Source organism: Pipistrellus kuhlii, unplaced genomic scaffold (assembly GCF_014108245.1).
Source record: "Pipistrellus kuhlii isolate mPipKuh1 unplaced genomic scaffold, mPipKuh1.p scaffold_m20_p_17, whole genome shotgun sequence".
NCBI classification, from domain to species: Eukaryota; Metazoa; Chordata; class Mammalia; order Chiroptera; family Vespertilionidae; genus Pipistrellus; species Pipistrellus kuhlii.
Window position 1 is genome coordinate 26,882,799 of NW_023425482.1, and position 68,732 is coordinate 26,951,530.

The 68,732-nt window shown below is 55.4% G+C and overlaps 2 protein-coding genes and 1 long non-coding RNA gene across 6 annotated transcripts in view; 1 reads left to right on the forward strand and 2 right to left on the reverse strand.

Moving 5' to 3' along the window:
• Positions 1 to 1,684: 1,684 nt before the first annotated feature.
• Positions 1,685 to 27,674, reverse strand: SLC12A3 (solute carrier family 12 member 3). 2 transcript variants are annotated; one of them, XM_036440569.2, is made up of 26 exons: positions 27,359 to 27,674; positions 26,767 to 26,910; positions 25,403 to 25,478; positions 24,638 to 24,733; positions 24,198 to 24,337; positions 23,749 to 23,859; positions 22,992 to 23,103; positions 22,699 to 22,829; positions 21,338 to 21,422; positions 19,884 to 20,038; positions 19,528 to 19,635; positions 18,968 to 19,091; positions 18,160 to 18,261; positions 17,073 to 17,228; positions 16,412 to 16,511; positions 15,161 to 15,272; positions 14,822 to 14,962; positions 13,610 to 13,716; positions 12,413 to 12,495; positions 11,571 to 11,648; positions 10,958 to 11,059; positions 9,995 to 10,106; positions 9,261 to 9,347; positions 8,309 to 8,444; positions 8,111 to 8,178; positions 1,685 to 2,202 (listed from the first exon to the last, which is right to left on the reverse strand). In XM_036440569.2, exons 1-26 carry the CDS (start codon positions 27,638 to 27,640, stop codon positions 2,061 to 2,063), a joined length of 3,090 nt encoding a protein of 1,029 aa, XP_036296462.2. In that variant the 5' UTR covers positions 27,641 to 27,674; the 3' UTR covers positions 1,685 to 2,060. The 2 variants fall into 2 exon arrangements, with proteins under 2 accessions (XP_036296462.2, XP_036296461.2); XM_036440568.2 differs by having other exon boundaries at positions 26,767 to 26,913.
• Positions 27,675 to 41,497: 13,823 nt separating this feature from the next.
• The window catches only part of NUP93 (nucleoporin 93), a 77,141-nt gene continuing 49,906 nt past the window's right edge, over positions 41,498 to 68,732 (reverse strand). Inside the window, exons 6-24 of one of the 3 annotated variants that reach the window (XM_045582843.1) lie at positions 66,487 to 66,660; positions 63,596 to 63,724; positions 58,189 to 58,263; positions 55,953 to 56,042; positions 54,126 to 54,265; positions 52,314 to 52,446; positions 50,954 to 51,111; positions 49,940 to 50,105; positions 49,594 to 49,687; positions 48,674 to 48,865; positions 48,164 to 48,290; positions 48,008 to 48,080; positions 47,689 to 47,733; positions 46,281 to 46,397; positions 45,439 to 45,557; positions 44,534 to 44,651; positions 44,036 to 44,119; positions 42,578 to 42,706; positions 41,498 to 41,937 (exon numbers count right to left, since the gene is read on the reverse strand). In XM_045582843.1, the coding sequence (XP_045438799.1) occupies positions 41,827 to 41,937; positions 42,578 to 42,706; positions 44,036 to 44,119; positions 44,534 to 44,651; positions 45,439 to 45,557; positions 46,281 to 46,397; positions 47,689 to 47,733; positions 48,008 to 48,080; positions 48,164 to 48,290; positions 48,674 to 48,865; positions 49,594 to 49,687; positions 49,940 to 50,105; positions 50,954 to 51,111; positions 52,314 to 52,446; positions 54,126 to 54,265; positions 55,953 to 56,042; positions 58,189 to 58,263; positions 63,596 to 63,724; positions 66,487 to 66,660 (2,274 nt within the window). In that variant the 3' untranslated portion in view covers positions 41,498 to 41,826. Of the gene's footprint in view, positions 41,938 to 42,577; positions 42,707 to 44,035; positions 44,120 to 44,533; positions 44,652 to 45,438; positions 45,558 to 46,280; positions 46,398 to 47,688; positions 47,734 to 48,007; positions 48,081 to 48,163; positions 48,291 to 48,673; positions 48,866 to 49,593; positions 49,688 to 49,939; positions 50,106 to 50,953; positions 51,112 to 52,313; positions 52,447 to 54,125; positions 54,266 to 55,952; positions 56,043 to 58,188; positions 58,288 to 63,595; positions 63,725 to 66,486; positions 66,661 to 68,732 lie in introns of all 3 variants that reach the window. The other 2 variants (XM_045582844.1, XM_036440367.2) reach the window with 2 other exon arrangements.
• LOC118720468 lies at positions 52,446 to 55,141 on the forward strand. The gene is made up of 2 exons (XR_004988446.1): positions 52,446 to 52,764; positions 52,889 to 55,141. It is a non-coding gene; the product is annotated as an uncharacterized LOC118720468 (long non-coding RNA).

Here is a 68,732-nt window from a genome sequence, read left to right on the forward strand (position 1 = left end):
CCCTAAGCCCCCGGCCCCTAACCTCCCCTTAAAATAAGGTGACCAGACGCCCCGCTTTTGGCGGGACAGTCCCGATTTTGAACAATTGGCCTCGCGTCCCACGGTGTTACTTTTGTAAAACACGGTGGGACGCGGGACAAATTGTTCAAAACCTTACTTTTAAGGTAAGGTGACCAGATGTCCCGGCCCTCGCTCTCTTCTGCTCTCTCTCTCTCTCTCTCTCTCTCTCTCTCTCTCTCTCTCTCTTTCTCTCTCTCTCTCTCTCTCTCTCTCTCTCTCTCTCTCTCTCTCTCTCTCAGCAGCCGGCAATGGTACTCTTCTCTTCAATAAAGCCTGTGTCCTGGCATCCCGGTCTCCAGCCTTCTCTATTTCGTCTTTCAGACACTTTGTTCCTCTGCCACGCCCCCCCTCACACACCCCCACCCCCGTCTCCTGGAAAAGGCCCAGCCAGGCGCGTCCACCGACAGCTCGCTCCACGCTGCACCCGTTCGCCCAGAATGGAGGCGCCTTGTGGGAGCCTCACCCACCAGCACTGGAGTCTCTTCACCTTCCTTCTGCTCCTGCATCCGAGCTGGGTTGGTGCAAGCATTCCCGGGGTGTTCCATCCGGGGAACCCAACACCTTCCCATGAACAAGGCCCATCTTTCCCTGGTTCTCAACTCCAACCCCCATTCTACCACCACCCACAATGCACGGCGCCACCTCTTCCCAGTGGCTCCTCCTCCCACCCCCTCCCCCGACCTTGGACCTTATGGGCACCTTTCTGATCCTTTGTCCAATCATGCACCCCCCCCCCCGCCCCCAGCTCTGCTTCTCCACTCCTAACCCCCCCCCCCAAAAAAAAAATACCTGCATCCCTAACCAACCCTCCATCCTCCATCCCAGACCAAATCTAAAAGCTGACATCCTGGCACCAGACTCCCTAAATCCCTCCCCTCCCTGGATACGTGCCCTCCCCCTCTAATACGCCTCCTCCAGCGTTATTGGTTAGTTCTCCTTTCTCCCCTGGGGGGTGAGGACGAGAAGGGCCCTCCTAACCTCTCTCATGTCAGCTTTTGTCGGAAAACCTCAGGGCACAGAGGAAGGTCTGCGCTGTTTCCCAAACCGGGGTCCACCCCCACCAGTGGGTGCCACACTCATGCGTGGACGGCAACCCCCAGTCAGAGGAGAAGAAGATGAGAGCAGCACGTATCCGTGTGTCGCCTGAGTGCGGATAAGTGTGCAAACTACCCAAGCGAGGCTGGGCGTAAAATACATTCCTCCCTGTGGGCTGCAGCCCTGAGCCGTTTGAAAGCCCCCGCTCTCCCAGAGAGGCAGGCAAAACACCGAGGACACATGGTTATGGAAAGCTCAGGGGGTGAGAGGCGGTTAAAGAAATTCGCATTAGGCCGAAACCGGTGTGGCTCAGTGGATAGCGCGCCAGCCTGTGGACTGAGGGGTCCCAGGGTTCCGGTCAAGGGCATGTACCTTGGCTGTGGGCACATCCCCGGGGGGGGGGGTGTTCAGGAGGCAGCTGATTGATGTTTCTCTCTCATCGATGTTTCTAACTCTATCCCTCTCCCTTCATCTCTGTAAAAAAAATCAATAAAAAAAAATATTTTTTTAAAAAGAAATTCGCATTAGTATGGAGGTTCCAGGATCCCTGCATCCCTCAGGCTCCTGTGTGTGTATGGTGGATGGGATGGGGGGGGAGGGTCCCCCTTCTCCTGACCCTGGAGGAGGCACGCATGGAAGCGTCTGCACAAACAGCCAACACGCTGACTCAGACTTGTCTCTGAATCAAAGATGGAATCTTAATTCGCTGTCATCAAAATCAAAAGGACTTAACAGGATGATGGATCCACCAGAGGAACCCCCCCCCCCCCAGCTTCCGAGGCTCCTCCTCCGGCCCCTAAAGCGAAGCCGGAGGCCAGGTCCGAGGGGAGTGGGGTCCGGCAAAGCTGGGAAACCCGCAGCGTCTTCGGTCAGATCCTCGGGTGGGCGGAGCACGGGGGGCCTCGTCCGTGGCGAGGTGGGCGGCCGGGCCCCCTCAGCCGGGGCAGGCGTGGCCACGCCGGGAGTCACTGGCAGTAGAAGGTGAGCACGTTCTCCTGGTTCCCCCGGATCAGGATGACGGGCGGGCGGAGGTCCTGGGACAGCGTCTCCAGCCAGGCCATGTACAGCGAGCTCGGGCACTTCCCCTTCCTCCCGATGGGCAAGGTGCTGAGGGCAGGGCAGAGGCAGGCTTTGTGAGCGGCAACTCTGTGCAGTGACCCCTTCCAAGCCCTTCTCCCAGCCACCCCCAGAGGGACCTGTCACCCGCCCTAGAAGCAGGACTCTAAGCATACTTCCGGCCGGGGGCATTTCTGAGTGAAGCCAGGGCCTGTAAGGCACCATGGTCCGGTCCCCACCAGCCTCCCAGATCTTACCTCCTCCCACCCTCAGCCTCGCTCCCAGCCCTAGAGCACGGAGGCTTTCTTATCACCCCTGGGAGCCTGCCCCAGGGCCTTTGCACCTGCTGCTCTCGCCACCAGGCAGGCAGCGCCCCAGCTCTTTCTCTGGTTGGCTCCTTTGAATCATTGAGATCCTGGCTCAAGTGCACCTGCTTCCCCAATCCCCTGCAGAGTAGCTCTCCCATCTCTATCACATCACCCTGTGTCATTGTCTCCACAGCACTTCACACTCTCAAAACCCTCTATTCATTCATTCATTCATTCATTCATTCATGGTCTCTCCACACCAGAATGGATGTTCACTCATGAGCAGGCGGGTCTGTCCTATTCACTGCCCTTTCTCCTGCGCCTAGACCACGGTCTGGTCAGTTGGGATGTCCAGTGGGTGATCTCACCCCTCTCAGGCCACTCCCGTCAGGCCAGCCTTGCCTCTCCAGCCACGCACCCACACGTGGCCACAACACGGCACCTTCACACGCATGTCCTTGTCCTGCCCCATAGGTGAGGCCCGGGAGGGTCCCTGGTCCAAATCGCAATGCTGTGCAGGCAACTCGCTGCCGGGAGGCTAGAGAGCACTAGTCTCCTGGCTGTTCCGGGCGGGGACTTCTTTCCCGTCCTGAGATTCCAAGAGGGCGTCCCGATGCGCAGCTGCCCTGCCCTCCGCGCTGGGAGAAGCCGGCCGGGTGACAGGAAGTGGGGCCCAGCACCTCACATGGGGCTGCACACCTGCAGGTTTTGTTTCAGCTGAACCTCAAAACAACCCGGGGGGGGGGCGGGGAAGCAGGGCCCAAAGCCGGGGACACCAGGCGGAAGGTCCGGGGCCGAGTGACGCCGGCCTCAGAGAAGCCTTGTGGCTTTCACAGACGGCTCGCTCTCTGCCCTCGAGCGAGGACACACATAGCTCCCTCCGGGGCGTCTGTGAGCCCCGAGGAAGACCGGCACACGGAGGGCACCTCGGCAGCGTCCATCCCACCAGCAGCTGTCCTTGTCGCTTGTTGTTCCGGACCAGGCTGGTGAGAGGCACAGCTGGGACTTGATCCAGGGTCCTGGGACGGCCCACCCCAGCTGTCCCTGCTCCCTTCACCCCCCACTTCCGCTGGGAAGGGAAATCGAGGCCCCTACACAGCTGCCCCTAATTTAAAATTCCACCCTCAAAGGCTTCACCTGGGCCCGGCTGGCGTGGCTCAGGGGTTGAGCATCGACCTATAAACCAGGAGGTCCCCGTTCGACTCCCGGTCAGGGCACAGCCCGGGTTGCAGGCCTGTTGTGGGGGGCGGGCAGGAGGAGGCCTGCCAATGATTGTCTCTCATCGTTAATGATTATCTCTCATCAATGATGTTTCCCTCTCTCTCTCTCTCTCTCTCTCTCTCTCTCTCTCACACACACACACACACACACACATACACACACACACACACACACACACACACACACTCTCTCTCCCTTCGTCTCTGAAATCAATAAAAAAATAAAAATAAAGCTTCACTTTGGACACTACCCTCTTTTAAAACGCAAGGTCGCAGGACTGGGGAAGGCAGGGGCACAAGGACATTTAGTCACGTTTGTGGGGGCGAGTCTGTGACCGGTGACTCTCCGGGGAGGGGGAAGTGGGCATATTGAAACCGAACTTCCTGATTCACGTTATGCCAAAGGCCGAAAAAGCCCTCTGGGGGTGATCGTATCACTTTCAGGCACGAACTTCAGAGACAACACGGGCCGGTGGCTGCGTCTCAGGGCCGGGACCCCCCTCACTCCTGGGGGGCCGGCACCGGTCCCGGACAGGCTAATCCGGCTCACAGGGGGTGGGTGCGGTAAGCTACTAATCTTTAGGGAAAAAGCCATTCCGGGTCAGGGACTTTTTGTTCAGAACTGCGTCTCTTAGCCAAAAAGAAAGGCCGCCTCGGAGCTAACGTACATGCAAAACCGGTGAGCCTGCGTCAGAGCCCTGTCCCAGCTCAAAGCCCAACCCCCAGCACAGCTGTGAGGCCCCGGGCGAGCTGCTCAACTTCTCTGAGGCTCAATGTCCTCATTTCTAAAGTGTGTGCGTTCGTGTGTGTGTGTGTGTGTGTGTGTGTGTGTCTCTGTGCCTGTGTGTGTGTGCCTGTGTGCCTGTGTGTGTGTCTCTCTGTGTGTTTCTGTGCGTCTGTGTGTGTGTGCACGTGTGTGCTTATGATTGAGCCTGTCAGACACTTAAGGTACTGAGCCTGTGTGTGTGGGGGTTAAAATAGAGCCGCTCCACAGAGTTTTGAAAATTAATCAGGCCCACTACCGTGAGTGTCTGACAGGCTCAATCATTGCCTGCTGCTTGTGATTTTGATGATCACTATTTGGCTTTGAGGAGGGAGTCTTTATAGGAAAAAAGAAGGGCCTAGACCCCCAAATTTGGCCGGAGATGAGGTTGTGGATCCGGGAGAGCTTGCTGGCTGGTTACAGCTGGTTCGGCGCAGGGTAAGTGGAACTGAGACGCAGCCACAATCAGATAAACGGCTGACCTGGAGGCAGCCAACAACCAGATTCGGCCTCGGCCCCGCTCTGGAGCACGGCGCCCTGGGTCTGAGGACGCTGGGAAACGGGATTATCGTGTTCCTGGGGCTTGGGGGGACTTCTGTTTCCTCAGAATTTCTGGGGAATGCGGGCTTCTGGAAGGAATGGAGGAACTGGCCATTCTCCAGGCCCCGGAAAGTGGGGCGGCAGTCCGGGCTGGAGATTAGTGATGCAAAAAATGCAGCTGCGTGCTGGTCCGGAGGAGCTGGCCCGGCCGCCGACGGCCGGCCCCTGGCGCAGCAGCTGGAGCTGCCGCCGTGGGGAGGGACGCTGTGTGCAGGCGGCTGCTCTAAGGCCACTGGACTCCGTGTTGTTTGTACCGGCCAATCCCACCAAGGCTGGCGGGCAGGGCATGGCTTTCCCCGTGAGGCCTGGCAGGTGAGGGAGGCGTAGGAGGGCAGCGGTGCCAGCAGGTGGCAAATTAGCCTAAAACCATCACAGGCCAGCGTGGAAGAGAACCTTGGAGGTCATTCTGTGTCAGTCCTTTCTAAAATCGGGGAAACTGAAGCTCAGAGAAGGAGGGCTGTGTGCGCTGGGCCACACAGGGGGCCGGTGGCAGAGACAAGCACAAGCCTGATCTCTGAACAGGGGTGGCAGTCCGGGGGGGGGGGGGCATGCCCACGCACCCCAGGGGGCACCCGCCAGCCACCACACCCAAGGAGACTTCAGGGAGCCGTCCCAGCATGAAGCCAGTCCCACCGCCTCGCACTAAGGCTCCAACCAGGCCCCTGGTCGGCAAACGGCGGCTCTCGAGCCACATGCGGCTCTTCGGCCCCTGGAGTGCGGCTCTTCCACAAAATACCACGGCCTGGGCGAGTCTACGTTGAAGAAGTGGCGTTAGAAGAAGTTTACTTTTAAAAAATGTGGCTCTCGAAGTGCCCAACTAGCTCAGTCGGTAGAGCATGAGACTCTTAAAAATACGTGGCTCTCCAAAGAAATGTCCATCGTTGTGCTGTTGATACGTGGCTCTGCTGATGCAGGAGTTTGCCGACCACGGACCCAGGCCAACCCTGCCCTGGGGACGTTCTCTGGGGACCCGCCGGCCAGAGGCTTGGCCGTAAGCCCAGCACGCGTCCTCGTTAAAGGAAGCATCTTCTTTGTACAAAAGCATCCATCTCCCTAAGAGCCCCCGGGAGGTGCCAGGCGAGCCAGCGCCCGGGCCTGCAGACTGCCCCTTTGCACAGCCTGTGCTTCAGAGGGGCTCACGCTGGGCTTCACGCCCCTGACACCATCCTGAGAGTCCGGGTCGGTTCTGAGCAGAGGGCCCCCGAGTTGTCATTTTGCATCAGGCCTCACCCACGGAGCCCGGAGCCCGTGAGCCTGGCTTCAGGTGGGAAAACAGGTTCCTCAGGCTGCGGGCTGGCCTGCCGGAGCCCCAGGGGGCAGCCAGTATAGCCTCTGAGCACGGCTGGGGGTGGGGGTTGGGGGTCATCGCTGGCCACCTCGTCCTCCGAGAGAGTAAGGCCACCGTGAGACCCTCTCTGTGCCACTGTCACCTCCCACTTACTCAGCCCAGGCCGGTGCCCCCCGGAGGCGGCGCGTTACTGGCCACGGGCAGCGGCCATGGCAGCTGAGGGCTGGCCGGCTCGGAGCCCGGGCCGTGGGCTGGGGCGGCCTCGGCTCCCGCGGCCCAGACTTGGCACTGACACCAGTTGGGGGTGGCCAGCTGGCCAGGAGGGCTGGGTGATTCCCAAACAGGCAGGGATCGATTTCCCTCGAATGACCTGGGTCCCTTTGCCAAGAGGAGTTTGGCAGGAAGAGGCGGGGAGGCAGGGAAGAGCAGGGTGGGGGGCGGCAGGGAGGCCGGGGGCAGGGCAGCCTGTGGCCAGGCCAGCTGGCACGGCCCGTCCTGAGCCACCGGCCGCCCCAAAGTACAGGACGGCAGGCCAGAGGGGGAGGGGGAGGTGCGAGGGGCGGGTGAGTCAGTTAACAACTGCCGGGCAAAACCAGCAGGAGCCGGCACACCCTGCGTGTGTGTGTGCATGTGTGTGTGTGTGCATGCACGCGCGCGTGCCTTGCGTGTATGTTTGTGTGTACATATGCACGTGTGTCTGTGCGCGTGGTGTGCCTGTGCGCGCGTGTGCGTGTGCGCGTACATATGCATGTGTGTTTGTGCGCGTGTGCACGCGCTCGCGTGTGTATCTGTGTGTGTCTCTGTGTGTGTGTGTGTGTGTGTGTGTGTGTCTGTGTGTCTCTGTGTGTGTGTCTGTATATGTGTGTGTCTGTGTCTGTATATGTGTGTGTGTGTGTGTGTGTGTGTGTGTGTGTGTGAGTGAGTGTGTGAATGTCCGCTGCCTGCCAGGTGGCAGGTCCACCTTTACCTAAAAGGGGGAGCGGCCAGGCGCCACCAATGCCAGGAGCCTCTGCTTATTCACACGTGGACGCCCCACCTCTGCCCACGGCCAGCCCTCAGGCGCGGACACGTGTTTCTGAGGACCCCGTGGCCACCTCGCTGCCGTCAGAGCCGCCCAGAGCTCGTCCCTCTGTTTGGGGCATAAGACGCTCAACTCCAGGAGCGGGCATGCTGGCTTTTCCCCAGACGCAGCCACGGGGTTTAGACTCCCTGCCCCAGGACCTGATCCTCTCTCCCTCCCTCCCATCCTTTCTCCTTCCTTCCTTCCTCCTTCCTTTCTTTCCAGTACCTGGTTCTTTCTCCTTTTCTCCTTTCCCCCCTTCCTTATTTTTTAAAGTATATTTTTATTGATTTCAGAGAGGGAGGGAGAGGGAGGGAGAGGCCGGAATATCAACGATGAGAGAGAATCAGCGATGGGCCGCCTCCTGCACGCCCCACACTGGGGCGGGAGCCCCACAACCCGGGCCTGTGCCCTGACCGGGAATCGAACTGGGACCTCCTGGTTCCTAGGTCAACGCTCAACACTGAGTCATGCCAGCCGGGCTTCTGCTTTTTTTTTTTTTTTTTTTTTTCCCCTAGCAATGGCTCAACAAATGCTTTAAAAAAAAAAAAAAAAAAAAAAAAAAAAGACTCCGCCCTGTGAAGTGAAAACTTCTGTTTCAGGGCACCACGGGGCAGACACGGCCCTCCCTCCGGCCTCACGGGGGAAGGAAGCTCCGGTCCCAGCAGGGCCCCCCTCCCAGCCGCCACGCTGGGCGCCAGGCCCCCCTCGGCCACTCACATGACCACGAGGGCGGCGTCCCGGGAGTAGTCCAGCAGGATCTCGTTCAGCCGCACCTGCCGCAGGGACTGGGCGCGGGGAGGGCGTTAGGAGGCTCAGGAGGCCCGGGCCCAGGGTCCCTCCCGACCGGGGAGAACGCCTGCCCCCGCCCCCCTGCTCCCTCCGCGAGGCCCTCCTCCCTCCGCACCCCTTCCCTACCTTGACCCGGTTCTTGTTCATCTCCTCGTCCGAGATCTTCCAGGGGCAGTCGCGCCGCAGCTCGGCCACCGTGGCCTCGTCCTTGAAGCCGTCGTTGAGGCGGAAGGGCGCCACCATGTCCTCGAAGCGCTTGGTGCTGGGGCAGGGCGGGCGGGCAGGGGGGCCGGGTGAGAGGCCTGCTCTCCACGCACCAGGAGGAGCTCACAGGGCCCCTGGCCCCCGGGCCCTGGTGGGGCACCTGCTAGAGGCAACCGATCCGTGTGTTTCTCTCACGTCGATAGTTCTCTCTCTTTCCCTCTCTCTCTTCCACTCTCTCTAAAAACCAATGGGAAAATACCCTCGGGTGAGAAGTAACAAAACACACACACACACACACACACACACACACACACACAAAAAAGCCAAAACCGGTGTGGCTCAGTGGATAGAGCGTCGGCCTGCGGACTGAAAGGTCCCAGGTTCGATTCCGGTCGGGGGCATGTACCTTGGTTGCGGGCACATCCCCAGTGGGGGGTGTGCAAGAGGCAGCTGATCGATGTTTTTCTTTCATCGATGTTTCTAGCTCTCTGTTCCTCTCTCTTCCTCTCTCTAAAAAAATCAATACAAAAATTTAAAAAAAATCAATAAAAATAGAAAAACAAAACAAAAACCCCACTGGCTCAGAAAAGCGCCAGCGGCAGCTTTCGGGGCCTCGCCCCGGTGGCCTCCGCCAGGTGAGCCTCTGGCAGAGACCAGAGCTCCAGTAAGAGAAGGAAGGAGGCAAACCGGAAAATAAACACCTGCAAACCCCTCTTCTGTCCCATGAGCCCAGGCTAGGTGGGGAGGACAGCGCCCCTGCCGTGCTCCCGGGAGAGAAAGGGGCGATTGTGGAGGGGCCGCAGGGCACCAGCCGGCCCTTCTGCCTGGACCCCCCCACCCCCCACCCCCCACTCCCGGCCCCCAGAGGACTCACTGCTCAGCCCGCGGCTTCTGGTTGATGTCCGGGAGGATGTGAACTTCCTGGAATCCCAGTCGGAACTTGCTCAGAAGAGAAATGATCCTGGAAGATGGAGATTTTTAAAAATACATATAAATTTCTTTTTACTGCTTTCAGAAAGAGGGAGAGGGAGAGAAAAAGAAACATCCATGATGAGAGAATCCTCGGTCGGCTGCCTCCTGCGCGCCCACACAGGGATGGAGCCTGCGATCCCAGCGTGTGCCCTGACCGGGAATGGAACGGTGACCTCCTGGTTCCTAGGCCTCCGCTCAACCGCTGAGCCATGCCCGGGGAAGACGCAGATTTTTTTTTTATTTTTATATAATATAGAAATATTTTTTAATGTATCTATTCATTCCACACAGCAGTGAGCAAAACAACACAAATCCTGCCCTCATGGAGTTCACATTCTAACCTGAGCAGGGGGCGGGGGTGGGGGCAGGCGATGGATGAATTCTGATAAGGCAGGCCAGCTCATGACGAGTGGCAGGGAAAAGCAATTGAGCAGTACCTGTGACCGCTCTGGGCTGGCACACCTCCCATTTTAATTTGATCAAAGATGTGACCAATAAAACCCAGTGTCACCAAGTTCTCTCTGGATGCCAGCTCCCGCCAAGCCCCCCAGCCAGGCCCCCCTCTCTGACTCAGGAAGGAGGTAAGCATAGGTCCCCGAGCAAAGAGCCCGTCCGCAGAGTCAGCTCCCCACTCACGCCTTCCTCTCCTGGTCCATCCTGTTGATCTGGCCGCCCACGAACACTCGGATCCGGCATTTGCTCCATCTCTTCTTGCGGCTCAGGAGGTAGGGGATGAGGAGGGTGAGGCCTGGCAAGGAGGGTCCCGGGAAGCAAGAGGGAAAATGCTCTCAGGGCGGAGCTCCCTCTGGGTTCTCACCAATTCCCTTCTCCAGGCCTCAGTTTGCCCATCTGCATAATGGGCGTGCTGGAGTAAACCGGGTGGCACACAGGGCAGGCCAAGACAGAGGGCTGCGGAGGGAAGATGGCCAGGGAGAACACGTGTGTGTGTGTGTGTGTGTGTGTGTGTGTGTGTGAGTGGTGTGTGAGTGTGTGTGTGTGTGAGTGTGGTGTGTGTGTATATGTGTGTGTGTGTGAGAGAAAGTGTGTGTGTGAGTATGCGTGTGAAGTGTGAGAGTGTGTGTGTGTATGTATGTGAGTGTGTATGTGTGGTGTGGGTGTGGGTGTGTATGTGTGTGGTGTGTGTGAGTGTGTGTGTGTGTGAGTGTGTGTGTGAGTGTGAGTGTGTATGTATGTGAGTGTGCATGTGTGGTGTGTGTGTGGGTGTGTATGTGTGTGGTGTGTGTGAGTGTGTGTGTGTGTGAGTGTGGTGTGTGTGTATATGTATGTGTGTGAGAGAAAGTGTGTATGTGAGTGTGCGTGTGAAGTGTGAGAGTGTGTGTGTGTATGTATGTGAGTGTGTATGTGTGGTGTGGGTGTGGTGTGTATGAGTGTGTGAGTGTGTGTGTGTGTATATGTGTGTGTGTGTGTGTGAGAGAGTGTGTGTGTGAGTATGCGTGTGAAGTGTGAGAGTGTGTGTGTGTATGTATGTGAGTGTGTATGTGTGGTGTGGGTGTGGGTGTGTATGTGTGTGGTGTGTGTGTGTGGGTGTGAGTGTGTGTGGGTGTGAGTGTGTGTGTGAGTGTGAGTGTGTGTGCGCACCTCCGTCGTCGAACAGCCAGTAGATGTCGATGGTCTTCTTGCCCTGCTCTGACTGGAAGATGGTGCTGGCCTGCTCCTCCCGCACCAGGGCCTCGGGGTCCACTGAGGGGAGCGGAGGGCGGTCACCGGGGCGGCTCACTCACACCATGTCTGCCTGCCGCCGCCGGCTGCCCTGGGCAGTGCACTGGCTGTCCCGGGGCTGTGCACGGCTGAGGGCATGCCTGGGAGGGGTGACTCAGAGCACCCATGGCCCCTCCCAGATGCCCACAGGATGCCCAGCTCCTGCACTGGGGCTCCCCTGCCTCCCAGAGTGTGGCGTGGGAGTGGGGGGGAGACTGAGGGAGAACCCTGCCCCCCCCCTGACATCTGAGCATGGCCAGAGAGACTTGAGGGGCGGGACACAGGCCCCAGGGCCTGCTGGGTGGGTTCCCACAGTTCCCAGATGCCCAGACAGGTCGGCAGTCATCAATACCGCCCACCCCACCCCACCCCTCAGTTACCCGACCCCAGAGATCTCAGGGCCCCCGCCCTTGACCAAGCTCCCCTGCGGACCCCCCCGCCCCAGCTGCCACCCGAGTGGGGGGGACCCTGAGCCTGAGCGGGCGGGACTGACGTGTGCCGGAGACGGATGGCCGGGCCCTGCCGGCGCTGGCGTCCTTGCCGTCCTCGGCCGGGTCAAACACGGGGTTAACTGTAAGAGAGGGACGGCAGCTTGTTCCCCACTGTCCTCGCCTGGACGCCCTGTTTTTCCTCCCCCTTTGGCAAGGAAGCAAGTCCTGACCCCCCACCTTCCACGGATTCGACCTGACTTTTCTCGCTCCAGCCCCACCCGCTGGCTCTGTCCCTCAGACAGGCCCCCGCCCTGCAGTCCTGGTGGTGGGGACCCCAGACCCGGGAGCGCCTCCCCCCAGGGCCCCTGCTCAGCAGAAGACAGCCCCCCCCATCAGAGAGGCTGCTTGGCCCCCATTTGTGTTCATGCATGTCCTTTCTTTCCCATGAACTCAGAGTCTGCACATTCATACGTGACTCTAAACGCTAAGCACGTGCCTACTCTGTGCCCAGCGATCGCCTTGGAGACCAACACGTCCAGTGTCCACGCCCTCGTGTGTGTTTTCCTATTCCGGTGTCCACCTGGGCATTCCCCTCTGTCGGGGTCCCCTCCACCAGGTCCTTCCTAGCCCCCCGGGTCACTGAGCGCTGACCGGGCCCAGGCAGCTCCGAGGCCTGGCCGCCCCCAGAGGGAAGCGTGACCTTGAACAGACCCCGCCCCTCTCTGGCCTCCGTGTCTCCGTTTGCAAACCCAATCAGCTCGAAGGGACCGTGAAAAGCGACGTTCTAGGAGTCTGTGGCCTTCTTTCCTAACTCACGTTCCTCGTTCTTCCCACCACCACTTAAAAAAAATCGGGTTCTAGAATTTTCCGGGACGTTGTTCCGGTGTTTGGCGGGTGCACTCACTGTGGGCCTGCATCACCTCTGAGATGTTGAGCCCCTCGCGCATCCTCATGACGCACACGCCGTAGTTGAAATCAAAGGCATCGCTGGGAAGAGAGGGGGTGGGGTTAGGCTCCTGCGGTCCCGGTCCCCCGGCCCCCAAAAAACCAGAGGCCTGGAGCTGGCCGGCCTCCCACCATCCCCTTCTCCTCTCTGGGCCTCAGTCTCCCCATCTGTGCAATGTGCAGGCAGCCTGGAGGGTCCCTGGGACCCTCTGCTCTGTGGTGCGTGCACTGTGCTCAGGGGGACCCTGTGCTCAGGGGGAAACCGAGTCAGAGCAGGCTTCGAGCCACGCCCTGTCCTCCTGATACGTTTGAATAATCCCCAGGGTTCTGGCAACAGAGGTGTGTGTTGGTGGGGTGGGTATTACCTCATTTCACAGCCACAAAGCCGAGTTTGGGGGAGTACCCCGCCACGCTCACACACGAAAGAAGGGCTTGTCCATATGGATCATGGACACTTAGTGCAGGTGGACACGGCCCCAGAACCCCCCATTAGGGCTTATCTCACAGGCTGAGCCCCGCCCGCCCGGGCTCCTCTGACTGCTGGTCTCTGGGACAGGGACCTCCCAGGGGTTGGACTCTGGGGGAGCAGAGAGCAGGCTTCCCCCCTCCCGCTGTCACCCTGAGAGGCAGCTGAGGGCCCGGCTCAGAGGCTGCAGCTGGCTCTCGGCAGACCTGGGCGCAGGCTGCCCAGGACTGCACACCGCCTCTCGGCACCCCATCGGTGCCGGAAAGCCCCTCAGACGGCACTTCCTGGGCCCTGCACAGCGTTAACCCGCCCCCACCCCATCCATTCCCAGGCTGCCGCCTCCAGAGGCCTGGCTTCGCCGCCAATCCCAGGTGCCATCTCGCGTTCCTCAAGCTGCTCCCAGGCGGGCACAAGGCTTCCCCTGAACACCCACAGCTCCAGCTTCTCCCTAGAACTGGGAGAGCTGGCCACGCCGGCCGTGCTTCCTCCTGGGCACAATGGACCGGAGCCAGGAGATGGTCTCCAGCTAGCCACCGTTCCCACTGCCCCCGGAGCCCACACCCAGGCCGCTTTGCTCTCTGTGTTACCGGCTGAACCCCCTTCTCAGCTTTGAACCCCCACTTCCGGAGGCTCAGAAACCCCACGGCCCAAAGGGACAGGCCTCGGCCACCTCCCCCCGGCCGCACTCACTGCAGGATGCCGATGTAGTCCTCCACCGCGGCCGGGTGAGCCGACTGCCAGTTGGTCTTGAACCCGACCACCAGGATGTTGGGCCTCATCCTGCCCAGACCCACGGCCTGCGACGGGGAGGGAGGGACGAGGCGGGGGGTCAGGCCGCACGCCCCCGGGGCCTGGGCCGTGACTAGGGTGGGGCTCTGGGCCCGGCTGCTCTCTCCACCACGTGGCCAAGGACCAGGAAATATACCCCTTGTCCAGGGTCCCATCTGCCTGGACACACTCTGAGAAGGCAGAGTGACCGCCAGCGCCATCCCGGCGGCCTGTCCACGCCCGGCTGGTGCCTGGACCGCCCCCGTTGTTCTGGGTTATCCCCGCGCCCGCTTCTCCCCCGAATTATTCCTCGTCATAAGGGACCAGACCTAGGATGCCAAGCTTGGCATACTCCTGGGTCATCTAATCCATGCGTCTTTGATAGTTCCCTGGTTTGTTTTTTGCTTTTTGTTTTTTACTTTTTACAGAGAGAAGGGGAGAGAGAGATAGAGAGCTAGAAATATTGATGAGAGAGAAACATCAATCAGCTGCCTCCTGCACACTCCCCACTGGGTATGTGCCTGCAACCAAGGTACAGGCCCTTGACCGGAATCGAACCTGGAACCTTGAGTCCCCAGGCTGATGCTCTATCCACTGAGCCAAACTGGTTAGGGTGGTTCCCTGCTTTTTATTTAATGTTTAAAATATTATATAACATTTCAAGGTGAAATTCAGATAATAAAATTAATCATTTTAAAGTGTATAATTTGGTGGCATAACCCCAAAAGGAGATCCTATATATTTGTTTCTGTTTTGTTTTGTTTTGTTTTGTTTGTTTTTTAATTTTGAGAAATCTTTAAAACTATGAAAGGGAGCTCTGACCAGTTTGACTCAGTGGATAGAGCGTCGGCCTGTGGACTCAATGTTCCTTGGTTGCGGGCACATCCCCATTAAGGGGTGTGCAGGAGGCAGCTGATCGATGATTCTCTCTCATCGATGTTTCTAATTCTCTATCCCTCTCCCTTTCTCTCTGTAAAAAATCAATAAAATGTTAAAAAAAAACAAACAAAAAAAAACAACACACACATAATCAAGAGGGTCCCAGGACAAGGAAGTTGGGGTTCCTGTTGCAGCCACGGGGTCTCCAGCCCGCCCCCGGGATGCCCTGCGCCCGCGCACCCCGCGCCCGCGCACCTGCATGAGGACCTGCACACCGCTGCGCAGGTCCTCGGCGATGACGTCCGAGTAGAAGGCCTTGATCCTCCTCTTGTTCAACCACTTGGTGTGCCCGTTGGCGATGGCCCGGAGCTCCGGCATCCTCTGTTTGCGGGGTCCCTGGTGGGGGGGGGGGGATGGAGGGTGACCTCAGGAACTGCCTTTGCCCCCTGGCCAGCCCCTGTCCTGCCCCGGAGGCTGCCCGCTGGGCGGGATGTGGGGGAGGGAAGGAGGGGGAGGGGGTGTCCCGGGGTGGACACCTCGCCCCAGGCCCCTGGAGGAGCACAGCCCCCCAGCCCGCCTCCAGGGGGCACTCACGATGAGCACGTGGCCGCACACCATCAGGCTGAGGTTCCGCGTGAAGGTGCCCACGAAGTCCACCAGGGCCGGGCGGAAGTTGGGGGGCCCTGTGAGCACCAGGCACTGGGGGCTGAGGAGCGGGAGGGGAAAGGGCTGAGCCACCGGGACAGAGGCCACGGGGGGCCCGGATTGCCACCACCTGCTGGCCTCCCCGCCTGGAACCGCCGTGTGGCCTCCGGGGGGCCCGCACACTGGCCTCACCTCCCGGGCTATGACAGATAACGTGGCGGCCACCACCCTGGTCTCCTCTGTCCTTCCTGCTCCGCCACCAAACCCTCCACTTGGCAAACCGCCCTGTGACTACCCCCCTTCCCACCCCCACCCCCACACCCCCGTGCTCCTGCCAGCCCAGCGTGGCGGTGGGAGAACAAAGACGGAGTGGGGCCCTGACCGGTTTGGCTCAGTGGATAGAGCGTCGGTCTGCGGACTGAAGGGTCCCAGGTTCGATTCCGGTCAAGGGCATGTACCTTGGTTGCATGTACCCAGTGGGGGCTGTGCAGGAGGCAGCTGATGGATGTCTCTAACTCTCTATCTCTCTCCCTTCCTCTCTGTAAAAAATCAATAAAATATATATATTTTTTAAAAATAAGCACATTCCCTCAAGTGAGGATTAAAAATAAAATAAAATAAAAAGATGGAGTGGGGAAGTCTGTCACGTACCAGCTCCCTGGGTCATCCCCTGAGTGGGTGGCTCAGCCTCTGAGTCCAGAGGCAGCCCAGGGTCATGGTCAAGGGCCGCTACCAGACTCAGATAAAATTGGCCGTTCCGCTGTGTGACCTGGGGCCAGTTACCTAACCTCTCGGTGCCTCATATTCTCGTCCGTGAATGGGGTTAGTCATTCCACATGCCCCAGACGCTGTGTGGGGCGGCATAGGGCACTTGTGCAGCGAATCAACATAAATAGAACCGATCATTGGCATGACGATAGCATGATGATAGCATGATGATCTGGCGGGAAGGAGGTGGGGACAGGGTTCTGGGGGCAGGATGCTCGACCCTGAGGAGGGACCCAGCTATGAAGAGGCTGGTCCGTCAGCCTCTCCAATCCTGTGTGGACATTCCCCGCCCGTCGCCCTGACAGAGCCCTCAGAGCAGCTTCTGAGGTTCAGAAGGCCACCCTCTCGCTGGGTCCCCTTGGTTGGCGATGTCAATCTCGCCCTGACCCCCAGGGGGGGCACGTGGCGGGTCCCGGGTGCCCGCCTGCTCACCGGTAGTTCTTGATGTGCTCCTCCACCTCGTTGAGGCCGACGGAGTAGCTCAGGGCCATGTTGTAGGAGCCGGCCTGCACGGAGGAGCCCCAGTTCACCTCTGGGGGGAAGGGTGTGAGATCAGAACCACGGGTGGGGGGGGGGAGGCATTCTTTAGGACCCAGCACCCAGGGGAGCAGGGCTGCCTGGCACCCATTCTTAACCTTTGCACACACATCGTACGGCTGCCTGTTATCCATCAGGGTACTAAACTCTGTCCAATGGTGCCCTCCCTTGACAAACAGACCTTGGCACGGCCTGAAGGCCACGCTCAGAGGTAGAATTCTAGGTTTCTCCGGAGCCCTGCCCCTCCCCCAGGTGGCTGTCACCCCAGCATCCCTGCCTGCTCGCAGACACCCCTGCACACGGCCACGGGCCTAGCGTGCACACCAGGGGGCCCCTCAGGAGGATGGGCCCGGCCCGCGGGGTCCTGGGTGCCCAGGGGAGGGATAGAGCAAGGTGTGGGCTCCCAGAGGGCACAGTCCCATAGGCCCCCCCGCCCCCCGCCACGGGAGCCGGGAGCCCGGGGCAGGGCCGTTAGCGGGGCTGAGGGCCGGACAGCCTGTGGGTGGCCTCGGGGCAGGAGTGGGGGCACCCTGGGCCCTGGCAGCCCCACGGGCACCTGGCTTCTTGTAGATGACGTAGAGCAGCAGGAAGAGGACCACACCGATGGCGATGAGGGCCGCCCACCAGGTGAGCAGGAACATGATGACCACGGAGATGACCGCCCCGAACAGCGCCGCCCACTTGCTGTAGTACCGGAAGGAGGGCCGCCACCCTGGGGGGCACGCGGGTCAGGGGGCATGCTGGATGCTGCAGGGCAGGCCTGGGTGGCAATGCCAGCAGGGCCCAGAGCCGGGGTCCCAGGCTGTGCCCACCCTCCCACCCGGCCTCCTGGGGCTAAGCCTGGGGGCACGGGAGGACCCCTCACCCTTCTTTTTTTAAAATATATTTTATTGATTTTCTACAGAGAGGAAGGGAGAGAGCTAGAAACATTGATGAGAGAGAAACACCGATCAGCTGCCACCTGCACACTTCCCATTAGTAAGGTGACCAGACATCCCACTTTTGGCTAATTTTCCAAAAATCGGGACTTTCCAACCCAGGTACATGCCCTTGACCGGAATCAAACCCGGGACCCCTCAGTCAGCAGGCCGATGCTCTATCCACTGAGCCACACCGGTTTCGGCTCCCCACGCCCTTCTTGGCTGGTGTTCTGCCCCCTCAACAGGCGACACAGAGGAGGAGGCAGCCAGCTCCGGCCCCCGACGGCCACGAGACATCGGCATCAGCAACAGCACAGCTCCTGCGGGTGGGCCGAGCCGAGGGGAATAGACTCTGCCAGGCTCCACACTGCAGCCCACCCAGGGGTACGAGCGACAGTTGAGGGTCCCAGGTTCAATTCCAGTCAAGGGCACATGCCCAGGTTTTGGGCTCGATCCCCATAGGGGGTGTGCAGGAGGCAGCCGATCACTGATGCTCTCTCATCACGGATGTTTCTCTCTCTCTCACCCTCCCTTCCTCTCTGAAATCAATAAAAATATATTTAAATAAATAAATAAATACATAAATAAATGGTGCCTTTGGTTGGTTTGGGTTTGAGAGGGGGCCTGGCTCTGCCCACCGGTGTCCATGCCTCCCGTCACCCCCTCCCCGCTTCATCCCCGGAGCCCTGAGTGCGGCCCCGCCGGAGGGAGGGGGCTGCTCACCGGGTGAGTTGGTGATGGAGGCGTGGAAGCAGCTGAAGTTGATGAGGGCGTAGGAGCACAGGAAGAAGTTGGAGATGATGGGGGCGATGGTGTTGAGCTCGGCTTCAGGGACCCAGGGAGGGGGAGAGAGAGAGGTCAGCCTGTGGGCAACTCTGCCCAAGGAGCCAGCTGGCACCACCCTCCCCGTGTGGGGCACCCCAGACAGCCTCCGAGGCTCAGCGAGCCTCCGCCTTCTCGTCTGTGCAATGGGCCCAGCCTTCGGCGAAGCTCAGAGGGCCCATGTCCTGTAAACTGACATGTGCCGGCTTTTAAGGAGACAGAGAGCGACATGAGCGTGGACCCCACCCTGAGATGGGGCGACCGGGGGACAGGGGCCGTCACCGTGGCTGTGGGACCACAGATTACGGTAAGAAATACATTCGATCTGAAACCCTGAGACCGTATCACCGTCCCCCTAACAGCGGAAGCTGCTCAAGACCTGCCCCCCGCCTCCCCGGGCACCCCTGGGAATGCTTGTCCTGCTTCCAGGGACCCCCAAACAAGACAAGCACCCCATCCGCATAGGAACCCCCTGAGTAGCCGCAGGAGCCTCGCCCCAGAGCCTTTGAGGTCCCGTCTCAGACCCCTCAGATCAAAGGGCATCAGATCCCAATCAGGGTGGGCTCCGGGGGGACCCCTCAGGGCACAGCCAATGCACCCATGTTTCTCACACGGACCCCTGCCCGGCCGGCAGGGTGCGGTGCACATGGATGAGCAGCGGGGACAGGAGCCGAGCCCCGTGGCCAGCGGGCCCCGGGCGGCCGCTCACCGATGATGATGAAGGCCACGGCGATGGCGTAGGCCAGCAGGTAGCCGCGGACCGGCTCCTTGTTCTTGCCATAGCCCTTGCCGAAGAAGCCGATCAGGGGGTACAGCTGGTCCTCGCACAGGCACTGCGGGCACAGGGCACGCCTCAGCCTGCGGCCGGCCGGCCGGGACCCTCCTTCCCTCCTCTCCTGCCTCCCCCCTGCAGCCCCGGGACCCGGGCTGCCTGCTCCCTCCGGACCTGGCTTCTGTTAAAGGGGTGGCCCCACCCTGCCCTCCCCGCTCCCCAGGAAGACAGCGAACAGGAAAGATGAGAGGGTGGGTGGCATGGCATGCAGTGAGATGGCAGGGATGGCAGACAGAGTGCCAGGCTGCACAAGGGGGAGTTTGGGGGCGGGAAACGCAACCCCCACAGGAGGGCGCTGCTTCCTGCAGAGCTGGCTCGCCGGCCCCTTCACTCCAGTCCAGAGGCCTGTCACCTGTCAGCGCCCGGCCTCTGGGGCATCCCCCAGGGACCCTGCTCCTGGGCTGCAGGGCACCGACCAGCCTCCTCCCCCCGCTCACCTGGAAGACCTTGGCGGCCGAGACCAGGCAGGCCAGGGCGGAGGACAGGGTGGCCCCGAAGATGCCGGCCGTGATCAGGGGTGCGAAGCCGGAGACCATGCTCATCGTCTGCGGAGACGTGGGGTTCAGGGCAGGCCTGGTGGGGGGACGGGCCTGGAGCCCCCATCTGGGGCACCCCAGCCTCCTCTTCTCACGAGGGCTGGGCCCCGACGCCTCCATCGGAGTCCACAGCCCTCCCCCGGGGTCCCAGTGGCCACCCGGGCGGGGACTGAGCCCAAACTTCTTTCCCCCCATGCTTGGGCCCAGCCCCTCCAAACCATGTCTGCCCAGGGGGTGGCCCCCCGGCTGGCGGGCACCTGGTAGTAGTTGATGAGGCCGTAGTGGCAGTTCTGCTGCTGGGCGCACTCGGTGAAGTTCCAGCCGTAGCCACAGGCCAGCCCCTCGCAGCCGCCCAGGCCCGGGGTCACCGTGTCGTTGAGGTTCCCGGAGGCGTCACGGACCACGCAGGAGCCTGAGGAGGGAGGAGGGCCTGGGGAGGGCTGCTCCCTTCCCTCTGCTCTCCTCCGTCCCACCCCTAAAACGCTGGCCACTCTGCAGAGAAGGGGATGCTGCCGGTGTGATAGGACAATGTAATAATAATACAATAATAATAGCCCGAATCGGTGTGGCTCAGTGGACAGAGCGTCAGCCTGTGGACTGAAAGGTCCCGGGTTCGATTCCGGTCAAGGGCATGTACCTTGGTTGGGGCACATCCCCAGTAAGGGGTGTGCAGGAGGCAGCTGATGGATGTTTCTCTCTCATCGATGTTTCTAGCTCTCTATCCCTCTCCCTTCCTCTCTGTAAAAATCAATAAAATATATTTAAAAATAATAATAACAATGATGATGATGATAGTGAAGACACCGATAGTCGCTAACACACAGGAGCACCCCCTGTGTGCGAGGCCCAGGCCTGGGAAGTAGGTGTGTTACTGGTACTTTTATTTTTTATTTTCATTTATTTATTTATTTATTTTGGCACTTTCATTGTCTCGCTCCAGAGCCCAGCGCGCTCAGGTGACCTCTCTGAGGTCCCAGTGTCCTCCTCAAAGCGGAGGCCCGGGCTGCAGACCTGCCCGCTGGGACCCGGCCCGCTCCCTCCGCCATCGGCGAGTAGCTTCCCTCAGGAGAAGCAGGAACCCCCGTGGGGTCTCGGGAGAGGCAGGGGACCGCAGCTCGGGCCTGGCGCAGAGCCCGGCTCCACCGCCTTCTGTCTCTGCCGCGGCTAGTGCCTTCTCGCTGGCTGTCCTACGCTTTGTCTCCGGATGGAAATCTTCCCCTTCACCTCGCCCACAACATGACGGCTCTTCCTGTCGTCGGAACATGGGTTCCACACCCTGGTCTGGCCCTCCCCGCCATGGAGATGTTCTGGTCACCACCAGGTGCCCTCAAAATAAGGTCCACTCCAGGCCAGGGTAGCTCAGTGATTGAGTGCTGACCTATGAACCAGGAGAGGTCACGGTTCGATTCCCGGTCAGGGCACAGGCCTGGGTTTGGGCTTGATCCCCAGAGCGGGGCGTGCAGGAGGCAGCCGATCCATGATTCCCTCTCATCATTGATGTTTCTCTCTCTCTCTCTCTCTCTCTCTCTCTCTCTCTCCCCCTCCCTTCCTCTCTGAAATCAATAAAAAAATATTTTTAAAATAAAATAAAAATAAGGTCTATGCCTCTACTTCTTGGGGTTGCAAAGTCCTCCCAGCCCAGCTCTCCCTGATAGAGATCTGAACCCCATGCTGGGACCCCCGTCTCCCCAGCACTCTGGGCGCTCCTTACCGATGGTGGCCGAGATGGCCAGGTAGGAGATGGTGGTCCAGAAAATGGCCATGAGTGTCCCCTTGGGAATGGCGATGGCAGGGTCCTGGGAGGGAGGCAGAGCGGCATCAGCGATCCCAGCCCCGGGCCTTGTCTGAGGCTCGGGATGGGGCCCAGAGGAGAAGGGACTTCGGCATTGTGGGCTTACAGGACAGGCCACTGCCAAGGTCACAGGGCTGAGACCTCTCCCAGGGCCCGGGAGCCCAAAGCGGGGATGGAAACACTGGCCAGCTCCAGGCTGGTCCGTTTTATGTTCGGCTGTAGCCACAGGCACCGGCAGGAAGCAGGAAACAAGAAATACCCGCTCACAGCTCTCATTCACTACATTTCCCCACTCATCGCTCAACACACATGCACTGAGCGCCTTGTATGAGTCTGACCGTTAGCCGGACAGACACAGCTGTGGGCCTCAGTCCTCAGACAATAGGCCCTGACAGCTTTACTCTAAGACAGTGGTGGGCAAACTGTGGCTCTCGAGCCACATGCGGCTTGTGAGCCCCAGTTTGCCGCTCTGTTGACTAATGAGTTTGCCGACCACCGGGATAGGGGCTTAATCACAAGGAACAACAACAGCCTGCCATTATTGGAATCGAGAGCCTAGGTCATTAGTCAGCAGAGCGGCAAAGCTTGGCTTGGGAGCCACAGTTTGCCGACCGCTGCTCCAGGACCGTGTGCTGACAGCAGCACTGGGACAGAGGTAAGGATGGAGGTGTTATCTGAATAGAGGAGCAGACTAGCTCTAGCTGGTTTGGCTCAGCGGAGAGAACGTCGGCCTGTGGATTGAAGGGTCCTGGGTTTGATTCTGGTCAAGGGCACGCACCTCAGTTACCGGCTCAATCTCTGGCCCTGGTCAGTGGGGGGCGTGCAAGAGGCAACCAACTGATGCATCTCTCTCATCATTGATGTTTGTATCTCTCCCTTTCCGCTTCTCTCAGAAATCAATAAAAAAAAATATTGTTTTGAAACAATGAAAGAGGAACAGACTCTGCGAGGTAAAGAAACAAGGGTAGGGAGTCCCGGAGGGCAGGGGCAAAGGAAGGGGGAGGGACAGGGCAACACGGAGAAGCACTGGGCCCGTCTTCCCCTGAGGCTGACTCCCAGGAGCGAGGGAGGACGTAGCCCATTTTGGGGGTGGCCCTCAAGGCCTCGAGGGTCATTGATGCCAACCGACACCCCGAGAACTGAGCGGAGGGAGTGGCATTGTCTTGGACTGAGTTGTCTTGGGCTGGACTGGCGTGTAGAAGGTCTGCCCCGTGGTGCCAAGCTCAGTGCCCGGGGGAGAGGGCAGGGCCAGGCAGGAGGAGGGGGGGCGTGCTGCTCACCTTGAGGTCCCCGGAGATGTTGGCCCCCGCCAGGATGCCGGTGGCCGAGGGGAAGAAGATGGAGAACATCCCGAAGAAGCTGCCGTCCGGGCCCCGCCAGTCGGGCACCAAGTTCTGGACAAAGATGTCCCCTAGGAGAGCGGGGCCTGAGTCAGGGCTTCCCCCCCTCGCTGGGCCCGGCCGGGAAGGGAGGGCACGCCCGTGGCAGCTCCTGGCCATGGAGCCGGGATCCCGTCCTCCCGGGGCCCACAGAATAGCCTGTCCCTGTGCCCGTGGGCGGGGCCCCCACGTACCCCGGTAGCTGAAGAAGCCCCGGGAGGCCTTCTCCTCGGACGGGGGGATCAGCGTCCCCACCAGGTAGTTGGCGAAGGAGACCATGATGACCATGAAGAAGAGCACCTGGGCCTGGAGGCACAGGACCCAGAGGTCAGAGGGCCTGGCAACCCCCTCTTGAGGGCACCCCGGCGGGAAGAGCCTGCTCAAGGTCTCTCTCTCTCTCCCTCCCTTTCTCTGTCTCTCTCCCTCTCTCTCTCTCTCCCTCTCTCTCTCTCTCATTCTCTCACTCATTCACTCGTTCACTCATTCACTCATTCATCATCACGCTGCAGGCTCTCTTCTAGGACTTGATGCTCGCACAAGGCTCTGGTCTTGCTGAGAGAGTGGGAACAGGAATCCAGAGTGAGAACAGGGCTGCGGCGGGGACTGGGCCCGGGGCCACTTGAGGCCAGTGTCGCTGGAGGTCACAGCGAGGGGGCGAGAGGAGAGAAGGTGGGGCCAGGTCCGGCCAGGCCTGCCATCGATTCCTAGTCACGGGCAACGCCCGGGTTGCAGGAGGCAGCCCATCAATGATCTATCGCACCATTGATGTTTCTCTCTCCCTCTCCCTCTCCCACTCTTTCTTCCTCTTCCTCTCCCTTCCTCTCTCTGAAATCAATAAAAACTTATATTAGAAGAAGAAGAAGAAAAAGGAGGAGGAGGAGAGGCAGAACTAGGCGCAGGACTGGCTCCCTGCTCCCACCCCAGGGCCCCCTTTCCCACCCCCGGCCTCACCTTGGACTCCCACTCCATGCCAGCCAGGGAGATGGCCAGCAGCACGGTGACGGTGACCACGCCGATGATCCGGATGTCGTTGACGGGGTCCACGATGGGTGAGCCGTACTCCTGGGGGAGGGGACAGGCCGCTGCTTGCTGGGCACCGGCCCAGACTCCTGCACCGAGGCGTCTCATTCTGGGTGACCTCTCCCAGGAAGTCACCGACCCACCCCTGCCCACAGACCCCCAGACGGCGGCCGAGGGCCTGGGCAAGCGGCCCCCTCAAGGCGGCTCGCAGCCCCGAGGGGGACTCGGGGAGATGGCCTCACCACGCTCGCCCACAGCCCTCAGACCGTGGCCTTGGCCCCCGATGGGCAAACTGGGCCAAGGAAGGCCCAGCCGGTGCGGGGTGAGGGAGCCTGAGAGCGGCGGGGGCTCCCTCTGCCCGGGGCGGGGCCGGGCCTCACCTGGATCAGGTCCCGCACGGTCTCCGCGAAGCCCACCGTGTGCATGGCCACCCCCACCGCGTTGGCGAAGGCGAAGATGAGGCCGATGGAGCCGCCGAGCTCCGGGCCCAGGCTCCGGGAGATGAGGAAGTAGGTGCCGCCTGCGGGGGACAGGGCCGGGAGCCACGACCCCCCGGAGTCAGCTGGCCGGGGCGGCAGAGCGGAGGCTGGGCGCGGGGACCGGGGCTCCAGGGACACAGTGCGGGAGTTGACCCCGGCCGCCCCGGGGGGTGCAGAGCTTGCCTCCCTCTCCCCAGCCCTGAGCCCCAAGGAGCCGCCTCGGGCGCCCCAGGTTGGTTGGGGGGTGGGGAGTGGTTCGGACACCGCTCCCGGGTGAAGACTGGGGGACCTACAGGAGGGGGACGCGGGGAAAGGCAGTGGGGGGTGAGGGGAGGCCCCACCTGACTTGACCTTGCCGTTGGTGGAGATGGCCGAGATGGAGAGGCCGGTGATGGAGGTCACCATGACTGACAGCAGGATGATGATCCAGGTCAGGACTGCGGGGGTGGGGGGCGGGGACTCGGTCACCTCAACACTCAGGCGGGGCATTCCCCAGGTAAAGGAGCCACGTGAGAAACCCCGAGTCAGCCCACTGATGGGCCATGTGCCTGAAATGACTTCCTTTCTCTGCGCCCCTGCTTACTCATCTGGAAAATGGCTCTCTGCCTACCTCCCTGCTCCATCAGGAGGCCACTGAGCCAGCACGTAAAGGATCATTGGGCGTGGGAGGGAAGGCACCCTCCTTTAATAATAAAGAATAAGGCAACAGTTACCATTCGACAAGCACCCCTGGGTGCCCAGTCCCGTGCTGCTCACCTTAGAGACCCCACAATAGGTCTGTGAGGCAGAGACGGTCACCACCCCCCCTTTTACTGGTGAGGAAACCGAGGCTCAGAGAGGCCAAGACACTTGTCCAAGGTCACACAGCACGGCTCAGAGCTGGCCTCTGAACGCTGCTCTGGGCAGACTCTGAGCTGCTGACCCGGAGGCTCTGCAGTAGAAATTGGCTCCGGGAGGTTGAGAGACTTGCTCAGGGGAAGAGCCCGGGGCCTGCTGACTCCGTGTCCGGTGCTCCTCTGCCACCCCCCCCCCCCCCGCCCTCTGTCCCCGCATGTCTCTGCGGCCCATGTTCCTGGCACCGTCCCCTCCCCGCCAAGGGCACTCACCGATGCCCGCCTGCGCCGTGATCCACGGGAGCCGCAGGTAGAGGATCACACCCCAGATGTTGAGCATGCAGCGGATCTGGGAGGAGAGGGGGGTCAGAGGCCATGGGGGGGGAGAGACCCCAAGGTCAAACACACAAGTCCCTGTGCCCAGTCATGGCACCGCATCAGGCAGCTGGGCCTGGGGGACATGGGGTCCTTTCTCTGCTTTACCCGCCTCAATGCCCTCCTGGGTTTCTGGGGCAGGGAGCATGGGCTGCCCGCCGCTTCCCTGCCCTCTCATTGGGGCCTGAGGGTGGGCCGCAGCGTCACCACCCTCTCCTGCCCCAAGCCCAGGATCCTGTGTCTGGCAGCGCCAGCCATGGCCCCGAGGGCCAGCTGTTCTGCAGATTCTGGCATTCAGGGGGAGATGAGCCAGTGCCGGCTGTGCCAATGCCCCACATACAGGCAGAAGCCGGGCCTCGCGTTGCTGTGACTTCAGCTTCCAAATTTAAAACGGAGCCAGAGGCCTCGGCTGAGGCAGAGGCTCCCTGTGGAAAGTACTGCCCCGGCCAGGTCTTGGGTTGGGACAAGGCACGTGGGAGAGCTCTCAGGCCCTCCATCGGCTCGGAGCTGCTGAACGGGCTGGGGTGTGGGGCTCTGCACTCCACTGACTCCACCGTCCGGGAGGGAGATCCAGACTCTCCATTCGCGCTTCTGGGGGTGCTCACGGGTCCGATGGAGAAACGGGGCACAGCCAGCACTGGCAGCTGTGGCAGAGTTCAGGTCAGAACCCAGGCCCACCGCCTCCCAGAGCAAGACTAGAGCTTTCTCTTACACCTCATGCCATCCCCTCCATACGGCTCCCTAGTGTCTTCCAACGCCAACTTCACGGGTCCCTTTGCTGTCTGGAGACTTCCTGGTGCCCTACAACACAGCAAGCCTGTCCCCTTCCCATCGTGGCCCAGGAGGAAAACTCATGTGTAGATTTGTGTGTTCGGTGCTGCCCTCTGGTGGCCTTTAGGGGGAAATGCCCTTTCTTTTACTCTCTCCCAGGCAGGCATTGCTCCAAACACTTCACATCCATTATAACAGGTTTAATGCTAATTATTTCACCGATAAAGAAACGGAACACGGGGTTAAGTCACGTGTCCGAGGTCACAGGACAAGCAAATAGGCTGTAGGAGATCTGCCTCAGGGCCAGGTCTCCGTCTGGAGGTCAGTAAACGGAGGTCAGGAAGCTCAAAACCAGAGAAAATGTGAGGTCACTGTGCGGATGGGGAAAGGGAGGCGCGGGGTGGACTGAGGCCTGAGGGTCAGAGCCGGGGCTGGGCGGGGCGCCGCCCCCCCACCCTCGGTCCCGGACGTCCTGGCCACAGCCCACTCACCATCACCCCCTTGACCCAGCCGAAGCGCACGGGCTCCTCCTGGCTCTTCTCTCCGCCGGCGCCCGCCTCCTCCTCCACCAGCCCGTCCGTCATCTCGTGGCCGGGCCGGCTGTCGAAGGCCAGGGCGTGCAGGTGGCTGCCTTCCTGCTGGCAGCGGAGACCGCGGTGAGGCAGGCAGGCAGGGGCCAGGACAATGCAGCTCCCACCCTCTGCCCTCCGCCCTCCCCCCTCTCCCCGCCACAGCCCAGCCTCCCAGGCAGCAAACCCAGCGAGGCTCTTCCCCGCTGCAGACCCCCCCTCCCTCCTCTCGCCGCCTCTTCCAGGTGTGTGCGACCTCTGCTCGCATGCTTCCACGGACGGGGAGCTCACCCCCTCTCTCGGCAGCCCTCGTCTGCGTGATTGGGCTGCCAAGGACCGGGCAATGCACATTATAGGTCCCCGGACCTTCCCCGTCCTGTGCTCAGCGTCCTGCTCAGGCTGTCACCTCATCCTCGTGGCACGGGTGGCAGAGCCGAGCGAGGCTCAGCGAGGCGAGGCGCCCGGGCCAGGCCGCACAGCAGGGAGGCGGCCAGTCCTCCGAGGCGCTGCCTACCTTGAGGAAGGAGTGCAGGTCGGCCAGCGTGGGCCGGGCCTTGCGGGGCTGGCCGGGCAGGGCGCTGTTGGCATAGTGCTCGTAGGCCGGCACCACGTCGATGGTGTTGTAGCCGAAGGTGCGCATGTACAGGGTGCTGCCGTGGGTCAGGTGGCTGGGGTGGGTGCTGTCGTAGGCGGCCGGCGGCGGGGCCTCGTCGCCCCCCAGCAGCGTGCTGATGGTGAAGCGCCCGCTGCTCAGCGTGGGGTCCCCCGGCGTCTCCGACCCCGGCAGCTCGGCCATGGCGGCTCTGGGTGGCAGGGGCAGGGGGGCCAGGGTCGGTGGGGACATGCCGGGTGGCTTTATAGGCTGGGCCCGCGGCAGCGGGAGGCGGGGAGGGTGGCCTGAGCCGCCCACGGCTGGCGAGCAGGGCCCCGGATTGGGTGGGAGGCAGAGCACGTGCCCCTTCTGTCCTGCCCACCACGTGGTCCCGGAGGTGGCGCCCCGAGGGCTGGGTGTGCAGGTGGCTGGCGCCCCGCCCCCTCGAGGGAGGCCCACCCGCTCCCCGAACTCCCGGCTGCAGGCCTGAGGCTCTGGGTCCGCACAGCAGCTCCTTCTGCCCCTAAGAGCCTGGTCCTTCCCTCCTCCCCGAGGTCCCGACCCCAGAGCCCTCCCTGGGGGCGCCCTGCACCCCCTCCTGGGCCTGGGCGGCCTGCAGGCTCACCGAAAACCACGGGTCTCCCGTCACCCCTGCCGGGTGTGTTTGCCTCTCTCGGCCGTGCACCCAGCAAACCTTTAAAGCCCACCCGCCCGGCCACGGGGGCGACAGGAGCCGGGAACGTGGGTGGCGGGCGCTGCGATCACCAGTGGAAACTGGCCGGGCGGGCTGTGCGGGGCGGGGGCGGCCACAGGAGAGCACCAGGCCCGGGGTCAGGAGGTGACAGGGGCCTCCAGGCCACCGCCTGCTCCAGGCGTCTGAGCTGGGCTCGGGCCATCCTTGGGGGGACGTGGAGGGACACCCTTTCCCTCCCTCCCGATGTTGCCTCTCAGACCCTGGTTCTCAGAGGTCACAGGGGTCACCGGAGGACCAGCCCCAAGATGCCCAGCCTCCCTGAGATGCCACGGCTCCGGCAGCAAGTGGGCACCATGGACGGAGGACTCGCCCCTGGCTCCCGGGCCAGAGGGCCAGCACAGGAGTGCCAGCTGCGAGCAGGGGCAGGCGCAGGTGGCAGCGCGCGAGCTGTTAGAGCAGCAGCCGTGTGAGGGCGTCACCCTCCGGGGCGAGATGTCTCAGTGGGAGCCCTGGAGCCGCACAGAACCGGGGGCACGTTTTTCTACCCAAAGGCCTTTTTCTGGGCTTTCACCCGACCTGCTGGAAGGCCAGCCCTCAGGGGCGCAGACCTGGGCCTGTCCCGTTCCCGGATGAGCCCAGGCAACTAAAGAGCGCTGAGTAGGTCCTCAAAAAACGCCAGAGGGTCCAGGCCACCGAGGGCACAGAGCAGCCGGCGGCCACAGGAGGCCTTGGCGGGCGGAATCACCCCAAGTGGGGGTCAGTGCAAAGGGCAGCTCCTTGGGGGGAGGGGGGGTCTTCAGCTGGGCGTGGGGATCACAGGATATGGTTACTGTGCATCTGTTATGTGTTAATTTTTTAAAACAGACTTCTCTTCCTGACCCTTCCAGACTTCTCTGCCTGCCTACTCCCTTCCCGGGAGTCCCAGCCCCTCCTCAGCGAGGCCTCCCCCGGACTGCGCCCCCACCCGCGTGACAGCGGCCGCTGGGGCCAGGACCCCAATCACGGTCAATGTTCTACCTTCCACCCCCACCCCACCTGGCGGGGCAGTTACTCATTCCCTCCCTCGGGGCAGATCTTATCACCCCCTCGCTCTTAAACTGCCACCCAGCACCACTCCCCCACACCTGGGCCCGCAGAAGCTGTGGAAAATTCCCGATTGAGATCTCGGGAGAGGGGGCGTCAGAGGGGCCGGGCAGGTCTCCAGCAGCCCTGGGGCCGTGGGCAGAGCGAGGGGCAGATTGGCTGGGGCACCCGGTGACCTCTTCCCCCTCCGATGCTCAGGCCCCAGCGGCTCCAAGGTCCCTTCAGGCCTTTCCTGCCCCCCCACACCCCACGGGGGCCGGAGGGGTCTAAGCCGGACCCCGCCAAGGGCGCCTCAATAGACCAGGCTGGTGGGCCTGGAGGAAGCCCTTGTGCCAAACCACAGAGCCCAAGAAAGGGGGCTCCTGCACGTGGTGTCATCTCAGGAGACCTGCCCACAGACACACTTTATTTATTTTTAAAAAAATATATTTTATTGATGTTTCACAGAGAGGAAGGGAGAGAGATACAGAGTTAGAAACATCGATGAGAGAGAAATACATCGATCAGCTGCCTCCTGCACACCCCCCACCGGGGATGTGCCCGCAACCAATGTACGTGCCCTTGACCGGAATCGAACCCGGGACCTTTCGGTCCGCAGACCGATGCTCTATCCACTGAGCCAAACTGATTTCGGCCAGACCAACTTTAAAAAATATATATTTTTTTTTATTGATTTCAGAGGGAAAGGGAAAGACAGACAGACAGAAATATCAGTGATGAGAGAGAATCATTGAGCAGCTGCCTCCTGCACGCCCCCCCCCCCCCCCACCACCACGACTGGGGATCAAGCTTGCAACCCGGGCATGCGCCCTGACCAGGAATGGAACCTGATTCATAGGTGGATGCTCAACCACTGAGCCACACTGGCCAGACTTTTTTTTCTTTTTTCTTCTTCCAGACCTTCTATTTGATGGGGACACAGTGCTGAGTCTGACACAAGTCCCAGGACTTCAGCTGCCAAGGGGTCCCCAGAGCCCTCAGATCTGAGACCCGAACCCTGAACCAATGCGCTCGGCTGAGCAAAGCTCTGTGACCAGGCCATTGGGGTGGGGGGGGGGCGGTCCTCAGGCTCCGTCTCAGCTCTCGGCCTTACCTGACCCCAGGGGGCCTTGGCTTTCTCGGAGGCAAAATGGAAATGCCACCCACACCTGTCCGCCAGGCTCACCTGTCCAGGGGTCACCTGCCCCCGGCCTGGCATTTTGCAGAGATCCCTTCACCGTCTCCCGATCCTCAGGACGGAGAACAGGGGCAGCAGAGGAAGCTGAAAGCCTCCCGGTCAGAAAACCCCTGGAGGCGAACACTCTAACACAGGGCTCTGGCCTGGGGAGCGTGGGGGACCGGGGGCCGGCTGCCACCTCTGAATCCCAGCATTTCAGAGGCCCCTCAGCATTGGCTGTGCCCCTCCTGTGTACCCGGCCCTGGGCCTCACAGCCTAGCCTGGCAGACAGACCGGCAGAGGGGGCAGTGCCCAGGAGAGAGAGGGGAGCTGGGCAGAGGGGGGGGGAGAGAAGGGGGAGTCTGGGCACCGATAGAGGGCATTCTGGGGAGCGGGGCTCAGGAAAGGTGTGGTCGGTGCCAGGGAAGAGGTGTTGGGGTGGGAGAGGAGGGGCGACACGGTGGGAGCTGAGGCTGGAGGGGTCCCATCGCTTCTTCATTGACACGCTTTTATTGAGTGCTTCCTGCATACCATGCACAGCCTGCATGGGGGAACCAGACGCAGGCCCTGCCCGCCTGGAGCTCACATTCTAGTGGGAGACGAGGACAGCAGGTGAAGGAGCAGTCATGGTGACACAGTCAGCGATTGAGTGCTACGGAGAGAACAAAGCTTGCTTTGTGTGTTTGCTCTTAGAGGAGGGGCATTCAGGTCCCTCTGAGAAGGAGACCCTTGAGCTGAGCTCCCACAGGGAGAAGCCACCCGTGTGCCAGCGGGTCTGGGCACAGGGGTTCGGGCGGAGGCGGGGCACGTGCAAAGGCCCTGGGGCAGGCGTGTGGTGTGGGCGGGCTCCTGCAGCTGGAGGAGGTGGGTCTGAGACACGGGAGGGGGAGCACTGGGCCTTCCAGCCAGCCTTAGAAGTTCCACGCTCTCCGGCGTGATGGTCAGATTTATGTTTTTCAAAGATCCCTTTGGCCACTGTGTGGGGAATGGGCTGAGGGAGGCAGGACCCAGGGAAGACAGGTCGGGGGCCAGGGGGCAGCTGTGGGTGGCGGTCGCTGAGGAGCGGTGGAGCGGCGGAGCCCACAGACCAGCCCGCGGATTCGTGTGGGGCGGGGGCTCTGGAGAGGAAGGGAGCCGGAGGACGCCACGGGGAAGCAATGGTCTCACTTCTGGAACCAGAGAGAAGGGCCGTGAATGCCGAGGCTGAAGCCCGCCCCGGTCCTGGGTGTGGGATCCCTTCTGTTCCCCGGAAGCCGGTGTGGTGAGCAGGGCCAGGCAGACAGAACTGGCCAGGGAGGGTCAAAGGGCTACGGCAGCAGGCAGCAAGGACAACAGGAAGCCTGGGGCTCAGCCCTGGCTGCACACAGATCTGAGGATCCCGGGGCCACCCCCACACATGCTGGTTCCCGGGCCCCGGCGGGAGGTCCTGTAAACCGGGCGGAGGAGGGCGGAGGGGCCACGTCCGCGTTCTGGGAACGCCCCCGCGGACACTCGCCAGAAGGACACTCAGTCACCCAGACGCCCCGGCCCGTCCCGGCCTGCCCCGGCCCCAGTCCGCGTCCTGGTCCCACGAGGCTCCTGGAGAGGATGGGTAGGATGCAACCCTGGTGTCGTGAAATAGCCGGGTAAGAGGAAGCGTGTGCGTCGGCCTGATTCACAACACCAGCTGCAGCAACCGTACCAGAACTGCGCCGCTCCTCCTCCGGGCAGGCTCCTCCGGACGGCGAGGCTTCCTGGCGTCCAGACGGCGCGGCTGGGCCATCTCCCGGCCCCCAGCCCCCGGGGGGCTCACAGGCTGGATGGCTCCCGGAAGAGGGGAGCAGACAGACCTGGGCAGGGCAGCAGCAGGGCGGGGGGCACACTGGAGGGGCCAGGCCCAGGGAAGGCCTGGGGAGCCGGAGGCTGGATGCCAACCTCCCCAGCAACCAGGGCCAGGTCACGGGGCTTCTCCTGAGCCTGGCCAACCACGGAAGTGTGTCTGGGGCATTCCCGGGCCTCCCACCCGGACAGTGGGGTAGCCGCTGGACACAGAAGGGTCTTAAAGCTACAGGCAGCCAAAGCCAAAAGGCTTGGGACAAGGCCTGGTGCGTTAACACGTGTTTGTTGTTAACGGAAGGACCCCTGAGGTGTGTTTCTCTCTCTCTCTCTCTCTCTCTCTCCACGATCAGACTTGCTTTTTACAACCTATTTAGCCGACATTCCCTCCACAAGTAAATGCAGGCATTGGTATCGGAGGGGAAGGTTCTGGGGGACACACAGAGGGCAGGGAGTGCTCACTCCCACCCCTCAGGAGCACCTCGTTCGCCGGAGGTGGCAGAGCCACCGGCCAAGGCGTAAAGGCACAAGTCCCTGGGTTAGATGCTACCCCGGTCCAGAGAAGGGGTAGGTTCCTCTGGCGGGGGCAGCAGTAGAATGGGGTGGCAGGATAAAGGCGAAAAGGAATAAGCATTCATTTCACAAGGGAAGTGGCCAACTGTTAGCTTGGAGCTTCCTGGCAGCCAAGGCAAAAAAGTGGATTCATGATCAGTGGTCACTCTCTGATACAAGAGGTTTCACTTTTTCCCCTCCTTACTCTTCTGATAAAGAAATCTGCACCACACCTTTATCCCTCCACCCCAGCTGAGAAAACTCTTTTTAAATTAGTATTATTTAACATATGTTGACTGATTTCAGAGAGTAAGGAAGAGGGAGATAGAAACGTCAATGATGAGAGAGAATCATGGATCAGCTGTCTCCAGCACGCCCCTCACTGGGGATGGAGCCTGCAACCCAGGCCTGTGCCCTGACCGGGAATCAAACCGTGGCTCCTAGGTGGATGCTCAATGGTTGAGCCACACCGGTCCCAGCTCTTTAGCTACCAGAAAAGGTGGGAGGACACCAACCCATCCTCCACTGCTTAAGACAATGCTTCCTGTTAGGGGCAGATGCTAACAAGTATTAAAAACAAGCAAAGGGCTGGGGTGTGGGAGGAGCAGGGGAGGAGCTGCTCAGGAGCGGAAAGCAGAGAGACCCCCAGAGAGAGCTGGCTTGGCCAGGGCAGTCATCAGAGCGCGGGCTTTTACAGAAACCCACCTTCCGAGGGCCCTAGCGGCTCAGAGGGGCCTTCCCACGTCACCTGCTGACCTCATCAACATCCCAGGGACCTCCTGCTGTGGCTGCCCAGCATCCCAGGGTTTATTTTATTATTTTTTTAAAATATATTTTACTGATTTTTTTACAGAGAGGAAGAGAGAGGGATAGCGAATTAGAAACATCGATGAGAGAGAAACATCATCCAGCTGCCTCCTTCACACCCCCTATTGGGGATGTGCCTGCAACCCAGGCACATGCCCTTGACCGGAATCGAACCTGGGACCCTTCAGTCTGCAGGCCGATGCTCTATCTACTGAGACAAACGGGTTAGGGTGCATCCCAGGATTTAGCTGCAAGATGACACTTGCCATTCGGCTGCATTTGTGCTAAAGTGGGGGAGAGGGGAGGTCCAAGGGGAGTCTCCCCTCCAGACGGGGCTGCTTGGCTGGGGGTGAGGTCCCACAGGGCAGGAAGCTTGAGGAGTGGAAGTCGGGTCCTTACCCCCAGGGGAGCTCCGCTGGCAGCAGCACTGAGCCCTGGAGAGGCTCCGGACAAGCCCGCAGGGCACGCGCCCGCCAAGGGCACAGGGAGGTGGGGCAGCTGGATGCAAGGAAAGGACGTCCTAGATGAGGGGCCAGGGACGTCCCCATCGTTGTCGGAGGTCCTTCACTTGTGATTTCCTGGGGAACGTGACCCTAACCCCCAACATACACACAGGAGCTCGTCCACTGGAGCCATTTTCACTAGTTAACCAGCTACATCAAGGACTTTGACCTTGGTGGGGGCACAGTGGGCAAGCTGACGCAGTGGGCCTGGGCATGGTGCCTGATCTTCCTAACCAGTTAGAATCTTCATCTTCCTGTTTAGTGCATCTCAGACCCTGCGGAGGAGTGGGGAGGGGGTTGGCACTCAGAGAGGCCCAAGGCCTACCCCACTCCCCGCTTCTGGTCAGAACAAGGGGTCCTGACTCTGTTCTTGACTCAGGGCATGCAAGGTCACCTGAGAGCTTCAACAAAAGTTAATGCCAAGGAAGCCAGAAGCTCAGGGGGCAGGGGCTTGGCAATCAGTTTTTTTAAAAATATGTTTTTATTGAGTTCAGAGAGAGGAAGAGAGAGGGAGATAGAAACATCAATGATGAGAATCACTGATGGGCTGCCTCCGGCACGCCCCCTCCTGGGAACCCTAGCCTGCAACCCGGACATGTGCCCTGACCAGGAATCAAACCGTGACCTCCTGGTTCACAGGTCGATGTTCAACCACTGAGCCCCATCAGGTGGAAATCAGTATTATTTCAGAGGTCCCGGGGCTGAGAAGGAGAGCTCTGAGCAGGAGGGCAGATGCGCTGACTCAGCGTTTCTTACACGTTCCCTCCTACACCGTGAGAGGTTTTTAAAGGAGCTCATTTCACCCGGGGAGACATAAATTCATCCCTGGACACCAGCCCTTTGTGCTGGATTCCTGGCCCGAGGACCATGGGCAGCCTTTCATCACTGATCTGTACAGACTCCCAGATCCGACCTTCCCTCCTCTCTCTGCCTTATGGACCACACCTCCCCAGGTGTACCCCACTCCACACACTCACCTCTTGAGGAAAGGTGGATGGATACCGTTAGGGTCAGGCCTTTGACCCCTGGCAGGTCCCCCCCTGGCTCCAGGAGCCCTGCACTCACCTGAGTCCTGCTGTCTCTCCTGCTTCCAGGTCGTTGGGGCGGGTCACAGCTGCTCGACGCCGCTGGGGCCAGGCCAGGAGCGGAGACGGCCACACCACACCATGCCCCGCGTCCGCAGGTCTGAATCCCGCCACTTGCTCATGGCTCCCTCACACACACACACACACACACACACACACACCTCCCGCCCCCACCTCTGCCCTCTCACTCATTTCCTACAGCTTCCTAGTTTGTGATGGTGTGTGTGTGTGTGCCTGGGCTCACACCTGCTTCTCTCTCTGCCCAACCACACCCAAGCTTAGGAACTCAGGGCTGCGCCCAGGGCTCAGGAGCACCCCCAAGCTCTCAGCCCTGCGGGACTGAGGTGACCAGGTGGCTGTCCACTCTCACCAGGAGAGTGTAAGCTCTGAGGGCAGGAGGCTCATCCACTCCACCGCTGTGTCCCAGCGCCTGGCACAGGGCAGACGCTCACACCGGCTGCTCTGCCTTCTCCACCTGCAGCCACGGAATCTACAGGAACCCCAATCGGATCTGGCATGTCTGTCCCCTAATGGTCCATTTTTAGCCTTACTTCCTTGCCCTCATTTTGCCTCGAGGGGAAAAAAGCCAAACCTGGGGTCGGGGGTCACCAATGCCGCTCTGTCCCCACGGGGACAGGAGCTGGTGGAGGACACACCTCTGCGGGGCGGCCTGAAGTGACCTTTCCCGAGGGCTCTCGGGGTGACAGATAACGGGAGGGGGGCCGATTTTAGAAATGGACTAATTCTTCCCAGCTGGCTGCTGGAGTAGGAACTGGCACCCTGCTTTCTACCTGCGCTAACCGGCTCAGCGAGGACACTGAACGTGCCCTCAGTCCCTGGATTCCAGGGGGTTCCAGCCCAGCCCAGCCCAGCCCAGCCCAGCCCAGCCCCGCGGTGCTGGCTGCCTCTTGGAAACCCCGGGTTCTGAAGCCTGGGGCTGCTGCCTTCTCGTTCCACTCCGGGCTCTGCTCCGAGAGGCTCGGGTCTCAGCTGGTCCCCACGCTCCCTCCCCCACCCCCACTGGTGCTGAGTTCTTTCCTTTTAGAATTTAGTCTCCAAATCCTTGTCGGTCCTGTGCTTTCCAATGCTAACGAGCCCTGGGCCGCCAGCAGAGGGCCACCTCTCAACCGGCTGGCTGGCTGTACGGGAGGAATCCAAGTGCCCTTTTGGGTTTAATTTTTTTTTTTTTTTTTTTACGCAAGGCAGCTGATCCATCAGGCTGCCCAGCATGGAGGACCAGCCCAGGGACCCACACTGCAGGAGGGCCCGCTGGGTGTGAGGGTGACTGATGCCTCTGGGTGGGGGTATGGGGACAGAGGCCTCTGGGTGGGGGTATGGGGACAGAGGCCTCTGGGTGGGGGTATGGGGACAGAGGCCTCTGGGTGGGGGTATGGGGGACAGAGGCCTCTGGGTGGGGGTATGGGGACAGAGGCCTCTGGGTGGGGGTATGGGGACAGAGGCCTCTGCAACCACCGAGGGAAGCATTGCCGGCCGAGCTCCTGGGGCCTCCTCTCCTGGGGATGTCCTTAGCACAGCTGAGCTCCCGGGCGTGGGCCTCACTGCCCACCATCGTCCCCACACGTCTCTGTGGCCGTGTGCTTCCTGGGGCACCTATGGAAACCTGGCCTTTCCTAGGGGACCATTGGGTACCCCTCGTGTTGGGGTGACCACCTGGCTGGCATTTTAAAAGGTTGAGTTGAGGACACCTCTGAGCGGCCTCCAGTTCGGAGAGCTCCACACTTCGCCACAGCGCCCGTGTCACCACCCCGGCCCCTGACCCTGCCCCTCCCGGCCACAGGCTTGCCAGTCCCTGCCCCGAAGGCACTGCCAACCCATAAGAGACAATAGCGGGTGGGGTACTCGTAGGAGACCCCAATTCCCAGGTGACTCACCAGGAAATGGCCTCGCCTGGGCCCCAGCTGAGGACTGAAGAACAAAGGGAATGGGCTGAAACGCTTCCAGCTGCCCACGCAGGCCACCTGGTCACCTCAGGTTCCCCAGCAGGGCCAGGTCCCCCAGGGGAGAGAAATGGACACCCCTTCCTGCTCAGCCATCAGCATATCCCCAGGCAGGATCCCATCCCCAGACCCGGAGGACGCCTCCACAGGCCAGAAGCAGGCAGAGACGGTCCAAGACAGCAAAAGGCATCTGTCCTGTGATCAGGCCACGTCTCTGCCACCATCGGACCAAAGCAGTCCCCCAGTCACACCTGCCTCCCCCAAGGCAAATAACTGGCCCTCAACCTCCATGTAAGAGGCTTTCCAACCCAGCCGGCATGGCTCAGTGGTTGAGCATCAACCTATGAACCATGAGGTCCCAGTTAGGGCACATGCTGAGTTTTGGGCTCCATCCCCAATAGGGGGCATGTAGGAGGCAGCCAATCCATGATTCTCTCTCCTCATTGATGTTTCTCTCTCTCTCCCTCTCCCTTCCTCTCTGAAATCAATAAAGATATAAATTTTTAAAAATAAGATGCTTCCCAGCGAGTGTCCAAAACACAAGCTCGCAGACAGGACCCCGCTCCAGCCTGGGGTGGATGCCACACGCTGGGTTACCGCCAAAATGCTCCACCGCCCTCCTGGCTCTCCCAGACCCTCCTCAGGGGGCTGCATTCCAGGCTGGTGGGGGCAGAGCAAGCCTTGGGGGCCGGGGTGGGAACCCTGTACTTACAGAGGCCCGTGGGCACTTCGCAGACCCGGGCACCGGCAGGCCTGCGCCTTCCTTGCAGAGAGCGGAGGAGGGGCCTGGCACAGGCACCAGAGGCGGGGGAGAGGCGCGTCTGCTGCCCTCGGAGGAGCCCCAGCTGTGCCAAGGGCCTTCCCAGGAGAGGAGGCCCGAGAGGTTTCTGCTCCACGGAAGGACTGAACAAAGGGGCGCATGGCACTTGGGGAGAACGTTCCAGAAACTTACTGGCTACAGACAGGGATGCTGCTGAAGGAAGCATCCTAAACAGAGTAAATGCAGAAGTTACTGTGCAGAAAGGAACAGGCAGACGCGTACACCGACTCTCCTTCCCTCTCCCTCCACACCGTCCCTGCTCCCCACAAACACCACACGGAGCGACAAGGTCAGCAAAGCAACGACATGAAGAAAATAACCGGGCAACTGAATAAAGCAATGAATGCTCCCACTGCGTTCCTAATAAAAGTTACTGATCAGGGGGGAGGAGGCTGGAAATTCCTGATGGGGAAAAAAAAACCCGGGAGATGACAGCAGCCGGGGCAGGCTGGGGCCGCCTGGCTCTTTGACCCGAGTCCCAGGTGCTGCCCTCTCCTAAGTGACTGCCCATCTCTCTGTCATTTTCGCAAGCCAGGGTGGTCCGATGCAGCCGGACAGCCCCTCGCAGCCGGGGCCACGACTGAAGTGGCTGGCAGCCAGCGCCAGCAGAGGCAGGCTGCACTAGGTAGCCAGGTAAAACGGAGACATGCTCATCGGGGAACTCACTCGTGGTTTATCTGAAAGTCCCATTTATCTGGTGTCCTATATATATTTGTAATCCATTTTATTGATTTTTTATAGAGAGGAAGGGAGAGGGATATTGAATTAGAAACATCGATGAGAGGGAAACATTGATCAGCTGCCTCTTGCACATCCCCCACTGGGGATGTGCCTGCAACCAAGGGACATGCCCTTGACCGGAATGGTACCTGGGACCCTTCAATCTGCAGGCCGATGCTCTATCCACCGAGCCAAACCGGTTAGGGCGTCCTGTCCTATATTTTTATTTGCTGCGTCTGGCCCAGATGAAGGAGCCTTCGCTGCAGCCCTGGATGTCAACTGTTCTGCTGGGGCCACCAAAGGGGCTTGGGTGTGTCTGTTTCTCTGCTAGAAGCCTCCGAGGGGATCACCGGCTCCCCAACTTCCTCCTCTGAAGCAAACTCTTTTCCCTCCTGATCCCCGAGAAACAGACTCTCAAAGGATCCGAGGGCACAGGCCACGGGGCGGACAGAGGATGCCCGGGCAATGTGGGCCTTCCGCCAGCCCTCCTTGCACCCAGTTTCTTAAAGATCTGGTCTTGATCACAGTGAACCCCATTTCCACCCCTTCCTCGCCTCATCTCCCTGCAGATGGTGCAGCTCTCCAAGTTTCCTTCTTGCAAGAACCTGCCCTGTTTTAGGGACCCCAAGAGACACTCCTCCCCTCCTCCCTTCACACACGTGCCTCTTAAGGACCCCGGGCTGAGAGTCTGAATCTACGCATGGAGCTGGATCAGAGAGCGTGGGGAGCTGGAACAGAGGGCGTGGGGTGGCTGGCACAGGCCAAAGCTATTTCAAAAATCAAAGTTAGGACAGAAAATTCTAATTCTCCTTAGCAACGTGGCACCACCAGCACTTGCACGTAGGCGATCTCGGGAGAAGAGGACTAGAAGCAAGCCCACTTTTTTTGACTTATGCCCAACTCTGGGGCGGGGGCCTGGTGACCTGGCTATCCCCAGCTACTGCCCTGGGCTGTGCAGCAGCAGAACTCAACTTGGGCTGGCACACCAGCGGGGTCTGGGCAGCCAGGCCCTGGATGGCCGCCAAGCATAGCAGGTAGATGCAGAGCAAGGCAAGGAGGAGGGCAGATCATCTGACACTTCTTTTCAAAATGTTTTAGTAGGTGGTTTTCAGCTTTTCCCTACCCACCTGTGCACTGAGAAACGAGTGGCAAGAAGACAGGCTGCCTGCCCGCGCCTCCCCATCTGTGTAAAGGACTAGAGCACTACCAGTCAGGATTCTGCTGGAGGCCCAGGGCTTCTGCATTCAGCTCAGGAGGATGAAGGATGGGGGACATTCAGGACCCAAAAAGAGCCTCATTTTGCTGACCTCTGACAGTCCTGAAATGTAGGCATAAAGGCTGTATTTTACTGGTTGAGTAATAGCATAAGTTGCACGCTCAGTAGAAATTTCCTAAGGAAAGCCTCCCGGCTTGCTGGACACAGGGTGCAACCTCCGTCGCCGACTAGGATGAGTCCCATCTGTGGGGGGCCTGCCGTCGCAGCCTGGGGTTTAGTCAGCACCCAGCATGCTCGTCACTTCCTGGGTGGCAGGATGGGAGTTTGGGGTGATACGAACTACCTAGTAAGGGATGCCTCGTGGAGAAATGCCATTGTGGAATTCAGTCTAAAGCAGCAGGACACTGCACATCTGCAGGTAATTGCTAAGTTTAGTATTACGGGTTTGATCAGTTTACTCAAATGGAACAGGCAGGGGTGAGAGTGCAAAGAGCAAACAGTCCTCTGATTAAAAAAAAAAAAAAAAAATCCACAAATGCTGGCCTCCTGTGGGAAGGAGTCCGGAGCAGTGCTCACGTTAAGCCACGCCCGAGAACTTAAATGCTGCATCAGAGGAGTGACGGCAGTGGCTGCGCCCGGCTCCGAAGGCTCGAATTAGAGGGCACGTTCGGAGGGCAGGGCCAGGGCCCGCTCCCAGCCAGGGTGAAGGGCACTCGGGCTCTTTGAATGACAAAGCCAAAGGATTGGCCCAGAAAGTGCTCACTCCAGTTTCCTTTGAAGTGAGGCAGCCACACCGGCTTCATTAAAAAAATAAAAAAATAAAAGGAACATCTTGAAATCAAATCTCCAGGCCTCTGAAAAGGACCAGCTCCAGCCAGTGCCTCCCTGGGTGTCTCTGAGGCGGGCGGGAACCCTGATTCCACGGGGCGAACTGGACTCCTCCCTGGAGGATGAAGGTCTCTCGGGGCCGCGGTCTCGGTTTCTCTGGGTAAAAGGTAAAATCGTGGACCAATGTCGAGGGACAAGATTTAGTTCCCCAAACGGGTGAGCTTCGGATGGTGATGAAGCTATTAATAATAGCCTGCTACAGGATCATGCCTCTGGGCTCACAGCATCACCTTGGGGACCAGAAGCCCTGCACCCTCAGCCTGTCTCTCCGCTTCTCTAGACCAGACTCTCACGGAGGAGCAAGCACGGTCCCATTCCCTCCGCAGTATTGCCCAGGCCCGGGACTGGGGCGGGAGGAGGCCGCTGCTGAGGGGCAACCTCCGCTCAGGGACCACATGCCCAGTGACCATGCCCGATGGGACTGTGAACGTGCCCAGCCAATGGGCTTCACTGACCACCAGAGAAGGGAATAAGGGGCTCAGAGTCCTCCAAGGGGAGCACAAGGCCACCTCCAGTGGGACTGCAAGAGAACAGCCTGCAGTGAGTCCTGGAATCGGAGCGAACTATCTGGAGGGCGGTCTTAGGTCACCTGGACCCCAAGGCCACCTGAGAAGAGAGGGGACCCGGAGTGCCTGATGATCCCTGATCTCAACTCCCCCAAAGGCGAGGCTGCTTTCCCAAAGAAATTGTGAAAAACGAACCATGACCCCATTATATGAAATACTGTATCTATTGTAAATAACAGTAACGGCCAGAGCCTTCACTTCCTTGCTCATGTTGGGTTAATTTTTTATCATTTCAGGTCGACCTGACCCAAATCACAGACACCTATGGCTACAAAAGCCTGCCATTCTCTGGCCCAAGAACTACTGAAGACATCTCTCATACAAATAAAAATTTAAACAAAACTTCAAAGGAAAAAAAAGAAAAGAATGTGAAAAGAAATACAAATCAAAGAAATTTATTGGTGTTGACAAAAAATACATAATACAAAAAACAAAACAAAACACAACGGAAACAAAACCGGAAACCCACCCCGCGGCCCACGTGCCCGAGGTACTGACAGCGTGTCCGGAGCCTGCAGGGCCCGCGCCTAGTTCATGAGGACCTCCATCTGCACCAGCCTGGCGTTGGTGTCCCCGGACGTGCGGTAGGGTATCATCCCAGCAAAGGTAATGAGGGCCCGGGCTTGACTTCGGAGTTGCTGAGAAAGGGAAGACGAGAACGCCGTTACCTTTAAGGCGGGGTGCTGTGCTGGGACCGCCAGCAGGATCTATCATTTTCTACCCGCTGGTGCCAGGGGCAGGTTCCGGGGGAAGAGGGGAGGAGAGACAGTCATGTTCTTCCGCAGGTACAGAGTTAGCACAGCCGTCCCAGGTACAGAGTTAGCACAGCCCATCCCAGGGCCCAGCTCCAAGCTCTCCTAAGCCAAGGCCAGCTGGGTCTGGCAGGCCAGCTGCCTCGCCTGACAGGTGACGGCTGGGACACAGGCCCGGCCTCTCCCCTGGCTGGTGCCTGCTGCTTCCCTGGGGAGCAGACACAATGCAGCCCAGGCCAGCTCTCGTCCTCTCTCCCTCTTCCCTTTCCTTCCTCCCACTCCTTCCTTCCTGACATTAAGTGCTTGGCACACTTGTCTGTCTGTCTGTCTGTCTGTCTGTAGCTGGGGAAGAACAGCCATCCCATTGACGTGTGATTTCTTCCTGGAGGCTCCTGACCCGCTGCTCCCAGGTTTGCCCGGCTACCGGGGGGAACGGGGGAAGGGCAGCTGGGCTCGTGCGGCACGATGGGCGGCACACCAGAAAGGCGGCTCTCCGCCATGGCTCTGGCCCACCCGGGGATCTTACAGAGTCGTGGTCCTCGATGACGCGCTGGGGCCTGGAAGCCGAGGAGGGACTCGTCCCCTTGAGCCGCTTAAACTGTGTGAATAGGATGTTCATGGTGGCGAGAAGTACTTCTGAGAGGTTGTGCCTGATCTGCAGAGAAACACAGGAAGTCAGGAGAGAAACCCAGCCGGGGCCAGCAACGGGAGCGGGCCTCCAGGCAGGCCTGAGCACACGCATGCCTTCAGCTGCCGGGTGGAGAGCGAGTCACCAATAGGTAGCCCACGGCACTGAAATGCCAAGTGTGAGAGCGAAGCCCAGTTGGCGCCGCTCAGAAGGTAGGTCCCTCCTGTGACCTGCTTTATGCCCCGGTTCCTGGGCAGGCAGTGAGCCAAAGCAGGCTGAGCACATCTGACCAGCGTGTGAGCTTGGACTGGCCGGTAGCGTGATCCCCAAGGAAAGTGTGGGTTGGATTGTCAGAGGTGGGACGCTCCTGTCTCAGACTCATCAGACCGTCTCCTCGGACCCTCAGCCCTAGCAGAGCCCTTGGGAGCATCTAGAGAGGCAGACGCTGGTGCACTATGTCACCCAGGACACAAGGAACAATGCATCCAGAGAAGGCAAGAAACAACAAAGACCAAGTGGCTTGGGAGGAGGGGGAGAATGACAGCAGCAATGGAGGGAAGGCTGTGAGTGGCTAGACCTAAGCTGTGTGGACCACAGCAGGCAGCCGCCCACCACACGTGAGAAGCCAGCCCTCCTTGCTCTGCAGCAAAAGCTATTTTTATAAGAGGGATTGTTTCTGAGAACCAGCTCTAGTGGAAGCTATCAGTGACACCGGGACAGGCAGCTCTAGAGAAGACTCCTAGCCCGGCTGCCCATGGAATGAGGGGAGTGCTGGGCCGCAGCCCAGACCAGGGGAACTGGACTTTCTGGGCGCAGGGCCCGGGCATGAAGACTTTTCAAGCTCTCCTAGCGAGTCCAGCATGCAGAGGAGCTGAGTGCCCTGGGCTAGATGGTGGCAATGCGCTAGAAACGCTGCAGAGACGGTGGCTCCGGGCTCCAAGGCTGAGAACTGGTCCAATGGCCGCTGCACCTGCTTCTCAAGACCAAACAGGTCGAGAGGCCGGGAGGAAGTGGGCCGCAATGCATATGCTGTGCACCCAATGGAACTACTTAGAGAGGATCCCAGAGCAGCACCAACACACCTTCTACACAAGTGGGTGACAGACCTCACAGGGTCAACCAGACCCGTTCCTCCCAAGAACATGTCTGATCAGTGACATGACTGTGTTTTCTGAGTCAGAAACTAATCTGAAGGAGACATGTACTCACAGAAAAACCAGCCAGGATGTGGGAAGCTGAGCTCCTCTCAGAAAACCCAGTCTGGGCACTGACGTCCTCAGACTTAGTCACTAGCTACACGGAAAGGACAGCTCTGGGGAAGTGGGGGCAGAGGGCAGGCTCAGTGAGAGGCCTCACCTCGTCACTGAAGTTCCTGAAGGCGGCCACTCTCTCCTCCACGCTGTCCTGATTCAGGGGCACCAGCTTCAAGCGATCAATGATCTGTTTAAAACAAAACCCACCAGCCCGTGTGACACACGCATCACCACCGTGTCAGCCCCTGAAACACAGCACCCAGCACGCTCACCACAGGCCACCCCTCACACCCAGAGGCTTTGCTGCCAACTTGCTGACTAACTTCATTCCTGTCCTCACTGCCTGAGGCCATTTTAAAACTCAGATTTCAAATTCCTCTGAGAGCTCTCTGTTTTCAGACTAAAAGGGAAAGGAATAGAAAAAAGAAAAAGGAAGCAAAAGCAACACTGAAATCCCCTTGAAATTTCCGGTTTCACACTTGTCCTTCAGTTGCAGGCAGACTGGTGACACTTCCTTCGTTTTCAGCGACTCCCATGAATGATCTGAATTTTCCAAGGGCATGTATTAACCTGCACTTCAAACACCCCTCCTGACACTCACGTCAAAGGCTCTGTCAATATGGCCACTGTGATATTCATCAAAGAAGGTAATCAGATCCAGCAGGAGATAGAATGTGGAGTCCACAAATTTATTTGCACTGACTCCCTGAGCCCTGTACCTGCAAGACAGAGAGAGGGAAGGGGTAGGACAGATTATGAATTCCCGTGCAATCTGGAGCTTTAGGACAGCACCTGAGAACCAGCACCTGAGAACCGTCAGAACCTCCAGAACGCTACATGAGGTGAACTGAGGAGTGGAACATGGGGTTTTCTTTTTGAAATGGCCGAGCTTTTGATGGTGGATCTGATATGAATCCTCCTGCAAATATTTGCAGGAAGCAATGCTCTCTAGCTTCAGCCACCATCTCTGCACCCACACATCCAGGAAGGATGGGGGTCCTGAGGGGCTAAAAGCCCAGCGGCCATCCCTGAGGACGGAGTGCTAAGTGGAGGTTTCTCATTGGCAGAGAGCGTTGTCCTGTGCTGCCCCAGGAAGCACCACAGCTCAGCTCTCTCTGGGCCCTTTGTCAGGGTCATCTGCAGAGGCTCAGCGGTGGCTCTGCCCAGCCTGGGAGTTAGGTCATCAGTTCGACGACTCTGTTAGCTCCCGGGGGAAGGTGCTTCTGAAGCGCTGGCCACGCCCCTCTAAGAACTGCCCCGTCTGGCCAGCACTAGCTTTGCTCCCAAACGCCTCTGGGATGGCTGACAATAGTAGAGAGTGCGGGATTAAAATGCTGAGAAACCCTTCCATACCCTTCTTTTGGGGAAAAACGTTAAGTCTGCCAGGAAACAGGAGCCTGAGGAGCTGCTGGAATGGGAGTCGGAGCTGCGCTGGAAACTGCTGTTACTGACAGATTTGGTGGGCTGTGATCCTGGCCCTGGGCATGGCATCGGCGTTGGCCTTACCGTTCCGCGATGGAGAGGGCCATGTTCTTCAGCCTCTCCTTGTTGGACTGTGGAGCGCTGATCTGGGGCACGACGGGGCTCAGCAGTTTGTTCATCAGCTCCAGCACCTTATCAGCATTCTGTTCCATGTTTTAAGGTAAGGAAGGAATCAAATAATCAATCGAAGGCACTAAGTAACCACACAGAACAGGGGACGTTCTGGGGTGGTGGTGGACACGCTCTGGATCTTGATCTGGGGGTAGTTACACCTACAGAACCATCTTGAAGCTGTGCACTTCATATCCACACTGGTCTACCTCTTAATTAGACCTCAATCAAAACATCTCTAAATTTAAAAAGAAATGAAGTGTAACCCTCTTTTTGTCCACTCTTCTGTTGATGAAAGAAGATATAATCTTTTCTAGGCTACACCCTCAGCAGCAGCCATATGTGTTCTGAAGTGGAAACCCTTATTCCTGGTCTCGGAATACCTCAACTGCCTCCTGCTCCCTACGGCGCCCCGATCACAGCGTGTCTGCGCTGCCCAAAGGGTAGGCACCAAGGCATTTCCACCAGTAGCTTCGCCATCAAAATGTGACGATGCTTATTCGGCTGCCAAGTGAGACCACAGCTCAATGCCTGCAGGACATCCTTACAATACGCCACTCTTTCTTGGCCAGAAATACGTCTCGGGCAGAAATAATTCTGTAGAGCAGACTATCACCCCGATCGGACCACAGATGCCTAAGCACCAGGGAGGGTGCCGTGGCAGGGGGCGAGCAGCCCCCCACCCAAATGTCTGTGTGTGTAACGCCCAGCAGCACAGACCCATTAAGTACGGGAAGAGGAAGGGCGCACTGTACCTTGGCAAGGTCGTAAAGCTTTGCGGCTTCCTCAAACAGTCCTTTATTTTCGGCCACGGAAGCAACTTTGTTGATAATAGGCTTCGTATCATTAGTAAACTTATCTATGACTCCAGGCTGACAAGACAGATGATAGATGGTAAGGGAGGGAGGGAGAGAGAGAGCTGAGTGCACAGAGCTGTTACTGTAAAGGCAGAGAAGCACCTGGGGTCTGAAAACCACTTTCACTGAAAACGCTTGCCCTGGGCATACACACATTTCATCGGCTGGGCTGGGCTGGGCTCGGCTTTCGTGGAAACAGGAGGGTTTGATAAACACATGAGAGGGAACTGCGCATGGAGAGGGAGCACAGAGGAGTCAGCAGGAAGACTGTGCTTTCTACTCTTCCAAAATGACCACAGTGTGGATGACTTTAACTTTGCTGATGAGCAGGCACCACGGGAGGGGGATCAGGAAACTCTGGGAAAATATTCGAGTCTTAGATTCGCTTTCTAGGACAGATGGCGAAAGAAACACAGTGCTCAAAATATACCCGGCAAGGAGTATCAGAGTTTTTTGTGTGTGTTTTTTTAATTTAAAATTTTCAAATCACCATCATCACCAATCTCATGCAGGTGGTCAGGAGAGCATGAGAGCGGCCTTAGGAGCCACAGAAAGCCAGGGCGGAGCTATCGTGGCAATCAGATTGCTAAAAAGCCCCTGACACGCTCAGCACAGTGCTTGGCAAATGTCCTGCTCGGGCAGCATGGCCACTGCCATCAGCCTGCCACCGGCCTCCCTTCTCTGCCAGACGGTGTGAGCGCTGTGGGCTCCCCTTGATCTCTGGGTCCTAGCCACCATCTCACAGGTGAGGAAAGTGAGTCCCCGGGAGAGGCACAGGAAGTGTGCTCAATGGGGTCAGGACTGGTCTCCAGGGCAGGGCCTCTGTCCCTGCTCCTGAGCCACCCAAGGAATCGCTGAGGCTCACGGGAGCAGCTGCGTCTCGGGGACAGTGGGGTGCTGAGCCCTCACAAGTACCTTCTGAGAGAGGCCAAGCATATTTCTAACTTTTCCATCTGGGGAGAGTAGGTGTGGTAATCAATCTTTTTTCTTGCATATTTCCTGAGCCAAGAATAAACAGTAATATAGCCTTCTCAGCTCCTAAGCGGCAGGCGTGGACAGATAAGTACTTTGCACATAATAAAAAGCTACCTAGTCACCAATTCACATACTTTGAGAAACGAATGTGTGTGAAATCAAGGTCATCATTTGGGGCCTGTAACAGCCATGCTTTGTGTTTTGAACTAAGCAACTCCATTCATATCTACACCTTTATTAGTACCTTGAAACCTAAAGTCTAACTGTAATCTTTGGACAATCACAAATCTCAGCTGCACACGAGCACATCTCCAGGGTGTGTTTAACCCACCTTTCTGCTCCCATCATTCTCCAGTTTCCCGAGGATCATGTCGAACTGCGGAGACATAAGTGTTTACTCAACTTACTGGACAAGATATGCCCATAGTCCACAATTCTTTGGGGACCAAAGAGGGGAAGGAAAGAGGGGAGGTGGGAGAAGGCTTACATTAACTCGGAAACAGTGGGACTGAATCAACATTTCATTGTCAGAAACCAAAGAAAATGAAAAAAACCCTGGGTCTTCTCCATCGGAGTCATGCTGAGGGTACCCGGTCAGCGTGAGACTGTACGCTGACAACCATGGGTGGGAGAGGAAGGAACCAACATACCTCTCGGCTCTCGATCACAAGCTCGCTCACACAGCGTAGAAACATGTTTTCTCCTTGACTGTCTTTCTCGTCCCTGTGTGGGGCAAAGGCAACATGGTTTCTAGTTTGGACTCGAGGTCACAGCCCGCGAAGTGAAGGGTCAGGAACAAGTTTTACCTGAGGAAGTAGAAGTACTGGAGGGCCTCCCTCGGGTCCGTGGACTCAAACTTCCGGGTGTAGAGCATGAGGAGGCGCACGAAGTTCAGCCGCCGCATGCAGGGGGGATCGCCAGGCTCATGGCTGACTGCAGGGGGGGGGACTGGTCACAACCAAGCTGTCCCTCGGATCCAGGCAACGACGGACTGTGGGGGTTGTCTAAGGACTCAGCAGCACTTAGTCCTGCAGCCCAGCCAATGCCGGCCAGCTCTGGCCAACCCCGTCACCACCTGTCCTCAATTTCTTCCCAAGCGCAGAGTGGAGACAGTGGGACCCAGACTCATGACCTAGGCCCTGCTTCTCCTGCTTTTCCCCCAGGCAACCTGCCAGACCAGCCACTAACCCAGCACTGTGCACGGCACTGTCGTCATGGTGGGTACCATCTGCCCACCCTCGTTGGCTGCAGGGATGTGTCCATTGCCACCCCCTGGGGGATGGGACATGGTTATGCTGCTGCCACCAAATACTCACGGAGTTGCGCACTCTGTCCGGAGGACTTCAAAAGCAGCTTGAGCTCAAAGAGCACGAGGGCCACGTGGACGGCATGACAGCGCAGCCGCTCGGTGCGGAAGAGAAAGGCGATGGCCGCCTCGAACTGCGCGGTCAGGAACAGCACTTGGAAGTAGAGGAAGGGCTGCTGGTTCACTGCGAAGTGGGACTCGCCTGTGGGGGGAGATGCAGCCCACTCAGAGGGAGTGAGCCTCCTCAGCCTGTGCCCTTCAAGGACCTCTGGGGGGTGGAGGGGCTGGGCACAGAGCACTGCCACGTGAGCCCAACCTGGTTCCATGGCCTTCTCTAGACCCTACAACACACTGCCAAGTAGGGAGCGTGTTGTGAAACCCAAGCTGCTTGCAGTAGGTGGGAGAGAAACAGAGTTCAGGACCTTAAAACGGAATACAAGAGGGCTGCTGATCGCCTTATCCTGATGAAGTCCCTCAACTAGGAGAGGAACGAAGACTGCAAAGGGGCTTCAGATCACTCAGAGTCGAAGTGACTGAATTCAATAACTACTGACCACTAGCTGGATTCTTTTCTTCCAGGATTCTTAAAGAATGTGGGGGGGGGGGGGGGGGGGTTCTCCCGCATTTGTGCTCTGATACAGCCACTGCAAGATCTATGAGAAAGCAATAGACAAGTCCCCTTTACGCCTCTCCCTGAGCAAATGTCGATCAGAGCAGTTCTAGGAAAACAGCTACTGTATAGACCATAAGTCACAACACTGCTGAAGGCCACATGGACTCGATTGCGATTTTAAATCCTTGTGCTAGGCTGTGTTTTGAAGATGCGGGGGGTCTGGAGGAGACAGAGTTCAGAGGTGAAGGATTTTCCAAGAAGAAGAAAATAGTGACCTTGGGTGAACGTGGGAAGGAGGTTAGTTCAGGGTATCTTACCGTAGTCTTCCAACAGCTGTTTCTGGAACTGCGAGAGAGTGAGCCTGTCCTGTGGGGAGCTGGTGCCATCATCATCGAAACACACTTGGTTCAACTAAACCCCCAAGAGAAACAGGTGCATTGGTACGGAGTATGTCCTGAGCCAGGCGGGCAGCTGCAGCTATAACTGCTCAGGTGCTGTGCTAGTGGCGTGGTTACCAGTTGGGAATGACACAATAAGAAATGGAGCCAGGACACAAAAATCCACTAGCCCGGTCGCCTTACTGGGTCATACGTTAAGCAGGTAAAATCTGCTGGTAGAACTCAGGCAGAGGGAAGGGGCCTGGGCAAGAAAAGCAGCGCCTGCCTTTAACCACAGGTAGTCCTCGGTTTTGTCGGCCACTTCGCTCTGGTTGTCAGTGACATCACACCTGCCGATGATGCAGTACACGGCCCGCTTGTAGGGGTCTGTGTTGTTCCGGAGGGCCCTGCGGTAGTGCAGGCGGAGCTTGTTCTCTGTAGCCGGGGACAATCTACAGACACAGGGAACAGACAGAAACAGTCACTAAGATCCTCGAGGGCATCTGAAAGCACCCGTTCCCAATGGCGTAACAGTTAGAAAGTCTTCCTTCCCGCAGGTCACAGACTCTGTCCTGCCACCCTGAGTCCCATCACTTTAGTCTGCAGGGTGACCGCCTGCCAACTTCCTCTCCAGCAGAGGCTTCAGGGTGGGGCAGAAACGTTGGGAGTGAATACTCCTCCCCTCTCTCCACGGCCCTCCACAGTGAAGGACAAGCAGAGTCCCTTATCCACGGGGGATCACATCCCAGATAAACACTTGCATGCAAATCCTTGCCTCCGGGGCTCCCTCTGGGGAAACCCAAGAACATCAACCCTACTTTACTCTCTGATACAAACCAGACAGGGGTTTATGGCTTACAACTATCTCTGAACAAGGCCTCATTAACATTGTCAAACAAATTCTTCTACATAAAGTCCATATATTTAAACTAACTTCTAATTCTAGCCTTTGAGCTATGGAGTGCATGACAACATACCGGGCTAACCAGAAAAGCACTAAGTGCTAATCAGTGAATCATTTTGTAAGCACCCTGCTGTGCCTGGGATTTGCAGAGTAAGTCCAATCATGCTCCCACCACAGCCTCTCCGGCACTGGAACAGAAAATTCCTCAAACACAGATGCGTGAACGTCTGGAAATGAGGACCAGAACGGGGCTGGCTCTTCTTCTAAGGCTTTCAACTGTTATTCCCCAGAGTCTCCTACTCGCCCTCTACACGTTACTTTTCCTCAGTAGACTTAGTGTGAGCCCTGCAGAGGGAAAAGAGAGCACCGCTCTGAATGCGCCATCCGTCACCGTACCTTCTGTCCTTGCTGTTCATGTATTCCTGGAACCAGGTTTTGAACTCTCCCAGCTGGTGCTGGGCTAGGTTGACCACCTGGGCGGCAGCCAGCAGGTCTCCGCAGCGCATGCAGTAATAAATCAACGCCCACACAGGGTGGCCTTCCACCTCTCCGTCCTGAAAGAGGAAAGATGCTCAAATACACACACAAAAAAGCCCCGACAGCTTTCCGACATGCTGACCCTCAGCTAAGTCCTCTCCTGTACTGGGTCCCTTAATACTGACCATCCCATTAGGCGGGCACCATTCATGGCCTCCTCTTCCTCCCTGTTTTATAAACAAACAGAATGAAGTGTGGCCACGTGAAGTATTTGCTCAAGGTGAGCTCCCAAGTGGCAGTCTTGGCTCTGAAGCTCTTCCTCTAAGTCACTCTGTGCCCCACCCGATTCAGAGCTGCCCGTCGTTTCTCCACGGGACCCAGCAGCCTCAGAAACCAGGTCGCGTGATCGGGGACAACTTAGACCAGCATTCCTTCAACCCCCATAAAGAGGGCTAAAGACGTCCACTGGCCAATAAGAGACCATCTTTTTCACTCTGAGTTTATAAAACTCAAGAGAGGTGAACCACAGACCTCCTTTCTGGCTTCTCCATCCACCCCTGCAGGACTCTTTCTTTCTAAAACCCAGATCTTATCATATCACTTCCCCACATAAACCCCTTTGAGCTGTTTACATACGAAATGCTTAGCCTGGCACTCAAGGCCTTCTCTAGCCGGCTGCAAGCTTGCCACGCCTAGCACACAGCCAATATTCCAGATACTCTTTCCTGCCTCCATGCATCTGTTCATACTGTTCCCTCCTTGTGGAATATTCTTTTCCATGTCCCAGGCTGGTGAGCCCCTGTTTATCAAGCACAAGTGGGAACCTCACCACCTTTATGAAGCCAGCCTCCTGTGTATCCCAACACTCAGTAGCACTTTCACACAGTATGATAAATGATTCAGTAATTCCCCCAACGGGGCTGTGAGCTGAGCAGAGGCCACACCCTAAGAACCATATGGAACTCCATTCTTCTAGCTGTCAGAGCCAACAGTCTCAGAAGTCATCCCTGACTCTGCCTCCTACACCCACTTTCAAGTTCTTCAAGTCCCACTGGCTCTGCTTTCAAAACACATCCGGAACTCAGAACATCCTACGCCCCGGTCCCACACACACATACCGAGCTGAGCAAGTGCCATCATCAGCCGGACTCCTGCACTCCTAGCCTCCCAAGGCCTCCGAGCTTCTCTCCTCTCCCTCTGGTCTCTTTTCTACACCTAACTTCATTTTAACGGAAAACTCTGGCGGTATAAATGATCACACAGAGAAAATTGCCAATACCTGAAGTCCAGGCAAAGGAGCTGGCAGTTTAATGTTCAGGAAACTTCGAACCAACTGGTAAGTCCCAGGCACACCGCCCAGCTGGGCCTGATGCAAATTCCCAAAGACCGTCACGAGGGTGTAATTCTTATAACTGGAAAAATTAAAAGAAAAAACTAAGGAGGCTGAAAACCCATATCACACACATCTTTGTCCAAATCCATGGCAGTGGACAGACGACTGTGAACTCTGCAGGGCGGGGCCTGGACGTCCGCCTGACACAAAGAGGAAATGGTGCATATTTAATGAAGTAAGCCGCATTACTTATGCAGTGGGCAGCGGATTGTGGTAACGATTTCTCATCACTGCAGATACTCAGCAGAATCCCTGGAGGAATATAACTATGGACTTCAAATGCATTAGGGCTAATGTGCAGAATAATAATTGCTGCAGCTCACAGCCTAATGTTCTAGTGAGTTCTTTTTAAACCTTTTCTTTGGAAAAATGTCAACCTACAAAAATTTAAAAGAATAGCACCAGCAAAAATACTTTAAAAGTGAGTATAATTATTCTTAAAATATTCGTTTTATCAACAGGTGACAGTGAATCCTTTAAAAGAATGCCAGCAGGGAACAATGCCGCCAGAGTGAAAAAGAACACGTTACAATAATGTGGACAGGAAACCCCAAATAGCTCCAAGAGCTGCTAAAGGAATTACTGGGATAAGATAATTATAAAAAAATGAAGATGGTAATAATAGTAATAATAGTAATAATAATAATAATAATAATAATAATAATAAAGGGGTGGGGGGTGTTGCTTACCAGATATAAAACCAAAGAACACAGCCTGGCACACTGGCGAAGGCAATCACCAGTGTTAATGGAGGCCAGTGAGTTCAACGTACCCCCCATGGTGTTCATTTCACATAGCTACTGTACAACACAGGATCTGATATAAAAACTTATTCTCTGCTGACCGAGTCTGAATTACCTCGGTTACACCCAGGAAGCTTTATGAGCTCCTAATGAAGTATTATCCTGTTGATTAAGGGGACCCACTGCCAGGCCGCAGGCAGCTGCACAGGCCCCGTAGCAAGGAGCTGAACTGAGCGGTGCATTCAGCTGGGCTTTTCTTCCCCAGCCAGCAGAGCCCAGCACCCTGGCTCTGAAACAAACAGGGTCTGCGGCCCACTCATGACGGCCCCTGCTGGCCAATTCAGAACGGGAAGGAGTGCCCACAGGGAGGGATGAATGGCACCAGCCCTACCAACAAAGGGTATTCCCAATAGTTAGGGCACAGCCACAGCCCCCTCAGTGACCAAGTCCAATTAGTGAGGGGGTGGCAAAGAAACCCAGGCACAAATCACAGCCATAGCAGCTGGGCAGGACTGGACTCGGGATTAACTGGCTAGAACCAGAAGGAAGAGAAAGGACCAAGGGGCCTTCCTAAGGTTTAAAGGTGGCAAGACTGCCAGGTGTGAAAATTAAAATGCTGAGCAAAGACAAAGGAGCCTACGAGTCATTGCTGAGCCGCAGGAGGGAACAGGATCCCGACCTAAGGCACTTGGTCTAGTAATCATGTTATCTCCATACGGAGAGGCAGCCGGAGGAGAAAGAGAAGTGTAACAGTGCCCCCACCTCCCACGCTTTTTCACTGTTGCAGAACTAGTCCTGACAGAGAAATGCTTCAGAAAACAGGATCATTCCCCTTGGACCTGCTGCACTTGTTTGAACCCAGCTACAGAGCATTTAGCGTAAGGACTACTGGACACGGGAGAAGTGAGGGACTTCCGGGCACTTTAAAGCTAGCCCCGCTGTGCCGCCGCCTCACCTCTGCTCCAGGTACCGCAGGGCCTGCCTGACCAGCTCCATGCGCACTTCCACGCTGCTGCGGCTCTTCAGGGCATCCATGGCCGGTGCCAGCAGCACGTCTGTCATTTGCTTTACCATGGTCCACAGGTCAGAGATGTTCTGCACGTAAGTAACGGCACGTGACAATGCTGTGGGGCTGGAGAGAGTGCCTGGCTCTTCCTCGCTCGGACCTGCTCACCGCAGGCAGGCAGGCCACGGAGGGGGCGAGGCTAACGGCTCCTGTCGGAGGCCCCCAGGCTACGCCCAGCACAGAAGATGCACCTCTGCCCCGCCGCCTGCCAGGCTTTCACCTTCCGACAAGCAGCCTGTCCAAGCTGGCTGCAGATCAATGATGATCCCAGGCCTGACAGAACCACCCACATGCTTAAGACCACACAGAACTACAAACAACACTGAATCTCAGTGGGTTATCCCTTAAGAGAGAGTGGATACTTTTATAATCATCCAACGCGCTAGGAGTTTGAACTCAAGTAGCTGCATTTCGGTCCTTACAAGGTCGTTTCAGTTTGGTAAGGCTTCAAATGAAAGCTTAACCTAAATAATGTTTTGTCCTCCGGAGACTCCCCAGGGCCACTGCTCTTGGCCCATTTTGGGTAAAAAGCCCCCCCCTTTCCTTCCCACTCAGTCCCTCAGAAGGCGCCTCCCGAGACAGGAGCAGGGACAGGAGCGGCCGTTCTCGCCCTTGTTACCAGCACACAGCTGGGCTCCTCTCCCAGCACCTGCCTGGCTTACATCTGCCTGGAAAAGTGTTCCCGGAACCTCTGCACTATTATAAGTAAGAATCCTTGGACGAGTAGGGAAAAGCAGGTTAACACTGTTCCAAAGGGAACAAAACCACACCCTACTTTCATTGTCCTCTCCAAAATTAAAACTGAAAAAATCCACCCAAATGCGACTCTTCCTAGCTGGTGACATGGTAGGTGAATTGCGTACTTTCTTCTTTAGATGTTTGCAGTGCCTTATATTTTACTATTTTAAAAAAAGCAAAGCTGGATGCATTTCTGAAGGAAAAAAATCTGCCTGCTTACTGCCATTATATCCTTCCTCTTTCCTCCTTCCTCCTGGACCCCTACCAATCCAGCCATCCACATAATTTATTTCCCCCCTGGGGGATGAAATTGGCCACGATGAGAATAAAGAGGGGGAGGCAGAGAGCAAGGGAACCAGCAGCATATGAAGAGATGAACACCCCACCAGAATCATGTTCACGAGGCTCACGGTGTGAAGACCACATACATCACCTACACAACACAGATCCCATTAGTCTGCCTAAGGAGGGAAACCAGTGAGGGAGGAGTTAAAGCCAACAGGACTTCAAAGCAAACACAGCTCAAGAACTCCTGTGGCCAAGAATTGATCCTGGCTGAACCTTCTGAAGATGCATTAAAAATACATGTATAGCACCATCATCAAAAAACCAACCCAAGATCTAGCCGGTTTGGCTCAGTGGATAGAGTCTGCAGACCTGAAGGGTCCCAGGTTCAATTCCAGTCAAGGGCACATGCCCAGGTTTCAGGCTCGATTCCCAGTAGGGGGCATGTAGGAGACAGCCAATCCATGATTCTCTCTCATCACTGATGTTTCTATCTCTTTCTCCCTCCCCTTTTCTCTCTGAAATCATTGGAATGTATATATATTTTTAAATTATTCACAATACAACTCTGAGGAACAGTTAACCTTTATCCCATGAACCGTGTTTCTTCAGCCCATTTCTGCCAAGTCAGCAAGCTGCTAATCCCCTCTGCACACCGGCCCCAGGTTCCTGCTCGGTGGCTCTGGGCCCTACCTTATCGTCCAGCTCTGCGACGGAAGCGCAGAGGTCCACGAGGTTAGGCTGCAGGTGCCCGTTTACGATCTTCTCGTTATAGATATAAATCTGAAATAAGGAAAAGCAAAGGCACATTTCTATTTTCGTCTTCTTTTTAAAGCCTCTTGAAACCGTGCTTAAGCCAGCTCCTGCCCCACAGTCAGCCAAGTTCTGGCCTGCCTGTCCTTCTGCTGTCCGCCCTGTCCAGTGGGCAAGGCCACAGCCCTCTTCCCAGGTGTGTGATTGAGCAACAGCATCTGCACAAAGAGCTAACTGCTCCCCCACCCTTCCAGACACCTGAGAACTGGGAGCAGGGTGCTCCTGGGGGCGCACCGCAGGCCGTTCCGTGCCTCTGCCAGCAGACCCTGAGCCCCAGGGGGCAAGGACCACAGGGAGAGGCGGACGATGGCAGGACCCGCAGCTGCTCCCTAAGAACCCGAGGCAGAGTTTGGTAATCTTTCAGCAAAGGGACGGAATGGTCAGGCCCAGGGCTCGGGGACTGAGTGGGGAGGTGTGACCGCAGCCCTCCCCAGGTCAGAAGAGCAGCTGTTTGGAGTGCCCTTTCTCCTTAGCAAATGTTCCCAAGGAAAAGGAATTATGCGATCTTTAAGGTATGGAGAAACCACTATTACTATGAATTACATTTTAAAAGAACTAAAATAATGATTGTGAAAACTAGCAAGCTCTAGTCTTTACATCTGAGGTCCTTGCTCTACCAGGAATGGAACAAGGCAGTGATGTTAGAAAACCGGGAACCCACCGCACCTACTTCCCTCTGCCACAAACGGGGGTGCCACCACGTAGCCTCTGGGGGCTCTGCAAAGGCTTAAAATGGGTTTTAACCTGGAAGGTGGTGTGGATTCACTCGATGAGCAAAGGGGCCCTCCCCGCTTTGCAAGGTACTATGTTCAATCTGGGATGGAAAGATCCACTCCCCACCTAACACTGTGGTGTACTCAGGGCTGGGAATGTGAGTTCTCCGAACCCCCGTCTTCACAGATACAGAAGACTCAGCTTCTCTCTTCAGAAGCTTACTTGTTAGGCCTGAACTCCGGTGGTGGCTGGGGCATTGGAAGGAGTCTGCCAATGAAGGTGAACTTTAAAGGATGTAGATGTAGCGGGGAGGGGTCTCAAAACTGGAGCGGAAAAAAGAAATGAGTAGTAAAAGCTGAGGGATGTGGAAGGAGGGGCTGGCTTTGGCTGCCGGGTTAGAAGTGGCCACGGTATACTGAGACTTAAAAAAAACTATTTAGAGCTCTTCTCACCAAAGGGTGTAAGAGGGATGGAAGTCTGCCACCCTGGATTCAGGAAACAATTTCCCCTTTTTGATACTCTGTGCGAGGAAGCAGCAATTTGGAATAAAACATACAGGTGGCCAGCACTGCTTTATTCAAAAAGTCAGTTCCAGCCCTGGCAGATTTGGCTCAGTGGATAAAGCATCAGCCTGCAGACTGAAGTGTCCCCGGTTCAATTCTGGTCAAGGGCACATGCCTGGATTGTAGGCTTGAACCCCTCCTCACCCACCTCCCTGTAGGGGGCGTGCAGGAGGCAGCCAATCAATGATTCTCTCTCATCATTGATGTTTCTCTCTCTCCCCCTTCCCATTGAAAATCAATAAAAATATATATTTAAAATGTCAGTTCCAGGTACATAGTGTCCTCAGGGCCTTTTCAGTCCAGTGAATCCCCGTGCTCCCCACACCCGCAAAGTTACCTCAATCCACACCCATACGATGACATGGTCATGATACACAACTGGACCATGGTCCCACAATAGTGTGAGCTTGCCCACGACAACATTAGAAAGTGGTGAGTACACGATGCTTATGAAGCAGAAAAGCATTTAGAAAATTTCTCAGCACAGGGTGAAGAGGGACTTCCCATAATACCACCAGCCTCCCAGGTAATCCAGTTAATAGAGAACTCCATTTGCTAAGCAGTGCAGTTACCCAAGGCTTTACTGTGCATGGGCTACTGCCAAGTGCAAAATGAGATGCCTTGGCCATATGGAGGCAGAGTTCAATTTCCCTAAACCAAATCGGAGTCAGTCAATTAGCCAATTTGATAGAATTCTCCAGTGGCCTAGACGGTAAAATATTAACAGTCCTCTGAATGAGGCCTCAGGGTTTGACTTTCACATGAAGTCTCTGCTCTCTTTTACTCCCCAGGGGGCCCACATTTTCCCTGGACTCCATCTTCCTAGAGAGAGTGCTCACCTGCCGGGCATAGGCCATCTCGATGCTGTCCAGAGAGCTCCGACCAGGGGGTCCCACATCGCTGATGTAACTTGGCTGGAGACGAATACACATCCAGAACTGGTTAAGAACAGCATTCAGTCATATAAACAAACAAAAATTATATAAACACATGCCTGTCTTTTTAAAATGTTTTTATTTGAGAGAAAGGAAGAAAGAGAGAGAGAGAAACATCTATGAGAAATATCAATTGGCTGTCTCCTGAATGCCTACTAAGTGCTAAGCACTGTCTTAATGTCCATGTATTCACTCCGCAACCCTATGAGATATGTGCCTTCACCGTATCAGTTTTACACATGGAGACACCAAAGCACACAGAAAGCAACTTCCCAAGGGCACTCCTATAGGAACAGTGGAACCATGGTTTGCATCCGAAGTCAGCACCACACTGCCGGCCAGGGCAGCTAGGCACAACTTTCCAAGGACAGCCATTGAACGGCAAGAGTGGTTAGAAATGCTGGCTCCACCACTCGCTGGTGTGACCTGGATGGAGTATACTGCTCTTTTTAGCTATAAAACAGGAGCGGGGCTGAGATGCACTCACAGGTCTGTGAAGATTCAGTGGAGAGAAAAGCAGTATTCACAACATCTGTTGTGAAGAGTAAGTAGAAAGAGCTCAGCATAGTGTCCAACACGCAGCCAATAAATGCTAGCTGTTCTCATTTTAAACAAAAAATAAAAACAGAAATAAACTCCACATTGAACAATAGACAGATAGGGACACTACCGAAACATAACTTAAAATGTTTTCCTTTGAGCTGGCTGGAAATTCTCATCTGGTCTTTTTATAAAAAGCACATTCCTGTATGAACAGAAGCCCAGCAGCTCGTTTTCGACATCTGGACTAATTGTGAGTGTTCGCAGTAACGGAGCGGAGGGCTGTTCGGTAAGACCACCGTTCTGGAACAGCAAGTCTTTTTAAAGAAGAGATCTCCATGCCTGTTAATCCCAGCGACCTGGGGAGGAATGAGGCGGGGGATGGCAGGGGAGCAGTACTAAAATATTTGTGCAAGGACACAGCTGTTTCAGCTAAATACACACAAATAGCCTTGAGAAACATTCTCCAGTACTCAAAACCTAATTTTTAAAATTATCCATTTAAAAAGTAGTTGGTTTTCAGGCTTCAGATTTCCATTTAAATTAATGTTGCTTAATGCTCTTGTTTTCAAAAGCACCTTTCCTTCATGTGTCCTTGGCCCAGCCTCTATGTCACCACACATAGAGTCAATTATCCGTCCACAGGATGTGTACGTGCACATTCCTGAGCCGAGGAACCAGCAAATGCTTGTTGGAATTTCAAAGCCAGGGGCTGCTTGAGGCTGGGAAACCAGTATACGCTGTTGGAATGTCACTGCAAACTCCTCATACTTATGGGTTTCTCTCTCCGGGCCCAGAGTGAACACAGTGGGGGTGACAGGAGCAGGAACCAGAGATCAGAAAGACAGGGAGGGAAGATGGAAGGCAGGGCCAGAGAAGGGGCTCGCCCAGGAGTCTAGAGAAATGTGGAGAAACAGCCACTTGTGGGAGCACAGCCATGATGCGGGTCCTTTCAGAGCAGATGGTGTTCCCAAAAGAGTCATTCTAAGAGAGCACCCCAGAACAGGTGAGGTGTGGCTGGAGTGGCAGGAGGGAATTACAAACTTTTACACTTTTGTTCAGAGTGTATCCAGGGATGAATCAAACTCTTCCCAAGGAGGCCACATTCTAGTCGGGGAGAAAAGCATGGGAACTAACACTCCTAGGAAAACAAGTGCAGAATAAAGAGGAAGCATGGGGATACTACCGAAGAAAGGGAATTGGCTTTATGTGAGCTCAATGGGGCCAAAGTGATGAATTGACAACGCTGGCTATGAAATCTGAACACAGAAACCAGTACTACTAGTGCAACTCAACACTGAATTTAAGACATCCTGGTTTCAGAAATGTTAAAATGTGGGAAAGATACACATATCTTTCTTGGAATTGATGAAATACGGCACTAAGTCAGTTATCAAAATCAGACACTATGGCCATTTATGCGGTTCACACATCACTGTGTGGAATGTGACCTTCATTATCTATAACTATTATATTAAGCTACAACTGGTTTCTCTACTGAGCATTTTAGTGGCTAGGCTAAGACATATTCCAGACCATATATTAAGGACCATCCACTGACTATGTCTAATTCCCTTACTGAGGTTAGATGATTTACCTGTGAGTGCTGTTTTTAAAGCTGGCTCAATACATCAATTCCCAACACTGCTCATGCCCCCTGTGCTGTCATGTCAGCCGCGCCACATGGACTAGAGGCAGGAAGGACCAGGTAGGGTACAAGGACTCTTTGCCAGGAGCCTCTTTCTTGCTGCAAAGTATATCCTTCTTATTCAGCCCAACTTGAAAAGTTAATAACAATCTTCCAATCTCTACCTTCCTTTAAAAAGCAGACCTCTTTCTTCAATGATGTCCTAAGGAGATTAACTTCCCAAACTGAATGTATGCCACTGAAGCACCATTTCCCTTACTGGAACTTGCCAGCAACAGACATGAGCAATGTGTCACTGCTCTTCTATTATCAGATGGCTTCGGGGGAAATTTTTCAGGAACCACCATATCCTAGCTCATTTTTGCTTTAAAAAAAAAAAAAAAAAAAGCCTCAAGCCTCTCTCTATATTACATTACCCAAATGTGAACACTTTCCTCCAAATGTAAGGTCAGCTCAAAATGACTGGAAGTTTCCTTCCTAACTAATGACTCTGTGGATTCCAACAACCATTTCCCTGATAATAAATACTTAAAAAAAAAAAAAAAAAGCAGGTCCTATTAAAATGATTAAAATAAAATAAACGTTGTAGAGCTCACCAAATTATAACAGTCACCAAAACTGCCGCTAGGATGTGCTGTGTGCTCTGTGCCAGCACTGGTCTAGGGCTTTATACAAGCCCCACGTTCCTTCCAGCTCTTCAAGAGAGAACCTGGATTTCAAATGCCGTCTCTGGCTCCACACTATGTGGTTTCCTATAAGAGGGTAAAGAAAGTGCTGCCCAAGTGAAGATGCTATTACCTTTCCATTCCTTTGGAGAAAATTATGTGGAAAAAGCCTGTAAAAACACATGGTTCCACATATCCACCAGAATGGTTAAATTTAAAAGGACAAAATGTTCACAACAGCGCTATTTATAAAAGCCCCAAACTGGGAACTATCCAAATGTCCATCAACGCCAGAATGGATACACAGATTGCAGTTACACTGTTCAGCCGTGAGAATGAATGGCCTACAATGATATACAGAATGTTAAGCAGAAACAGGAGTACATATTGTATGACTTCATTTACATAAAGTTCAAAAATAGGCAAAATCTCTCTCTCCCCTCCTCCCTCTTCCTCTCCCCCCCCTCTCTCTCTCTATATATATATGCGCCTAATATGCAGATTTTCCCCGTGGAAGTTTGGCCAGGAGACCAATCGCTCACTATATGTGCTGACCACCAGGGGGAGGTGTGGAGTGAAGGCTCTGATCAGCCCTGATCACCTGGCCAGGCCTATGGACTCTACCTGTGCACCATTTTCGTGCACCGGGCCTCAATTAATCTGTGATGTTAGAAGTCACAGCAGTGGTCCCCCTGCTGGGGGCAGTGGGGGTAGTAACTGAAAAGGCATATAAACGAGGAGGACTCTTGGGTGCTGGTAATGTCCTGTTTCTAATCTGGGTGTGTTCCATTTGTGATCATTCACTGAGTTGTATTCTTAGGATGTGGGCTTTTCTGAACACGTTGTACAATACTTTAGGAAAAAAGTTCAAAACAACAACAACAAACAATAAACCCACAGGGGTTCATAAAGCGGCAATTTTCTGAATAACCTGGGGAGAAAGCCACCACACCATTCACTGGCTTTTACAGCCAACCCACCCACTCTGCTAGGTGTCACAGAGAACAGCAAATGCTGGTAACTCCCTTCCCAAGGTCAGGGAAGGGAGAGTCTGCTAAATAGACTAGTCTATTTTTAAAGAATAATCAAGAAAGAACATCTCATTAACAGCTTATAATTACTTCCAAATCCCAATACAGACCACAACCTATTAACACCATTTTAAAAAATGAAGTTTATAAAGCCATGAGCTATTCTATTTATCTGCCCGGACTCACAGGAAATTGAGAAAGAAATATTAGGTTGATCAAGGGCTTTGGACATTAGTTCTTCCTTCCCAAGACTCTGATTGGAGTCTTGACGTCTTTGAGTCTAAGATATGTGAACAGAGCCTTAAGGAGTAATTTTCTAAGACAAATTACTTTAGCACCTTTTTATTTGGGAGCTAACTTAGTAGAAAAACTGGTTTTTAAATCAGGAATAAATCTATAGATATGGGATGTGTGAAGTTATCCTGCAGGCATGACAAACTGCCAAGCTACCCACCCTTGAAGCAGACTTCAACCGAACATGGTCTAGAAGGAGACAATCCTGTGTCTCACCAGCATATTACACATCTCTCTGAGCCCCAACTATCCTAGCTATTATGGGAGAAGTACGCTAACTAACCATAAAACAACTTTGGGAAAAATAACTTATCGAAAAGCATTGATAAAAATATTTGAAATGTCTAACACTATAATTTTCATAACATTATAATTTTTAATCTGCACCTCTAAATTATCTGAAACTGCTTTTTACAAAATATAGGATGGAGCGGCCATTATGGGTCAGGTTATCACTAATCTGCCCAATAACCACATTTCACCAGTGAAGACACTGAAGGTCTGCAGGGTTAAATAACTTGGTTAAATAATTTGGACAAGGTCAGTGGTAAAACTAGAATTTGAACCCAGGGCTGTGCTCTCCCCACACCAGAGAGGCAAATGTGTGGCAAGCCACGGTGTCCCAGCACAGGGCAGACATCACTAATCAAGCCACAGTGTCCCAGCACAGGGCAGACATCACTAATCAAGCCACAGTGTCCCAGCACAGGGCAGACATCACTAATCAAGCCAGTGTCCCAGCACAGGGCAGACATCACTAATCAAGCATGACATTCTTCCTACTGATCCTAACATGTAGCCGCAAATAGCTTGAGGCTATGATGCATATTTGAGGTCTTCAGCAGATGATAATTATTCGTTTATTTATTAATATGCTTTTATTGATTTCAGAGAAAGGAAGGGAGGGGAGAGGGAGAAAGAGAGAGATGCAATTAATGATGAGAGAGAATCATGGATCAGCTGCTTCCTACATGCGCCCCACTGGGATTGAGCCCACAACCCAGGCATGTACGCTGACTGTAAATCGAACCATGACTTCCTGGTTCATGAGTCAATGCTCTACCACTGAGCCACACCAGCAGAGCTACCTCCCGTTTTTATTAACAGTGTTTCATCTTCTGGGCCCAACCTACCTCACTTTCTTGAGTAAAGTCCAGGGCATCTTCTCCTGATGCCAGCAGTGTGTGGAGAATTCGCTGTTTCACTTGCTCCCACTCGACCAGCATTGACTCTCGATGGTACTCTTCAGCCATGCCAAATGTCTGTCAGAGACAAGCAGGGAGAGGCAGCCCAAATGAAAAAAGCAAAGAATATGGTTTCCATTAAGCGCCCCCCCCCCAATCTACTATCTGTCCATAAGTAGAGATAAAGCAATTAACTTTAAAAACTACCCTTAAAGAGTTCACTGATGTGAGTTTGCAATATACCATTTTATCAAATCTAACACATTAAAAATTTTTAATTGTGATAAAATACACATAACAAAATTTACCACCCTAACCATTTTTTAGTATAGTCAATGTACCGAGTGCCTACACAGTTCTGTGCAACCATCACCACATCCATCTCCAGAACTCTTTTCATCTTGTAAAACTGAAATTCTGCACCCAGTAAACCATAACTTCCTATTTCTTCTTCTCCCTAGCCCCTGGCAACCACCATTCTACTTTCTGTCTCTATGACTCTGACTATTCTAGCTACCCCTCAGAAGTGGAATCATACAATATTTGCCTTTTTGTGACTGACTTATTTCATTCAGCATAATGTCTTTAAGATTCATCCATGTTATAGCATGTGTCAGAATTCCTTTCCTTTTTCAGGACAAATAATAATATTCCATTGTATGTATATACCATAATGTTTATCCACTTATCTATTCATATGGACTTGAATCGCTTATTTCTACCTTTGGGTTATTATGAATAATGCTGCTATGAACATGGGTATACAATTATCTCAAGTTCTTGCTTTCAGTTCTCTGGGGTATATATACCCAGAGTGGAAATGCTGGATCACATGGTAATTCTGTTTTAATTTTTTTGAGGGATTGTTTCCGTCAAGGCTGTACTGTTTCACAATCCTATCAATAGTGCACAAAGTTCTAATTTCCTTACATCTTTGTCAATACTTACTATTGTCTTGTTGTTTTTATAGTAGCCACCCTAAATGGGTGTTAGGTAATATCTCATAGTTTTAATTTGCATTTCCCTGATGATTAATGATGCTGAACATCTTTTCATGTGCTTATTAAGACAAATGTAGAGTGGAAAATAATATAATATACAGTAAATAATAATACAAGAATAAACTCTGTTTCACAGACCCACAACTATAAACCAACTTCTGCCTCACCCTGTATATTTTTAAAACCTCTGAAATTAGGCTACATATTACAACTGACAGCATGTCAGTTTATTTTCTCTGCAGTACATAAAATAATGATGGATTATATTGTAAAATCAATGCTAAGATTTAATAAGCATCTAAGATAAGAAAACAGGAAAAACAAAAGTGTCTTCATTTTTTTAAAGAAAGTCACATTTTCATAGGAGGAAGCAAACCAGTAAAAGAAAAACAGAGCCTTCTATGGTGAGGTTTCCTACCCGCCTACTCCAAGTCACCACTGAAATGTCTGGCACACCTCACTCCTGTCTGCTGCTGACACTGCAGTTGTTACCAAAACAAAGGCACCCAGAAGGAAAAAAAAGAGGGAACAGAAGAGAGAAGAAAGGAAGGAAAAGAGGGAGGGAAAGAAGACAAAATACAACCTCTGAGGAGGAAAATAAGCAACTTATAGAGATGTACTGAATCATGACCATTCTTAGCCTATTATTCTTTAATTGGCAAAGCAAGTTTCTATCAACTTTTTTAAAAAATATATTTTATCTATTTTTCACAGAGAGGCAGGGAGAGAGATAGATGGTTAGAAACATCAACAAGAGAGAAATATCGATCAGCCGCCCTCTGCACATCCCCCACTGGGGATGTGCCTGCAAACAAGGTATATACCCTTGACTAGAATCGAATCCGGGATCCTTCAGTCCACAGGCCAAAGCTCTATCCACTGAGCCAAACCGGCTTTGGCAAGTTTCTATCAACTTAATCCCACTTTTCAAAAAGCCATTTCACCTACAACATGATTACAATCAGATTGGCATCCAATTAGGCTGCACCGAGGGAACGAGCATCAGTGATGCCTGCTTTAATTTTGGCAATGCAGATAATTTATACTGATAATAACCATATACTTTGGAAAACTGTCAGAAAAATTACATATACTCTTCCCACAAATGGGATGTCTGACTATGGACCAATATTTATTAAAATGTGAAAAAGAAGCACACCAGAGGCGCACAAAAATGACTAGGAAGAAGGCTGGCACATCTTGCAAGCTTGATCCAGCAATGGATCGCTTTTTAAATATGCATTCTGAGACACAAGGAGAAATGACTCTCACAAACTTCAAAAACAGTGTCCCACCTAGTTGTGGTTTTTTTTCCCCAGAGAGTCAGGAGGAATGGACCACTCCAGCCAGTTAGTTAGCCTGGCTGAAAAAGTAGTTAAAGAAAAATCTTTTTCTCTTGGTACACGAATGAACTTATATGTGAAAGCTCTATATTTTGAATAGAGAGAAGTATGTTAGAACAGAAAGATATCCAGAAATAGTGTACAAGTAAATTTCAATTTCTTCTAAAATTTTTCCTATTTAGTGGTCAGACCAACCTCCTCCTCAGCCTTGAGCCGCTCTCAGGAGGGACAATGGAGGGCCAGGAGGCACGAGGACCAGGGTGTGTAGAAATAAGGAGGCGGGGCAAAGCTTTCCAAGCTCGCAACAGCCAGCGAGGCACGCTCAAAGCTGTGACACTAACCCAGGACACACAAAAGACAAGAATGGCAGAGTAGGAAAGGAAGAAAACAGACAATACGCCATCCAGAGATCCTGCTGATGAGGATGGGGGAAGCAGACTTCCAGCATCATGTAAGGGACAGAGTGACCACCATGGGGATTAACCAGGCTGCCCTCCTGTGTGCCAGAACTCTTGGGCCTTGAATACAGGATGTACTCTGCAAACTGGCAGCTTTCTGGGACCAAATCCTCGGACAGATCTGAGAGGGGTGCCAGCTTCTCATTTAGAAACAACCCCACAACCTGAATAAACAGCCCTGTGGTTCCATTCATCATTAGTGTGATAAGAAGCTGCAAATAAAAATGAATGGCCCGACATTAAAATTCTCTTCCCTTGACCATGCCGCCCCAGCTTATCTTAATTACATTAGAGAAAATGGAACATCCAATTTGCGGGCTAATCAGGAATGATCAGCCACCCATCTGCCCTATTCCAGCCTGTTCCCTTTAGATCCACGTGATGGATTAGGTGCAAAGAAGAATGTCAACTAGGGGAGCTCATGAGAAATCAACAGTGCTACTCAACTAAAAACCACAAGAGGACAGGGGGGGCTGGAGGCAAGGTGGGTGCAGGGAATAGGAACAAAAAGGAAAGAACCCCAAGGGAAAAAGGAGGAATGAGCAGGGAGGGCATAAAAGGTCTAAAATTAAAAGAAGACCGAATAACCATAGAAAATGTGGATGCAGTTATGTGTGGAAATAAGCTCTTTGAATACAGATAAGAAAGGAAGGCAGGGAGAGGACTGGGCAACTGAAGTGAGAACAGGTGGGGAGCTCTCAAACCCCTTTTTCATAAAGGGAAGAGGGCAATATGTCTTGACTTCACACCCGCTTATTATTGAGCTGTTGCTGGCTTTTAGACACTCTACATATGTTCTGATAATGTTGTTCTGTTTTTGCTGGGATGCACCAAATGGAAAAAGATAGGACACATTTGTGGTTCCGTAGCTTGTTTTCTTGGCATTGAAGCAGGACATTGGCATGTTATTCCAACATGAAATTACCACCAAAACGCCAGGAAGCCGCTCAGCCATTGTTTGGAAAATGACTCCTGCTTTGTGGCAGTTTCCCAGTGTCTGGCCAGGGGAGAGGTCTTCCTGAGGCTGGCTCCCAACAGCGGGACGTCTCCCTCGCAAACACATATGCAAGCATTTTGCACTGTGGTATGTCACTTAAATGTTTTAGCTGGCTGCACATTTAGTCTCAGTATGACACCATGTTCAGAGACTGCCAATTCTAGAAGCGCATTCCGCAGGGTAAGTGGATTAATAAGGCTCGGTAGCATTGGACAGTCCTAATTTTATTAGTCCTTTACAGCAGGAGAATCAAAGTCGGTTGCTCACTCAAAGTGTGAACAAAAAACACATTTTTCAAAAATATTTCCAAATCCAAATCAAGTGAGTTTTTCTAGATATTTCTAGGAATAAGTACTGTTGCCAAAAATATAATTAATAAAATTTTAGGGCATTTTACTGATAATTAAACATGTCAGTCCTTTGGAACATTTTCTTATAAATTAGAGCTAGCAAGCCCCTGCTGCCCTATCTCACAGCAACCCCCCTGAGACACTTCTACCTGCATGGAACATTTTAATAAAGCACTCTGAGAAGCAGCTTTTTTTCACTTTATTCCTTCTTACATAAATAAGACAGAGATGTGTTTTGCTTGATATAAGGATTACATAAGTAAACCGCGAAACTAAGTTCTCTCTCACCCCTACGCGCCTTTGCAGACACAACGCTGCTGGGAGACACACTGCGCTTTTAGAATCTACTCCGCATGATGGATAATCTTCCTCCTCCCTCCCCAAGACTCTGGGTGGCCTGAAAATAGCTTACTCAATAATGGGAAATTTTGGAAAGGTTTTATCTTTTAATCCTTGTCAGAAACAAGTAGAGATAACACACATGTGAGTAAAATAAGCGACCTTTGAGTATCTTGAGGGAATGCTTATTGCAAAATATTGCTGCACTTGTAATGGCTGTCCTGGCTGACTTATTTACTCTCTTTCAAGGATCAAGCTAATTTGTTTTGTTTTTTTCAAGAGCTTGGAGAAATCATTAATGTAGAAGGCAGCATAAAGAATAAGATCTCGCCGAGACCGGTTTGGCTCAATGGATAGAGCGTCGGCTTGGGGACTGAAGGGTCCCGGGTTCGATTCCGGTCAAGGGCATGTACCTTGGTTGCGGGCATATCCCCAGTAGGGGGTGTGCAAGAGGCAGCTGATCGATGACTCTCTCATCGATGTTTCTTTTTTTCTTTTTTTCTTTTTTAATATATTTTATTGATTTTGTACAGAGAGGAAGGGAAAGAGACAGAGAGCAAGAAACATCGATGAGAGAGTCATCGATCAGCTGCCTCTT

What these genes read in the sequence shown, in the direction of transcription:
- SLC12A3 (XM_036440568.2), bottom strand. Translation starts at nt 27,640, where the DNA reads ATGGCCGAGCTGCCGGGGTCGGAGACGCCGGGGGACCCCACGCTGAGC. An exon ending in CACGGCGCAGGCGGGCATCG is followed by an intron (nt 24,734 to 25,402) that starts GTGAGTGCCCTT and finishes CCACCCCCGCAG; the next exon opens with TCCTGACCTGGATCATCATC. An exon ending in GGGCTTCTTCAGCTACCGGG is followed by an intron (nt 22,830 to 22,991) that starts GTACGTGGGGGC and finishes CCGCTCTCCTAG; the next exon opens with GGGACATCTTTGTCCAGAAC.